Below are 68,154 nucleotides of genomic sequence, written 5' to 3'. Positions count from 1 at the left end.
TTTTTCTTTTTTTTTTTCCTTTTTTCTTTTTTTTTTTTTTTCCAGCCCTGGTTGCAACTCGAGGGGGAAGAAAATCGAGGTGCAATCGCATCCCTAGGCATTTCTGTGGCACCCCGCCGAGCGCCCAAATTTCCCATCCGAGGATGAGACTGTGCTGGGACGCTAACGAGTAGATGCTCTTAATTCAGGATTTGGGTTTTCTCCTGGAATAAAGGTGATCTGAGACCTTCTTTGGGCCAAACCTGGTGAAACCAGAGCCTGGACAGGCTTTGCGTGGAAGATGTGGGGAGAGGCAGCACAGAGGCACCGAGCTTTGCTCAAACACCCTCACCACAGAGGGATCACGAGCAGCAGAGGTGGTCACATCCCTGCAAGGTTTCATCCCCAGTCATGATGCTGTGGGGCCAAAACAACGACCCAGTGCTTGGCACAGACACGGTGCTTCCAGCAAGGGTCTGAGCCAATTCCTGCTCACCCTGCCCTGCCCTGAATGCAGGTTTAGGTCCCCTTTTAATTTACGAGTTATTTTATTATAACCTTTTAATACAGGCCTTTTAAATTTAAATCTATTTTCCCAGGCCTCTGGAAGCATCTGTGTTTGCACACCGGAGTGCGAGATGTGTGTGAACGTGTGCATGCATGTGTGCTTGCACACAGGACTGTGACACCTGTGCACACGTGTGCATGCACGTGTGTTTGCACACAGGTGATAGCTGCACACGCGTGTGCATGCACACGTGTGCACCCAGTGGCGTGTATGACACCTCTGCACGCAGCTGCTGGGCACTTTTGCACGCACAAGCGTGTGTTTGCCTGCTTGAGTGTGGCATCAGTGTGCACACACGCTTGGTGCACGTGCACATACCTGTGCATAGCAGTGGGCACGTATGCACACACACGTGTGACTGGTGTGCAAATACATCTGGCACATGTGTGTGCACATGTGATGCTGAGCAGCTCACAGTGGTGCTGAGCCCAGTGCAAGCACCCAGTGAAAGCCTGGGGGCTGTGGGGGGGTTGTTCAGCCCCAGCAGGGTGCAGTGGTCACAATTGTGCCCCCCCCCCTTGCACATGCACCAGGAGGGGGGCCAGGCTGGGTGCTGCGAGCCCCCCGGTGCCAGCCCCGTCTCCCCCCAAAAAGCTGCAATGAGGCCCCTCAGGGAGGGCTGGGGATGGTGCCCCCCCCTCTGGCAGCCCTGCGGGGGGGTTGGGGCTTTGTCTCCCTGCATATTTTACTGAAGGGCACCCAGAGGTCAGGCTTTATTGGAGAAAGGCCCAAGATCACCAGCAACGCTGGCCTGGCTTTATACTGGGGGGGGTGGCTTGGAGATGGTGAGGGGGGGCTCAGGTAAGAGGGGATGCTGCCCCCAACCCCTCTGGTGGGTTTGCTGATTGGGAAAAGGAGGTCTGGGGGCTCTGGGGGTTTGGGGAAGACCCCCGCTGGGTATGGGGGTGTCTGGGGAAGGCAGGCATTAATGGTGGGTTTTTGCACCGTGCATGGGGCTGGGGGGGGGATGCACTGGGTGTGCATTTTGGGGGGGCTTTTCAATGCACTTTAACTCTGGGGGGGGTCTGTGCTGGCTGTGCACCTTGCAGGGTGTGTGTTTCAGGGGCTCTGTGCCTGCTGTGCACCTTGGGGGGGGTAATTTTATTTTTTTGGGGGGGGGGGAAGCCTCTGCCTTTGGGGTGCGTGCTCTGCACGTGTGCCCCTGGCTGCACGTCACCCGCGTGCTGCCTGCATGCGCTGCTTTCGGGCACGGGGACAGGGACACCTTGGCCCTTTTTGCACCGTTTTTGGGGGAGGAAGGTCTGTGCAAAACCTTGGCTTTGTGCTAGTGCACGGCCAAAGCTCTGCAGCTGGTTTGGGGGATGCACGAGGGTTTTTTTTTTTGTATGTGGGGGTGCAATCGGGCACATTTTATCCAACAGGGGGGCTGCGGCCACGCGTGTGCGTGCGTGTTGGAGCCAGGGCTGGGACTTTGTGTGTGTGTGCGCACACGTAGGGGTGTGTTGCACACGTAGGGGTGTGTTGCACACTCAGGGGTGTACGTGCACGCAGGGGTGTGCATCCCGCAGCCGTGCATTAACCCAGGGAGCCCGCGGCAGGCACCGCAGAGGCAGAAACGCCATAAATCCACCTTTCAGCCCTTTTTATGGCCCAAATCCCCATTTCACACCGCCTTCCAGAAAACCCCATTTCCGACCCTTTCCCACCAAAGAGCCGCTGTGACTTGGTGTCCCCCCCACCCCCCCGCCGTGCCATCGCAGGTGACTCCACCGCAGGTTCGTGTCCCCTCGCCGCCTTTGAAGCCGTGCCCGGTGTTTACCTATAACTCTTAAAAAAAAGCCCTGCAAGCGCCAGCAGCCGCGATTCCCCCCCCGGGAGCTGTAGGAAAAGGCCTCGGCGGCTCTTGATTAAAAGTAACTTCAGTGGAAAAGCTGCTTCGCACTCAGTCGCTGCCGCTGGAGGCCGATGATCCCGCGCCGTGTGCAGGGAACGTGTGCGTGTGTAGCGTGTGCTGGCATGTGCGTGTGTCCTACACGCGTGTTGTCCCCTCGGGATGGCCCAGCCAGGCCACCAAGGGGCTGGGGTTTGTAAAAACGCAGAGGAAAATGGAAAATGAGCAGCGTTGGGTTGAAGGCACGGTCCTGGGGTGGTTCTGCATCCCCATCCTGAATTCCCAAGTTGAGGGATTTGGTTTTTGGAAAGGAAACGAACTCCAAAAGTTATAATAATAATAATAATAATAATAATAATAATAATAATAATAATAATAATAATAATAATAATAATAATAATAATAATAATAATAATAATAATAAAATAGGAGGGTGAAAAATAAAGGATTTTAGCCCCAAACCTCACCCCGCACCCTGTGCAGGAGGAGCAGGGACTCGAACCGGGCACGGGGCGGGGATCACGTGGGAGCCCCGGGGCCGGGGCGGGGGGAGAGGGGGGGTCCGGAGTGTGGAAAAGGCTGGGAGATATTTAAGGCACTCCAGGCAATTGCTCATTCGGCGGTGAGTTATTACAGAGCCGAGCCAAAGGTTATTAGAAAGGATAAGGGCAGCCATAAAACCAGCACAACTAGCATGCTTTTCCTATAGAGATTATCATTATTGGCTTATTAATACACGATAATTTTGAATTATACACTGCAATAAATAGAAAAGGCTTGACTCGGGGCTTTAAATATTTTATGAATCTCAAAGCGAACATTTTAAGGAGCACCATGTGGCTCCGACCCATCACACGGGCTCGGCTTCCTTCCCCCGTCCAAGTTCTTTTGCCTTCCCCCCCCCACCCCCCCCTCCCTTTTCCCCTAAATAATAAAATAGAAGTGGTTCTAAAGAGCGACCAGATTAAATTGGCAACATGTGAACGAGGAGGAGGCGTGTTCTGCCCAGCCGAAAATAACCGATTTGGGTCTTAAATGGATATTAAACTGCTCCGAGCGGCTCGGCGAGCCGGGAAGGGCTGAGGCAGCGGCTGCTGGGGCCGGGGCTTTTTTTTTTGTTTTTTTTTTTTTTGTTTTTCTTCTAAAATTTAGCTCGGCCACGAAGAGAGGGAGGAGAGAGGAGGGTGTCTTGAGCCGTGCTCCAAAGCCCGGGTTGCAAAGCGGGGAAAAATTGCGGGTCCCCACCCCTCCTTGGAGTAGTTTGGTGAGTTTTTTTAGTTGCCTTTTTTTTTTTTTTTTTTTCTTTTTTTTTTTCCCTCGGTGCAATGCGAGCAGCTTTCTGATTTTATATATATATATTAAAAAAAAAAAAAAGCTTGTATATATATATATAATATATAATAGAGCCGCAGTGATGTCCTGCTGATAAAAGGCACTTTCCGAAATGCCCCGAGAACCATAACTCTGCCAAGAAACCGAAGTTCATTTCCTAAAAAGCCAATAACAGCCACAATAAAAGCAAGGAGGAACCTACCCGGGCTTTGAATCCCGCTTCCAACCCTCCCTCCTCCGGTTCCTTTTTTTTTTTTTTTTCCTTTTCCCTCTGAAACGCATTTTTAGGGCCTCACGGAGCCCCTAAAACGACCCAAAACCCAACGGAGACGCCAACAAAACCGCCCCGGCTCTCAGCGTTCACCTACCGGCCCGCAGCGCTCAAGAAATACAATAATTCTAGCTAGCCAACTCTTCCCAAATCTTTGGAATTTGCACCCAAACTCCGGCGTCTTCGCCCCAGCCCGGCGGCTGCAAACCTGGCGGCGGCTCCGCGCCCCGATCTCCGCCGCAGGAAAACGCGGATTTCCCCAAATTGCTCCTTTTTTTTTGTTTTTGTTTTTTTTTCGCTGCGATTTGGATTTTTTTCTTTCTTTCTTCTTATTTATTCTTAATTTATTATTATTATTATTTTTTTTAAGCCGCAATCTCTTCCGGGGGCAGCGGGAATGCCTGCAGGAGGAAAAAAAAATAATAAAAAGCGCGCCGTGCTTTTCGCTGTGTAAATAGAAATTAAAAAATAATAATAATAAAAAAAGGATCGATTAAAACCCAAACCGTGCGGCCCCTCCGCGCAGCTCCGCTCCTTGCCCCGCGCCCCCCGAGCATCCCCAGTGGCTTTGGAGGGGGGGGTCCCGGCCGCTCCCCCCCCTCCCGAAGCTCCCCGGAGCTGCGCCGCGCTCCGCACCCGGGCTGCAAAATGCGACCCCCACCCCAGCGCTTCCCAGCCAGCATTTTCAGCCTGAAAAAAGGGAAAAAAAGAAAAAAAAAAAAGAAAGAAAGAAAGAAAAAAAGAAAGTTGCACGCACGGTTGTCGCCCTCCTCCAGCCCGGGTTGGTTTTTTTTTGTGTTTTTTTTTTTTTTTTTAAGGCTCCTTCAGGTAGTAAGCGGTGCATGGACTGGCTTTTTTTTCTCCCTTGTTTACAGCTACAGAAGGCAAAAGAGCCATAAATCTTGGGGCAGCCCACAGAGACAAGTACATTTGTATGCATCGTTAGAAGCAGCTAATACCTCAGCCCATTAGCAAAGCACGGCGAGCCGGAGTTTCCGGTGTACATTAACTTACAGTTAAATTCTGGAGGAAAGGGCACCGCGAATTAACATAAACCAGATCCATCATATTGTTTGTCATCTCCGAGCAGCCAAGCGGGGCGCACGGGAGAAGGGGACGCGGGTGGGGGCAACTTTCCTCGTGGCTGGGGCCGAGCTGGGTGCTGGTTCCTTGGGTTTTATTTTAGTTTTTTGGCCCCAAAAGCAGGGGGGATGCTGAGCAGGGAAGGGTTGATTTTTGGGAAGGGGGGAATTTGGGTGTGGAAAGGAGCGAAACCATCCTTGGCGTGTGCGCAGGGACACGCGTGTGCACGGACACGCGTGGACACGGACACGTGTGAGCACGGACACGCGTGTCCCAAATAGCCACGGGGCTCGCCCAGGGCCCATCTGTATGCCGTGCACCACTCCCGGGGATTTCTTAATAGGCTTTTTATATATTTTTCTCTCGCCCATTTTCTTTCTCCCATTAGCGGATCGATGGCCCCTCCGCAAAAGAGACCTCTCCTCCAGATCCATTACGCCAGCTATTTCCTTTCGCTAATCAATGCTTTTTTCTCCTCCATCTCCCCTTCCACCCCTTTCCTTCCTCCCACCCCCCCACCTCCTCCTCTCCAAGCTACACCCCCCCCCTTCCCACCCCAGCACCCCAAAAAATCCCCAACCCCACCCCACTGAGGGGCTCAGAGGCTTCATAATTCACCCTGGGAAGAGATTCATCCCCCTCCCTCCTCTTCCTCTCACCTCACCCAGATAATTTGAACTTTTGCTATCGGTATATTATTATTTTTTTTTTTTTTTGCATTCCCCCCCCCCTTCCTTTCCTCCTTCCTTCGCCCGCGAAAGCGTTAAAGGTAGGAGCCCGGCACCCGCATCCAACAGCAGGCTTTTGTAGGGCTGATTTATGGCTTCAATCTTGGTTCACCCAGAGTTCACGGGGATTTGCTGTTCCTGAGGGCTAAAAGATGGTCTCACTTGACAAGTGTGACTATTGGAAATGCCTCTCTCGCTCGCTCGCTCTCTCAACTGCTGCGTTTCGAGAGTGTAAAAGGCTTTCTAATTGAGAATGAGACTCGGGGGCTGCGCCCCCCCCTCATCCCCATTGCTTTGCTCTTCAAGCGCAGCCCGGATGGGGGGTCCTGGCTCCGCGCAGGTACCGATGGTAGGAGATGGGGTGCAAAAATCCCCCCAAATCCCCCCCAAATAATGGCTTTGGGCAAGGGCGACATCCCCCCAGCCCTATTTTCCAAGGGAATTCCAAATAAACCTACCCCCCAGCCCCGAATTCCTTCCGAGCCCCCGCCACCGTGGGTTTTAAACAAGTAAAATAGTTTATGGAAGGCATCGAGGTCTTAAACTCCCGCAGAAGCATCAACCATAAATTACTCGACGTGACTCGCTTCCCAATGCGTCTCCCACTGCTCGGGGCCAGATCCTGACGCCGTTTCCCCCCCCCTTACATTCCCCTGGAGCCCCCTTACATCCTCCCCCAGCCTCTTCTCCCCCCCCCTCAACCCGGCCTCATCCTCCTGCATCAGCCAAAATTTTGTGGTTCTTTTTTTTTTTATTTATTTTTATTTTTTCGGCGCCGTAAACGGGTTTGTGCAGCGAGCCCCCGCCCGCGCTGGGCTGTAGGATAACCCTTGTGGGAATGTTAATCAGATGCAAATTCGAGCCGCAGCTAATCGCTTTCTGGGCCAGCGCACGCGCGTGTGCATGCGTGTGCGCACACCCATGTGTGTGTGTGTGTGTGTGCGCACGTCTAATTTATGCTCCGAGCTAACGAAGCGGGCTCGGTGCCAAGCGGCGTGCAGGTGCGCGGCCACCTCGTTGGGTCCCCCCCCCCTTTATCTTGGGCCTGATGCAGGATGCACCCCCCCATTGCTGCCTGGGTCTGGTGGTTGGCACCCAGTGCAACAGCTGGGTCCCCGTGCGTGTTGTCCCCTCCATATGTGTGTGCTGCCTCTATATGTGCCTCCACGTGTATGTACCCCTATACGTGCCTCCATAGGTGTGTGCCCCCCTCTATATGTGCCTCCGTACGCATGTGCCCCTCTCTGTGCCTCTATCTGCACGTGCCTCTATACGTACATGGCCCTCTATGCATGTGCCTCTACATGTGTGTGCCTCCATGTATACGTGCCTCCATATATATGCGCCTCTATATGGACGTGCCTCTCTCTATACGTGCCTTTCTCTTCTATATGTGCCTCCGTATGCATACGCCTCCATGTGTATGTCTCTCTCTGTGTCTGTGTGTGCCTTTTTTTTCTATATGTGCCTTCGTATGTATGTCTCTCTCTGTATATGTGCCTTTTTCTTCTATATGTGCCTCCATATGTACATCTCTCTCTGTGTGTGCCTTTTTCTTCTATATGTGCCTCTATATGTACGTCTCTCTCTCTATATGTGCCTTTTTCTTCTCTACGTGCCTCCACATCTACGTGCCTCTCTCTACATGTGCCTTTCTCTTCTATATGTGCCTCCATACGTATGTGCCTCTCTCTATATGTGCCTTTTTCTTCTATATGTGCCTCCGTATGTACGTCTCTCTCTGTGTGCCTCTCTTCTATACGTGCCTTCATATATACACACCTCTGTGTGTGCCTTTTTCTTCTATATGTGCCTCTATATGAACATCTCTCTCTATATATGTGCCTTTCTCTTCTATATGTGCCTTTTTCTTCTCTATGTGCCTCCATATGTATGAGTCTATCTCTAGATGTGCCTTTCTCTTCTATATGTGCCTCCATACGTACGTGCCTCTATATACACATGACCCTCTATATACGTGCCTCCATATCTACGCGTCTCTCTCTATATGTGCCTGCCCCTATACGTGCCTCCATACGTATCTACACCTATAGAGCTGCATGTGCTGCTCCTGTGAGCTGTGGGGGGGGGGTGTGGGGGGTGATTTCTGGGGATGGAGCCACAGATGTGGGGGGGGGTCTGTATGTCCCCGTTTCCAGATGCCTGTAATTCTGTAGGGCCCTGTTTCTATACTTTTTCTATATTTTTTCTCTATGTTTTAATATTTTTTCTGTTTTCCTTACCCTCCTTGTGGGCCGTATGGATGTGCAGCCGCAGAGGGGGCTGGGTTGGGCCCCCCAGGCAGTGTCACCCATCAGGGATGTCACCCTGCCGAGGGTGCTGCTCGGGTGGGCTCACCTATGGGTGTGAAGGAGGGTGGGGGTCCCCTTGCTCACCCCCTGAGCCCACCCAGGGCCCCCCAGCTCAGACCCCATGGTCACCCATCCCCTCCCATCCCCTCCCCATACCCCCCATCACTCAGCATCTCCTGTAGGTCCCCTATAGACCTCCTATAGGTCTCCTATAGGCCTCCTATAGCTTTTCTCTCTGCATTTTGGCAACATTTGGGATATGTCATTGAGGTCCTGGAAGGTTCCTGCTCCTAGGGACCCCAGACCCTAAAGCACCCACAGCCCCGGGGCACGGCGATGCTGCCTTGCGCCCCATCCTCAGCACCCTCCCCAGCCCCGCAACCCCCCCGGCATCACCACCAAAACGCCCGGCTCCCCCTGCGACGCCTCCCGTGGTTTCTTAACCTCCCTTAATTTCCTTAAAACAACGCTCGCCTGGGCTGGAGGCGAGCTTTAATCCCGGCTCCGAGCCCTGGGCATAACTCCTGCATCTCAATTCGTGAGGTGGCAGGCATTATATTTTGCTGTCACTTTGGTTAGCTGCGTATTAAAGAAGGCACGGTGGGACGGCGAGATGGATGGGGAGAGGTGGCAATAAAGAAAGAAAGGAGGAAGGAAAAGCAGGAGGGAGAGGAAGAGCAGCCCCAGGTCTGGGGGGGGGGGGCTCAGCATCCCGACCCATCTTTGGTGAGCTCTGGTGTTTTTCCCAAAAAATAAGGGGTTTAAATCAGCAGGGGAGCCCCTGGGGTGGCTCAGCCCCCAGCCCCAGAGATTTGATGGCGTGTCCTGTGCCTGGGGGGGAGCTGGCGAGGGTCTGCCTGGGGGGAGGCCTCCTGCTATGGGAACGGGGCTGGGAAAATTGCTGTGGCCCTATTATGTCATTTAAGAGAACCCCATCGCTGTGCACTCAACAGCATAGCGATTTTGGCAGGTTGAAGCTGGGCGAGACGTGGCCACGGGCAGCAGCGCCGGCTTCCCACCTTGCTCCATCCCTTTTGGGGACAGGAATTGGGGCAGGTTTGGGGGCAGCTCTGCAGTGCTACCCCCCCTGCCCACCTCCATCCCCCCCCCGGATGCAGCTATTCGGAAAGGGAAGCCAAAATCTGGCATCGGCACCATGCTGGAGCAAAAGGGAGAGAAACGAGCAGGTTTGGGATGCTTTGCAAAAATCGCTTGTGGGTCCCATTTTTTTTTTATTATTCTTTTTTTTTTTTTTTTTTCTGTCTTTGGAGGGTGGGGGCCCCTTGCAGCCCCCCCCAAAGCCGTGTTGTGCTGCACCCACTCCGCCGGCGCCTCCCCTCTTCCTCCCCGTGGGTTATTGTTTCCTAAGCAAATAGAGATGTAAATATACGGCAGCTCCCAGGCGGCTTTGACCTGGCAGCACGTTGCAATTCTCGCTGCCATTTACGCGTCCTCGTCGCACTTATTTATTTTTATTAAAATAGTTTAAAAAAAAAAAAAAAAAGAATCAACCAAAAAAAAAAAAAAACCAACAAAAAAACGAACAACAACAACAAAAAATCCCACCCCAAACAAACAAAAGAACCAACAAGCCAAGGAGGAGAGGAACCTCTGGCTCTCCAAGCTGCTGGGAATAAAGTGTATTTTCTTTTTTTCCAGGAGGCTCTCTGGGCTGCTTTCTCGGCGAACACTGCTCTCTTGTTCTTAGAATCACTTTGCCATCTTGTGGCTCTCGGGAAGGAGGGGCCTCACCCTGCGCTCACCCCCATTAATCACCCGGACAGCCCTCGCTTGGCGAGGCCTCTCACCCTTTTCATCTCCCGGTTTGTATGCAGCCGCCCGCCCGCTCCAGCCCCGCACAATGCCGCCTCCTCCCCGCGCCTGCATCCCGCTCCTGAGCACCCAGGAGCATCCGCATCCCGCATCCCACATCTCCCATCCCTCATCCTGCATCCCGCATCCCACATCTCCCATCCCTCATCCCATATCCCTCATCCCACATCCTGCATCCACATCCCACATCTCTCATCCCACATCTCTCATCCCACATCCCTCATCCCGCATCCATATCCCACATCCTGCACCCTGCACAGGGACAAGGATGCAGTTTCCAAATCTATTTTATTGCCCCCCTCATGGCCTCCGAGATGATTTACCCCGCATTGCAATGAGCCGGTTATTATTCCATTCGGGGGAGGACTTCATCCTCTTGGGTGCCAAACTTTGGGGTGCAAGCGGGTGGCTGGCACCACGCTCAGAAACAATGTCCCAGTCCCCTTCAAGGAACCTGGTGCAAGCAAGAGCAACCACCGCAAGGGTGAAAAATGAGGAGAGAAAGTGCAAATCCCGTCCAATTGCAGATTCGGTGCATTTTTCTCTCCTTTAGGAGATGAGCATTCATCTCCCGTGCGTGTCGGAGTACGGATGAGGGCTAAATGCTACCAGACGTGTGTGCACATGCCCTGGCGTGGTGCAGAGGTGTGTTTTCCCTTATGCAGGTGCTTTCCTAATTCGGGAGCACACCCATGCGTATATTTAGGGTGGCTCTGTGCAAGGGACAGATCTGCATCCCTCCTGCTTGCCAAAGCCAAAACCCCAGCCGGGGGGGTGGGGGGGGGACGAGCACCCTGCTTGCTGCCGTGAAATGCCGGCACCCCGGAGGAGCCGGGAGCTCGCCGGCTGCTCAAGCGCGCCCGGAAAATGGCTGCTGTAAGCGAATTACAACTCCATTCCGGGAATTAAATCACAACTCGGCGCTAACTCAATTGCACCTCGTACGGCGGAAAGGTCAAGCGGGACTCGCGCTCGCGGCGTTCCAGTAATGAGAGCTTCCAGGCAGCCTCGCCCCGCGCTAACGAGACGAGTGGGGCCGCCCCAGCTCCTTCCCCTCCTGGGCTTCTTCCCGCAGCCCTCAGGAGGGTGCAGGAGGCCCCTTGCACACCCTTGCACGCTTGAGGTGAAGGGCAGGTGGCTTTGCGCAGGCGTGCAACGTGCGGCTTTGCACGGATTTAATGCAGCAGTGAATTTGCAGCCAAAAAGGTGGGAGCAGGCTGGGGTGATAGATACATTTTGGTGCAAAGCATCGCCCTGGTTCACCATGCTGGGCACAACCAGGAGCGGATTTCTCGTGATGCAGAGCGCAGGAGCCCGGTGGGAGCCGGGGTGGGCAGCGTGGTTTGGCCTCGTTGCTACACCAGGGCGCATGGCCCAGCCGTTTGCCTTCATCATTATTAGATTGGAAATGCCCCGGGGACCGGCTGCCCCCAGCACGCTGGAAATCCCCAGCTGGAAACCCGCTCACCCCCGCTCCAGCCACGGGTGCATGGAGCAAGAGACGCTGCCTTGAACGCTCCGCGGCGCGCCAGCAGCCCTCTCCCAGCGCCGCGCGAGAACAATGGACAATAAATAAATAAACACCCGCTTTTTTTTTTTTTTTTAACCCGAAATCCTCCCCGTGCATTAGCATGCAAGGCGCTCGGTGCCGCTGCGTGACCTTTCTTTGCACCGGCTTCTGGGGAGGAGCGCGGCGCGGCGGCGGGCTGCGAGCGGAGGGGATTGCGATGCAGATTCTAATTTTGCGATTACTGTCACAAAGCCATTTGTCACCCGCCCCGGGGAGACTCCGCGGACGTCAGCCCTCTGATGCTTCTTATTGCTGGCCTAATCTTTACAGATTGAATTAAGATTGGGGGACTTTATCAGCGGATGGCGCTGGGTGAAGGGTTAGGCGCGGATTTCATTTGTTGGGCGATGGGAGGACTGGAGGCCTCCACCCCACCGAGCCGAAAAGGGAAAACCGACCCCAAAACCAACACCACCGACACCACCAAAACCCACCTATTACCGTGTAATCAAATCGCCTTTGAGACGTTTTTCGGAATAAAGCAAGATGGATGTTGCGTCCGTCCCCCCGTCTGCAGAGCAGAGGCGATCGCCCTCCATCCAGATATTAATTCTCCTATTAAATTAAATAACGCGAAGGGTTGTGCTGCTTTCATTAAGCATCGTGGGCGAACGAGCTCCCTGCAGCCTCCGTCTCCCCGTCTCCCGCTCCTCCGAGCAGCGCACTAATTAGCAACAGGCAGCAGAAATGCTCGTCTGCCTCCCCTTCTCGCGCTTATTAATCGCTGCGAGTAATAAATAGACTTCTGGGGCTCGAGGCGGGGACGTGGGTGCCGGCGGCCCTGCGAGCGCGGTGCAGCGCCCGCTGCTGCCCCTTGTGCCTTGGGCACCTTTTGGGGTGCCCTTCCAAAAAGGCAGGGGATGGATGTCATCACCTCCTGCTGCTTTAGGGGAACGACTGCCCCAGACAAGGTGAATGCGTCCTGCTAATGAGGTTGGGATTGGTAATTGCAGGTGGCGGTGCTCGGTCAGGGTTTGAGCCACCGATACATCCCTCCTGCGGTGTCCATGGGAGGGATGCTTTGGGATGGCGATGTAGGAGCCTCGGTGCATCCCTGGCCTTGGCGGAGGTCATTTTGGGTATAAACCCCTCATCGTGGCTCACCCAGGCTCCCTCTGGAGTCGGTGGAGAGAATCGGCACAAATCAGGAATTTCCAGGAAAACACCCCAAAGTGACCCAACCCCTTCCCACGGAGGGAGCTGGTGTCAGATGCAATTCCAGCTGGAAGGGGAATGTTCAAAAACACGTCCCAAGGGATTGCACGGAGCCAGATAATGCAAATTCTCTGCTCACCCCAAAACAGAGGGCTCGCAACCGGCCCCCTCCATCCCCATCACCCACCACCGTGTCGCCGCGGCCCTGCCGAGAGGTGAGAGCTCGTTAAACGGCGACAGCCTCCTTGGTCGTGCTCATCTGCCTGGCCTTCACTAGGAAGAGATTGATTTAAAACCTCGAGCTGGGAGCCCGAGATCCTTTCTAAAAAAGCCTTGCTGCTCATTATGGTAATTGGTTTTGCTCGCTCCGCTGGCAAGCCCCGGTAAGGAGCTCACGGCCCTGGCTCGCCCCTGCCCTGCGCTCGAGGACTCAGCCCTGCTCGAGGATTATTGAGTTTCACGCTGACGTGCTTGGGTTTAGGAGAGCTCAACTATTTTCCACACTTTTTCTCGCCCTGGAAAAGCAGGGGTTTGGTTACAGCAGCGTGGGAAGCGCCGTGCTGAATTTATCCCCCCTCCTCCCTGCTTGTGCTCATCCTTTTAATGCGCCCTGGCTTTGCATGTCAACGCTGCTGATTCCAGGGCTTTGCCTGAGCATTTGGGGTGCTCACGTCTGCTGGCTTTTCCGTTCCAAAACCCAAGTTCCCCTTGAAAATTTCGTAGTGAAAAAAAAAAAAAAAAAGAAAAAAAGAGGTGGCTTCATCCCAGTTTGCCACAAAAACAGACCCAACCCAGGGGATTTTGGCAGGACTTTGGTGTGCTCCATCCCGTACGTTTTTAGGAGAGGACTCCTTCCAAGCTCAGTTTTTTGGGCTTAAAAGCCCAGCCCTTTGCACTCAGCCCTTGGTATTAATGGTGCTGGGTGGGCTGCCCTTTATGTTATGGGATGCTCCACGGCTCCGGATGAGCTTCTCGGAGCCGGCAGCCCCCGGCAGCTTCCCGGTACAGCTTTGTGGGCCCTATAAAACCATCAGCCTCCCCCTGCAAACAAAGCCGGTGCTGGGGGGAGGCAGGGCTGGGAGGGAGGGAGGTCGGTGTCTGGTTTGTGCCGTGCTCAGCCCGGGGGTGGGATGCTCTCCCCGGCTCCCGGTTGCTCGCTCCCTTGCGATGCGTTGCCCGTCCTCTTCCCAAAGGCAACGGGGGGAAGAGGGGCAGCTGCAGGAAGCCATTTGCTGCATCCCGTAAGCCGCGGGGGGCGGCGGGGAATTGCCCATGCCGAGGGAGATGCTTTTCTCCCTCCCTGAGCCGAGACGAGAAGCTCGCGGACCTGCGGGCGTCTACGGTAAAGAGAGATGGATCCTGACCGAAACGCCGGGGGAGCGGCAGTAAATTACCTTCCATTGACTGAGGAGCACTTTCATCCCTACCAAAGTGCACTTTGCATGCATTTTGCATGCACTTCAGATGCACTTTAAATTAATGCACTTTCAACCCAAACCCTTAGTTAATTCAGATTTGCTTTCCTCCATGTTCCCTATCAGGTGCATCCCCAGGACAGGACCCAACCTGAGGCCCCCCCAAAAGCTGGCAGAAGGGCCTCCAGGTTGGCTTCATCCCAAATCCCATGGCTACAAAGGCAGCGTCTGGCCTCCCCCTTCTGTCCCCCTTCTGTCCCCCTTCTGGGGAGAGGTGAGCGCTTGCTTGCTCATCCTCCAAAGGGATGCTCAGGACCCAACCTGGAGTACTCCACCTTTCTCCATTGACTTTGGGAGGAGATGAGGCAACTGATCCATGCCAATATTTTCTATTTGAGGAAAGAAAATCCACCACTAGTGCTGGAAAAAAAAAAAAATGTTCTGTCCTCCCCTTGCTTCTGTCCACCCTTTTTTCAATGAGCAATGCCCAACCTGCGTGGATGTGGTGCCAAGCAAGCTCCAACAGCCCTCTGGTGTGATGGGGATTTGCTGAGCTAATTTTCACCTTTTTCACCCAATCTGCTCATTCTTTAGCCACGTGCAAGGTCACAGCAGGGAGACAGCAAGCCTACCAGCCTCCACCACCCCAAAGCTTGCTCTACACCAGCCCCATCTGCAGGCTGTGGGACAGCAAGGTGCTCTGCTCTCAGCCATCTCCACGTTGCCTCCCGAAGGGAAATAATTTACTTAGCTACCATCCTGCTGACTTTCTGCTGTATTGATCCATTGCCAATTGGCTGTTCTGCAAGAGAAATGAAGCCGGCAGCCACAGGCTTAGCTGTTAATGCGTCAGTGGACTCTGAAAGGACAAAGTCAAGGGGATGTGTTCTTCTGAGAAGGCTTGCCAGGCTCTTTTTGGCAGGAGGTGAGGACATTTGGGGCTCGGTTGCTCCATGGTCTCGGGTGGGCTGTCAGAAGTGTGGACAAGCCTCTTGGTCGGTGATTCATTGGCCTTTCCAATCACTCCCTGCTTGCACAAGCAGCCGTGGTATCGCGAAGGCTGGGAGGCAGCCATGGTCCTTGTACTGCCTGCATTCAGAATATTTGATCATTTTATATTATGATCACTTCATATTATGATATTTCATAACATAATAAATAATATTCTTCAGTTGTGTGGGCACTTTTCATCTGCGTCACATTAGTCATTTAATAGATGTGCCTGAATTGGGAACTTCATGCCCCAAATCCTCTCTACGGTCAATGGAGAGAGACAAGCACCTTCAGGACTTAATTGAAGTGCTCATCGCAAATCCACCAGGAATCCTGCACCGGGAAAGGGAAACCTCCAAATCAGTGCCCAAAATCCATCTCGTCTCCTTCCATTGACCCCACAGGAAGGGAACATTTGGCTAAACCCAACGCTGGTTGGGTGGTGAAGCCGGACGGATCCTGTCCTTTAAGCAAGCAGCTGAACCTCAGCCTCAGCATCCCCTGGAAGGACGAACGAGCTCGTGATGCTGGAGCAGGACACGAGGGAGGCGGGTTCAGCACCGGAGTGTTGTAAATCCTCGCCGCGAGGCGCGTTGGCAGCCGGGCAAGCCCGGCGGCACTGAGACAGATCTATAAGGGAACATTCATCAGCATTAATCCAAATCAACTTTGAAAGTGGATTAGCTAGAGCACATAAAGCCCCTTTCTGGACACTTATTCAGAATTAGAGTTGGTTTAATTCACTTTAGCTTAATTCGCAAAGCTAAACCGAATTAAGGCCGGCTGCCTTTGGAACGAGCAGCTCCGTGCGCGGGTTTAATGTAATTTATCTCGCCCGCTTTAAATTCACGCCTCCAGCTGATCTATACGCCACGGGGGAGGCGGGCTGGCAGGTGACCCCAAGGTAAGAATTACAGCCCCGTGGCCCCGTTTGGGCTCCGTTCTGCTCGCAGCCAGCAAATCGCCCGCTCCGTGCCGGAGCCTTATGCTGGGCTGCCAGCCTGCCACCCACGTGAGTTGTGGCCACCCTGAGAGTTTTTTTTTGTGACACATCCCAGGGTGAAATGCAAGACCAAGCGACGTGCAAGGGCAGGGCTGTGAGCGATGCAGCCACGCTGCAGGAGGAACAAGCAGGAAAATCACTACTGGAGCATCTGCGGGGCTCTGCTGGCACCCGAGACCATCAGCACACCTCCTGTCCTGGAGGAGAAGGTCCCGGTGATGGTAAATGTGACATCCTGAGGGATTTTGAACCTTTTAATCGTTTTTTCCAGCCCTGATTCCAGCCCCTTTCGCCTCCCTGTTCTCATCCAGGGCGAGACCCTGGGAACCAGCCAGGCGTTTCCCCACCCGAGCTGGGAATCTGACCCCATTTCGGACTCCCCCTCTGCAGACGATGGCGTAACGCCGAAAGCACGGGCTCCAGCACAGAGTTCCTCCCCTCCCGGCCGTTCCCATTTGGGACCTGCCTCGGCAGACCCCGATTTCACCCGGTTTCCTCCCAGGCAATGTCACCGCACCACTGCCATCTACAGTGTGACCCCCAAACATCTCAGCAGGGTCACCGCGTCCTGGAGCAGGACGGAGGGAGAAGATCTTCCAGCCCCGGTGTCTCCGCTGCCCCCGATCCATGGGAGGGGATGGGAACCACAGGGGACCCCAAGCAGGATGGGACCCTCCGAGGAAATGGTATCTCCAGCAGCGATCGCACTGGAATTTGGCTCGAAATGACCCCATCAAACCGGACACCGAGAGGGGAAATGCCTCCACCCGGGCTTTGAGGAGGTTTCTTGTCTTCTCCTTATTAATCACAGAAAAGAAAGCGGGTCCCTTCCCCTCCCATAAATCTTGCTGAGCTCTTTGCTGGACCCTTGGCTCGCCGCCTCCCTGCTCTGCTCCTCCAGTGGACAAACTGGGGAGGGAAACTGGTGTTCCCGCAGCTCCAGGCTCCTGCAGGGTGCTAAGCACACACTTAAAGTCAGGCAAATGTTTCCGTGCTTCATTGAGCCTGGGCATTAAAATCATAATCTTTTCTTTAAATTCCTGATCTGAATTTCCTTGATTTTGAGGGTTTATCACTCAGTTTTCTACAGATGAGAGGAGGAGAAAGTTTATCTCCTTGGGCAAAACTGGGGCTCCTGCCTTTCCTCTAGGCAGGACCTGGTGCCTTCATCACAAGGCTCCTGGTACCTTGTTAGGAAGCCCCAAAATAATGAACAAAGGAGGAATTTTGAACATTTTATAATTATCCTAAGAGCTACTTCAGCATCTCCTGAGGTTCTGATGGACTGCCTTGTGGTGTGTCTGATGGAAACACGGTGCCTGCTAGGCTAACGCCTCTCTTTCTGCTTGTCAGTGCCGGAGATGCAAGGCCCTCGCTGGACGCACTTGGCTTTCAGCTCCATCCACTGGGACCAAAGGAGAGAAAAATCTGGGGGCTGGCACAGCTCCCTGTACCCCCATCTCCTCCAAAAAAAAAAAAAAAAAAAAAAAAAAGGCCCAAATATTGCCAATATCTTCACATCTCCTAAATGTCTGGTTTCCATTAGTTGATGGGCACCTCTTGAAGTATTTCAGCAGAGGGATTTTAAATGGTTCTAGCACGAACCACTCTCAAGGTAACCATTATTATATCTTAAAAACATTTTATTACAAAGGCATATGTATGTTTTAGCAATGCTCAGATGGCTACTTAATGTCATGTTTATCCCAGGCCAGACGCTTCTCGGAATGAATGAGGACTGTAAGATCCAAGTTCCCCTTTTGTTTAATGGACTTAAAGTTGTTTAAATCATCAGCTTCACCCGAATGCCTCACTTAAAACCGGGCAGTCCATTTTTCTCCATTAAAAGTTCATTCGTCAGAAGTGGGGGAGCGAGCCTTTCTGGAAAGCCCTGGTGGAGAACAAAAACGTCCATGCGTGGTCGTGGCCATGGGTTGGGTGTTCTCATCTGGGATGGGCCATTTCTTGGTAGAATGGGCCCAAAAGTGACAACCTCCATCCTTCTGTGCACCCTTGCTGGGGAAGGTGCTCTGGTGGCCCGACGCACACCCTGGACCCTTTTCCTTCCCCTGTGCCCCCTCTTTAAGCTGGACTCCCCCAACCCATGGCTCCCCAGTTCCTCCCCAAGCCCCTGTGGGTGGTGGAGATGGGGACAAGCTGGTGGCAAAGGCCACCATGGGGTGTCCAGCTCAGCACAGACCGTGGAGAAGGAGCTCACTCCCCTTGGAGAAGAGCTGGGTAACAAGTAGCAAAGCCAGGCAACGGGCTCAGCTTTGCAGAGCCTGAAGCAGAGCTGGGTCCTGCTCCTGACACTGGGTTTTGCTCAGGTGGGGATTTAGGATATCAAAGTAGAGACAACCTGCCCCCGAGAGGACACGAGGCTAGGGGTGGCTTCTCCATCCACAGCCACTATTAAATCTGAACATTTCCCTCTCAGATATATCCCCTGGCCTGGACAGGAGAATCCCAGCAGCACAAACACGACCAACTTTACTCTCAATATTGTCCTTTTTTTGTAATTCCTTACAGAGCTGCCCCCCTCTGTAACCCTCCAAGCCCACAGGCTGCAATTCTCCGCCAAGCGCCGCCTGGGTGACTTTGTATTCTCCTTGCAATATTCATGCGTGTGCGGTGCAAATGTAAATACATCCAGGCTGTCCCGCTTTGATTCATGCTTTGGTATCAAATCACATGTGCCTCCCCGGACGCCATAAATCTCCGCACGGGAACTCCACCTGAATTGTTCTTTGTGTGTGTCGCAGGTCAGGATGAGGAACTGCGTGGCGGGGGGAGATGCAGACCCCCCCTTGCCACCGCAATATTTCCATCCGCCTCCACGGATTGACGTCTTCACGGGGACGCAGGCGACACCGTGCTGGAGGGGATCATCCTTGGGCCAGGCTGGCTCCAGAGGAAGAAAAATGTGAAAAAAAAAAAGTGCTTTCTGGGGACCTGATGTGTTACGGATCACAGACCTTGTTGTCCCAGCCCGGTGGGGGGCAGGAACATGGTCAGGGCTGTGTTGGGACTTTTGCCACCAGCCCAGTCATCACCTGGAGTCATTTTGGCCGCTCAGGAGATGAGGTCCCATCCTCCAGAGCCAGGTCCTTGAGGTGGTCCTTGGAGCATCTCCTGGGTGGGCTGGTGGGAGCAGCGACCAGCAACAAAGTCCCCAAAACTTGTGGACAGAGAGAAGTGACCAAAGAGCACCCAAAACCACCACATCCTTCCATGGGCTAAGCACGCAACTTTGGGGATGCTCTGGCAGATGGACTCTGCATCCCAAAACTCACCCTACAGTCAGCTGAGATCCCACGGAGCAAAGCCTTGCTGGCAAACACCATCCAGACCCAGCTGAGCTCACAGCTCTGGGCAGATTACAGCGAAATTAAGGTTTTTTTTTTGAATGTTAGGGAAAAAAAAGGAGTGAAACACTCACGGACTTCCAGGGAGAGCGAGACTCTCCAGCAAGAAGGATTGGAGACAATTACGGAGCCCGGCGCAAAGCCCTCAACATCTTTCATTATATCCACAGAATTAAAACACGTGGAGTGAGCATCGAGAATTCACTGGCTAATAACAGAAGTAAAAAGTTGTTAATCAGGCACGTGACCCTATAAAATAAAGGGAATAATTGAAAAGATATCTAATTTATCTATTGAATGCCTCCAACGCTCTCTTTATCACTTAGATGGACAGAATATAATTGGTATGGTGAAAGCCATCAATCTTAGGAAGTGGGCTTTCTGTACAAGATACAACTATTACTGTCATATTATGACACCATAATATCAAGATCAATGACATTTTAAATGCACTCCAGTTATGGGCAATTGGTGACAATAAAAACAGTGACAAATTGATGAAACAAGCGCCAAATGATCTGGTGTCTAAAATAAACCATAAATAATCTTCTTAAAAAATATATATCCGACGAATTTGCAGTCATTGGCGGGGGGGGGGGGGGAGAGGAGGGAGGACGTTGACTTCTTCAATTGATCGATTTACCCGGGGACAGAAGTATCCGATGGACTGCGATTTTCTTGAAGGGGCAACTTTCTGCTTTGATTTAGGGGTTATTCCCATGCAGTTTAATAATGTTATCGTTAGCATAATTATTGCCATAAAAAAGAAAGGTTATCACTTAGAAGTGGAAGCTACTCCCAGCTGAAGAGTCAACACGATTGCGCAGTAAACACCAACGCATTTTTTAAATATTATGGCACCAGGACAGCAATATTCCCTCGGGGTGTCTGCGGCCCTTAAATAAAGATAATAACAGCAGCAGCAATCACGTCGGGATCTTTGCAGAGCGCTCTGCTCACAGGCCTGGCCATGCTCCCGGGACAGCATTTGGGTTTTTTTAGCAAGGGGTCAGAGTGGGCTGAAACCCTGCCTGCTGGTCCCAAACCTGTCCCTGGTCAGTGTCACCTCCCTAAACTCAGCCTGAGCCCCATCAGCAGGAATTGAAGACCCCAGGGACAAGCACGGGAAGGGAGAACGGATCCTAAAGGAATGCACCCGGTGTAACAGGTCCTACAGGAACAGATCCCATAGGAACACATTTCATAGGAAGAGATCGCATAGGAATGGGGCTTAGAGAAGTGCATCCTGGATCCTACAGGGACAGATCCTATTGACATGGATCCTATGGGAACAGATCCTGTGGGAATGTGTCCTATAGGAATAGATCCTATAGGAACAGATCCTCTAGGAAGGCATCCTGGGGAAACAGATCCTATTGGAAGGGGTGCTTTAGGAATGGATGTTAGAGGCACAGAATCTCTAGCAATGGATCCCAGGTTAATGGATTTCATAGGAATAGATCCTAAAATGGGTCCTACAGAACTAGATCCTGTAGCTGTGCATCCCAGAGAAAAGGATCCTGTAGGGATGAATTCTTTAGGAATGGATCCTAGAGGTACAGAAGCTGTAGCACTGTAGAGAAATAGATCCTATAGGAATGTATCGTATAGGAACAGATCCTGTAGGAATGCATCCTACAGAAGGAAATGAGGAGAAAAAAAGTGAGAAAAGGGCCCAGAGCAACACTGAGAGCCTGGGACTGGCTGCTGGCCTAGGAGAGTCTGCATCCCACGCATCAGGGCTGAGCTGGGGCTGGGACAGAGAGCAGCTGGTCGGGAGGGAAAAGAAAAAAGGGTAAAGGAAACAGGAAAAGGAGAAGGAGAAGAAAAAGAAAAAAAAGAAAAGAAAAAGAAAAAGAAAAAGAAAAAGAAAAAGAAAAAGAAAAAGAAAAAGAAAAAGAAAAAGAAAAAGAAAAAGAAAAAGAAAAAGAAAAAGAAAAAGAAAAAGAAAAAGAAAAAGAAAAAAAAAGAAAAAAAGATGAAGCAAATACCGTATTTTGATTTTCTGATGATTGTTTTACTTGGAAGTGATACTGAGATTCCCATTCTTGCAGATCATTTCTTTGTTCAATTCATCATTTAGAAATGAGAGAAGAATCTGTCTCTTGTGCAGTTTTGTGGCATTTAAAAACCAGCAACGTCTTTTTGGGTTCTCCTTTGTGTGTGTGGTGGGTAATTATCTTTTTTTTTTTCTTTTTTTTCTTTTTTTTTTGGTGGCGGTGGTGTAATCATCTGTGGTTTTTCTCCCTAAAGGAGTAGGGAGGGTGATGCTGGAGGTTTCTCAGGGCTTTTGGGCTGGGACTCACCTGGGTCCTTGGGAGGGTGCTGGGATGGGTCTCATGGTGGGATGGTTCCCATGGTGGGACATGTGGTGGGATGGGTCCCATGGTCCTGTGGTGGGATGAAACCCATAGTGGGATGGGTTCCATGGTGGGATAAAGTCCCCAGCAGGCCCACCCACACAGCCACCTCCCTTGGGATGCTTCCACCTGAGCTGCGCCCACCCATGGGCGCACCACTGGGGTCCTCAGCTTCGGGCAAACCCATGGGCGCACCACTGGGACCTTCTGGGCAACAGCAACATCTCCAGCCTGGCTACATCCCGATGGGCTCTCCAAGGAGCTGGGCACCTCTGCAGGCATCCACGTGTGGATTTACGCTGCCACCGAGGCATCAGCTTCGAGACCTCCACGAAGGCTTGGCCAACGGAGCGTGGCAGAAGCACGGCAGGATTTGGCCAGGCAAAAAAGGGCTGGGGCACCGTGCCCCGTGCCGGAGGAAAAAATAACAGAGTGGAGCAAGCACAGAAAAAAAAAAAAGAGTTTCCTATGGGCAAACAAAACCCTGAAAAAAAAGGAAGCCAAGGGAAAGCCAGCACAGAGGACCTCCTCCCCGCGGCTCAGTGGTGAAATCGCTCGGTTCTGCCTCGGACTTGTTCTCTCTTCTCTGTACTTGATAAAAGGCTCAAAAATGCCGCCACAATGCAATGAAAAATGGCTCAGAAATGGAAACGGCTCCCGGCCCCGTCCAGATATTCACTCGGCTTGGATTCTTTCTGGATGAATCTGCACCAGAACCATTTCGGCTTTCAACAGCTCGTTCCTCAGCGGCTCCGCACATCGCTGCCAGCCACATGTTGTCCTCAGCCCCTTTTTTTTTCAGTGAATTGCCCCCAAATGACTGTGCGACCGGCAGGGACTCAGCATCAAGCCTAAGGGTGGGGGATGATGGAAAATCCTTTCTTGGGACCCCCTGCTCGGAGCTGGAGGGGATTTTGGGGCTGGTCTGGTCCCCAGATTGCTCTGATGCTGGTGCAGCCACTGGGTTTCAGCACAAAAACACGAGGTCCCGATGGGTGGGGGAAGGCTCTCGTGTGTGGCTGCTTGGTGTGGTTGGTGCCCAGGGAGGAGGCAGCGGGAAACTCATGGGTTTCATGTGAAATCACCAAATCCATCTTCTGGGATGATGGAAAAGGGCCCTAGGACGGGCAGCGCATCTTAGGAGACCTTTGAGGACTTTCTCCCCTAACCCAAAACTGCCCCCATCAGCTTCCCAACAAACCCCAAAAAGACACCACCCCACAGCCCAGCCCCAGCAGGACGGGCTCCCCCATTTGGGTAGAATTCAACTCATTTCGGCTCAAAGCAGAGAGAACCCAGCGCTTGCATCCCAGATTGCACCAAAGTGGGGCAACCTCTGGAGAAACACAAGGCAGGGGCTGAGCTGGGCTTCAAAAGGGGAAACTGAGGCAGGGAAAGTGGCTACTCACAGCGTGCTGGGGAGGATGAAGAGGGGATGGAGCCTTCCACCCCGTTGTGCTGCCTCACCTCTACTGGAGGCCCTTCCCGGAGCCTCCTTCACTCACTGGTTCATCAATGACCGTCCCTAACGAATGGCTCTGGGCGAAGCTGAACACCCACTTAATTAAACGCCGGGAGACGCCGGGCGCAGCCGCCTCGCCTCGCAGGCATCGCTCACGCCCGCGATGATGGTAAGCGGCTTTAATATTGAAATATGTGCCATTTAGGAAAGTCAAGGCATCTCCGAGCAAAAAATAAAACAACTTTTAGCTTGATAAAAGATACGCCGAGTAAATACATTAATAGGAGGTAATTGAAAACTCCCGGGTAATCTTTAAGCCATCATGAACTTCAGCCGTGGGGGTGGCGGGGTGTATATCCTGTGCTGGCCGGCACGGCGCGGCTCGCCGCGGCTTTTACAAATCACAGCCCGGGTGTTTTATGGTGCCAGGTCTCGGAGTGCAACAGCGGTGTCATATTTAGATTTCTAATTATATTTCGAGATGCTTCAGTGGCTTTCCTTTTGCCGCGCAGCCGCTGCGGCGCGCGGACCCGCTGGCGGCGCTGAACAAAGGGGGAATTGCGGAGAGGAGCAAAGCAGTCGTGAGCCATAAAAGAGAGAGAGGACAAGGTATCACCTAATGGAAGAGATAAAGATGTTCCCTCTCCTCTTCCCAGGCTGGCTCATATTAATACGACAGGAGTCTGTCTGCTCCCACGAGCGGATGGACGAGGAGACATGGTGGTTGATTTTTTTTTTTCTTTTCCTGCTGTTTTGCAATTTGCTTCCATTCTCTGGCCCCGAGCAAAGGTCCGTGTGGCAGGGCTTGGCGCCAGCATCCTCTCCTCCTCCCACCTTGCTCAGCACGATGCAGAGGATGCAGCCTTGGGATGCGTTCCCATGGGTGCTGGGCTCCTTGTGAATCGGGAGGAGAGGACCCCTGTGTGCCTGTGGTGCCCACGGATGGGAGAGGGGTGCTTCGGGATGGGGTCCCCACGCCCCCCACGCATGGCTGCTTTTGGGTATCGGGGTGATTGTGCGACTGCTGGAGGTCTCTGCTCCTGGAGGAAGGGGACGTGCCACTTCTCCATCCATCTGTCCCCATCTCGCCGTCTCTCCATCACCCACTCATACCAACCAGGAGAAATTCCTGGTGCTCTTGGGGTGCCAAGGCGCCCTACCCCCAGGAGAGGAGACCCCCAGCTGGGAGAAGACCCCCGCTGCCGGCTCTGCCCCCGGGCTGTGATTTTCAGCCAGACTGACGGACTGACGGACGGCGACGCCGGCTCCCCGTGCGTCCCTGCCCTGCTTTGCAGAGGCTCGGCAATCCTGCGGGGAGCGGGACATAAATCTCGAGGTCACAGCTAATACCCATTAACAAGCAGCACTGCTTGTAGGTGATTGCTAGGGATTCTTTATAAGGCTTTTGCAGATGAATGGACTGCCTGCGGCCATAAATACACTGATCCACGGCCGCCTGCCCCCAGCACCGGTGCTCTGACCATGCTTGGCTTGTTTCCTTAAGGTTTCCTACCTCGGGAGGGTTCAGAAACCAGCCCCAGCCAGGTCAGAGCCCCCCCCGGTATGCAGGATGCTGGGCAAATCCCTTGGCCAGGGCAAAAGTCCCCTGAAAGGGTGAGCGTGGAGGGACCCAATGTCTGGCCCTCGTGATGCTGTTGTGCAAACACCCACCCGTGGCCACATCGTGGGTGCATTTTGCTCAGAATCCCTGTGGGAACGGGGCACGGTACCCGCTGGGATGATGCTGGGTGTGGAAAACACCACGGGAAAATATTTCAGCGTGGGAATTACCTTTGGATAACGGGCTTCCCACCATGGTTTGGCTCTGATGGCTTCAGTGAAATCTCAAAGATTCTTTTTTTATTTTTATTTCTATTTTTTTAAAAGGTCAGATCCGGCCTGGGTTAAGCCCCAAAATGAGCGGCAATGAAATGTTTTGCCCTGATTTGCATGAACGGATGAGGAGAGCTCAGCTTGGCACCCGGGGATCCTCTTTTCCTCCTTTTAAGAGGCCCTGAAGACAGACTCATCTGTAGAAACTCATTACTATCTTTAATTAGCCTTAGCTTTAATTAACCTGAGGGACCGGCACCCTGGTGCCATTGCCCCATGCTTGGTGGCCCTTTCCATGCAGAAATCCACAGCGTGGCCAGGGGCACCACACAAGGGTGGACAATGAGAAGATGCTGGGACACTGGCAGTGATGCTGGGATGGGAGGGGACCCCGAGAGCCACCTTTGAGGGTGGGAAAAATGGTTCTAAAAAAAAAAATAAATCTATAAAAAGCACCTGTGCTGCTCCTTGTAGCTGGAGCAAGGAGAAATTGAAAAAAATCTCGCAATTTCTGTGCATTCTTGTGACTCCCAGGTTTGGGAACGGGAACAGGGAGCGAAAAGGATCCAAATGTATCCGGAATCCTCCCAAACACCCCAAGATCGTCAGACCCCGAGATTTCCCAGCATCGGGCAGCCCCAGACGATTCCCAGCCCCGCCAGCCGCCCTTTGAGATGCCAAACAAATAAATAAGGCAAAGAGAGAAAGCCCGAGCTGACGGATAGCCCCGGAGGGAGCCCAGCCTGCGCCGGGCAGCCTCGGGAGCACAAAGGCGATATTCTCACCCTGTGCAAAATGCATTACCACCGCCCAGCCCCGCGCTCCGTCTCCTTGTGTAAATACGGGGAATTTATGGTTGCTTCTCCCCCCGTCGCCCCGAGGACGGTATTTGGCTGGAGGAGAGGAGGGCAGGCTGTGTCCTCGCATCCTCTGAACTCCAGCGAGGGCTCGGGGTGAAGCAGAGTTTGCTGCGCCTTTCCAGGGAGTGGGAATAAATACAGAAACGCAGGGGAGGAAGGTATCGTAATTCTTTCGTGGAGCTGGGAAGGAGCCTGTGGTTAGCACGGGGGCAGAGCTTGGGCTTGCTCCAGCCCAAAGAAACAGAGAGAGAACGGGGTCGAGGCAGGGGGGGCATAGAGGGGACAATTGGAGCAGGGCTGGGGGCTCCAGGTGGGAAATGAGGTGCAAGCCCAGGGGAAATGCTCAGGGTGGACACGGGGTCCCTGCTGCTCCCGATGGGGAAGGGATGAGATGGACTTGGTGTGATGCAACCACAAAGATGCCTTGCTGGCTGCAGGGTTTAGGTAAGCGAAATGGTGAAAATCCACTTGGCGAGTCCTTGGGAAAGGGGAAATGTGGGAAATGTGGGAAATGTGGGAAATGTGGGAAATGTGGGAAATGTGGGAAATGTGGGTTTGTGTTCCACGGTGGCCAAACCTTACGGTTTCCTTGGGGTGGCTGAGTCCACGGTGGGGTTGGCAGAGCCATGGCGAAGCTCAACCATTGGGTTATGGCCAAGCTCAACCAATGGGGTATGGTAAAAGCTCAACCAAATGGGTTATGGTAAAGCTCAGCCAGCGTGTTATGGCCAAACGCAACCGTTGGGTTATGGTGAAGTTCAACCATTGGGTTATGGTGAAACTCAACCGTTGGGTTTTGGCCAAACTCAACGGTTGGGTTATGGCAAAGCTCAACTTTTGGGTTATAGCAAAGCTCAGACATTGGGTTATGGCCACGCTCAACCATTGGGTTTTGGCCATGCTCAACCATTGGGTTTTGGCCAAACTCAACGGTTGGGTTATGGCCACGCTCAACCAGTGGGTAGGGTCCCAACTCAACAACAAAGTCATGGTGTGAGGTGGGCTGGCCCCTGGCCACCCAACTGCTGTCCCACCACGCCAACAGGACTCACTCCTCACCCTCAAGGATTTGGCTTCTTGTTCCCACTGCCAAGGCCGCTGTCTGGTGCCCAAACACGGCGCTCAGTTCCTAAGGATATTGGGGTAAAGTGAGCAAAAAAAGAACTTTTGTGCAAAGCGCCGTGGTCTTCCCGGTGGACTCGGGACATGGAGACATCCAAGGGCAATTATCGCCTCCGCTCAAACTGTGACGAGGATGAAAACCAGCCCCAAAAACGGGGTGGTTGCTTTACAACCCAGCTGGAAACTTCCTAAATCCTGGTTTACCACAGGAAAGCGAGGACGCTCCGACTCGCAGCACGACGCCGGAGCAGAACCGCGCTCGCAAATCTGGCCGAGGTTGCTCCGACAAGGCCGGCGAGTCGTTTCGCTCATTAGCAGCCGGGAAGAGAGAGCAGCGGGGACAAATTAAGCCAAGCAGCAGGCATGACGTCGGCGCCGGGCCGGCGGAGCAGGCGGCTGGGAGCCACTCGGGGTGCGCACGGGGAGCGGCTCCCGGCGGGGGACCCATTTGTCGAGGATGCTTTAGGAGTGATGGAGCCGTCCCCGCCGCGCGCCGGGGCTCTCTGGGGGAAGCTGGGTGTATTCGGGGGATTTTTTATTTTTTATTTATTTTTTTTCTAAATCCCGACCCCCTCAGCCAGCCTCTCTCGGGGCAGATCAGTGCGATTTTTACACCATCAAATTAACTTTTATGGGGGGAAATGTCTGTTTTCAACAGATTTTTTTTTTTTTTTTTACATAGACCGAGGCTGCGCTGCTGCTGAACACTCAGTCAGCCCCTAACGAGGACGGGAAACGCTTCCAACACCTCTGCCAGCGCAAAGCGAGGCTACAAATAAACCACTCAAACGGACGGCTCTTGTTCTAATCACCCCATAAAATGTATTTAAGCGGCTAGCCTGAGACTTTCCAGGGGTTTATTTATCTATTTATTATTGCGGCTGACCGGAGAATCCTTCTCCTAAAGAGCCCGGTGCCAAGAGCCTTGAGTTATGCAAAGGCAGGAGGGGTGTGAGCAGGGAATCGCTGTGCTGCCGCCTGCCGGGACCGGGGGGGCAATGGGGGCACCCCAAATAGGGCTGCTACTGCCCAGGAGCTTGGAGGGCTGCTGGAGTTCCTAACGGGGTGTTTTGGGGTCATTTTTTAGGGGAAAGAATGTATTCAGACAGATGTAGCCATGCCTGAGTGGGCAGCCGGGTGTCACGTTGCTGATTTATTTGCAAGTGCAATTTGGGGGGGAAGCTGTTGAAGTTTGGGGATGTCCCTCCCTCACTTGGGGGATGCAGTTGCAACGTGGGGGAGGATGCTGTTCCGTGGTATGGGGGATGCAACTGGAATGTGGGGGATGAAGCTGCAATTTGGGGGGAAGAAGCTGTAATTTGGGGGATGAAGCTGCAATATTGGGGGATGAAGCTGCATTTTGGGGGATGATGGCCTTCCCTCATGCAAGGGATGCGATTGCAGTGTAGGGGAAGATATTCCCTGCTCATTCAGGGGTGCAATTGCAACACAGAGGAACGCAACTGCAATTTGGGGCAACGCAGCCCCAGCTCGGTCCCTGCCTCACACCTCCCGACGTGCAGAGAGGGTGCACAGATCCCCCCCCCTGTCCTTCCTCCCATCACCTCTCTCCCTCCTGGCATCTCCCCACCAGGCCCCGTGGGATGCTCTGGGGTGTCCCCGGGGGCACGGCTCACACCCCGCTCCTTCCGCTCTTATCTCAGCCCCTGCAGCCTCTGCAATCACCTCCTTTCCTCTGAACCCCTTCCAAGGCATTAATTACACCGCCGGGGGGGGCTCAGCCAGGTGGGGGGGGCTCAGCCAGGTGCGGCGGCGCCAGGACCACATAGCAAGAGGCAAAACCCCGCTGCTGCAGCCTCGTGAGGCACAAGGAGACCCCCCCCGGGGCTTGAAGGCAGCCTGGGTCACGGTTTGGGGGGGTTCAAATTTCGACCTGCAGGATGCAGGCGCAATTTGGGGGTGCAACCTGCAGGATCTGGGGGTGCAGGGTCACTATTTGGGGGGTGCAATCCCTAATCGAAGACAACCGCAAGCTGGGGATGCAACTGTGGTTTGGAGGAAATTGTAAAATGGGGGGGGTGCAGTTGCAACTCGGGGGTGCAGCTGCAATCTGAGCGTACAACTGCAGTCTGGGGGTGCAATCGTTTGGTGTGTGCAAATGCAATTTAGGGTTGCAGCCACAATTTGGGGGCGCAGCTGCAGTTTGGGGCTACGAGAGCGACTTGGGGAAGCGATTTGGGGATGAAACCTGGGGCACACGCTGAGATTTTAGGGGTGCATCCGTGATTTGGGGGAGAAAACTGGAATTTTGGGATGCAACTCCAATCTGGGCGATGGAATCGCAATTTGGGGAAGGCAGCGAGAAATTTGGCACTGAAGCAGCCCCCCCACACCCATCAGCACCCATGGGTGGCCCCAGGCGGGAGCAGCTGCTGCCCCCTGCCAAGCCCCCCCCGGCACCGCGCGTCCCCGCACGCTCCGCTCACCTCGATGCTCCCGGATTCGGAGGTGATGGAGCGGGCAACAGCGCCTGGCTTGCTGGGAGGGCACTGGGTTGAACTGGTGTGGACTGGGAGCATCGCCCTGCTTCCCGTCGCTGCACCCCCTCTTGGGGAAACTGCTTATTTGGGGCTGTTTGGGGCCTTTTTAAGGCCTGGAGCTGGGTCCCTTGCCATGTGCTGGCTGTGGGTTCATCCCCCCCCCTTCCCCCCACCCCATGGTGCAGCTCTGGTTGCTGATCCGGCCGAAAACTTGTGCCAAAAAAAGTTTCTTCTCGGCCCAAATGTGATGCAAAAAAAAATAATCAGCGCATCCCACTCTCTGAGCCCTCACCCCAAATAGCCCCCTGACTCCTCCTCCTCCCCAAAACAGCGTGGAATCCCCCAAAATCCCCTGCAAGGCTTTTTTTTTTTAATTATTATTTTTTTTTCCCTTGGAAAGGGAATTCCAGGAGTTTGGGGTGTTGCAGCCCCATCCCTTCTCCTCCACCACCCCATTAAAAAACATTAATTCTGCTGCACGGGGAGCGGGAAGATTTGCTGCAAACGGGGTTTTTGCTGCGAAATGCAATCGTTTCCAGCAACACCATGCCCCAGCCTGGCTTGAAAAATCCCCAAATCGGCCAAAAGTTGGAATTTGATAGAAATTGCGCATTTTTCACCCCGGGGAGGACAGAAAAAGGAGCCGAACCCCAGAAGCGAGAACACCCGCGGAGACCTGAAGGCAAAGGGGGGACCCCAGGGCGCAGCCCCCCCCCACACCCTTTTCCTCCACCCCGATGCTTCTGCCCTTTCCCCGGAGCCTTCATCCCATCCTCTTCCCAAATCTCCCCGCTGGCTCAGCACCACCTGCACCCCCAGCCCGGGTAAGGGGCTGCTGCGTGGAGCCCCGTAAATATTAATCAAGCCGCTTTGCTCTGTTTAGCTCCGCGGGATGCAAACAGATGGGAGACGAGAGGGCTTTTTACCCAGCCGAGGAGCGGGGTAACTCAAACCTAATGAATTCCAGCAGCGGAGCGTTTTTCCATCAAATCGATAGCGGGATACGAGGCGTAAATATTTTATTAGGGTCTGGGGCGGGCGGCGAGGCTCTAAGGGGAGAGGGGGGGGGACGCACGTGGGGTTTGGAGCAAAGGCCTGGATGCGTCGTGTAGGGGCGAGGGGGCGTTTTCCTGAAAAAAAAGGGAAAAAAAGGGAAAAAAAGGGAAAAAAAAGGGAAAAAAGGGAAAAAAAAAAGGGAAAAAAAGGGAAAAAAAAGGGAAAAAAAAGGAAAAAAAAGGGAAAAAACAACAAAAAAAGCAAAGGCTGGAGATGGAAAGGGGGAGCACCCGGCGTCGCCAGCGCATCCCATCCCATGGGGCTGGGGGGGGGGGGGGCTGGCGAGGCAGCCCCGAGCACGTCCCGAGCAAAAAGTGCTCTCTGCTCATTTAATATTAACAAATTGAAATGAATTATTGTAATGCCAATTAACTTGTAGCTGTCCCTTATTAATAGTAATTTAGATGAATATTTCTTGGGAGCGGGGACGCGGGGCTCAGGGCTACGTGCCTGGAATACCGGAGCGCGGCGCAGCCCTCGCCTTTAGGGATTTTTCTGTTTAGCTGAATCCTCACTTTTTCAGCCCAAAACGGGGAAGGAGGCCCTGTACCTCGGGGAGGGGGGGGGCTGTCCCCCAAGGGGCCAAGGTAAAGGGGTAGGGGGCCGGGGGGGACACTCGGAGCACCCCAAGGACCCCGACACTCGGTGGGGAGGCCCCCCCCCCGGCACAGCCCCATCCATCGCCCCCCCCGACACCCCCAAAAGCCGACCCCAATGAGAGCCCCCCCGCGCCCTGGTAGTGCATGGGGAAGGGGGGGAAACCCCGAAACCTGAGGTTTGGGGCTTCTGGATAGAGCCGGAGGGAGAAGGGGGGGTAGGAGAGAGATGCGGGGGGGTAGAGAAAGTTTGGTGCTCCCCCTTTTTGGCAATAGAGGGAAGGGGACGAGGGAAAGGCAGAGGGAAGGGAGGAGGGGGAAAGGGAATGGGGGAATGAGAGGGAGAAAAGGATGAGAGGGAGAAAGAAGGAAAGAGAAAGGAAAAGAGAAAGAGAAAAAGAGAAAAAGAGGAAAGAGGAAAGAGGAAAGAGAAAGAGAAAGAGAAAGAGAAGAAGGGAAGGGAAAGGAAAGGGAAAGGGTAAGGAAAGCAAAGGGAAATAAAATAAAAGAGGAAAAAAAAAGGGAGTGGAAAGGAAAAGGAAATTAAAAAAAATGGAAAGGGGAAGGAAGAGAAGAGGAAAGGAAAGGAAAGGAAAGGAAAGGAAAGGAAAGGAAAGGAAAGGAAAGGAAAGGAAAGGAAAGGAAAGGAAAGGAAAGGAAAGGAAAGGAAAGGAAAGGAAAGGAAAGGAAAGGAAAGGAAAGGAAAGGAGAAAAAGGGAGCGGTGAAAGGGAAGAGAAAAAGAAAAAGGGAAGGGGAAAAAAATAAAAAGGAGAGAAAAATGAAAAGGAGAGAAGGAGAAGGGAGAAGATGCGGGGAGGGGCAGCGAAGCCCCCGCAGCTGCGGCCCCTACCTGCGGGCGCGGCTCCCGACGGGGCGCACGGGCCGGGGGCGCGGCGGGGCCTCGGGGGGCCCCGGGGGGGGGGGCCCGGAGCGGCTCCGGGGGGCCGGGGGTGCCGATGCCGGGGGGGGGGGTGTGGGGGGGTGTGTGGGGGGGTCCCAGCCCTGAGGGTGCCGGGGCTGGGGGAATTTGGGGAGGGTTTTTGGGGGGGGGGGGTCCCGGGCTGCGGAGCGGGGCCGGCGCTCGCCTCCCCGAGCGGCTCCGCACCGAAACTTGCGAGCGGGGCCGCCCCCCCCCCACGCCCCCCCCCCCGGGGGCCCGTCCCGTCGAGCCCTGCCATTGGTCTGCTCCGCCCACGTGACCACCCCTGGATCCGATTTCAGATTTTTTTTTTTTTTTTTGCCCTTTTCTGCCTTTTTTTGCCCGCCCCCCCCCCCCCCCCACCCCAACCCCCAGTTCCCTTCTTTCTCCCCCCTCCCGCCCCCCCCCCCCCCAACCTCCGCCCCGGCCCCGTGCTCGGAGCCCCGCGCGGGGAGATCGGCCCCGGACCCCCCGGAACCCCCCGGGACCCCCGAGCTGGACCCCGAGGTCCCCCCCCCACGGAGCCCCCCCCCCGGGACCCCCAGCGGAACCCCCGGGACCCCCGGACAGAGCCCCCGGGACCCCCCGATGGAGCCCTGGGACCCCTCGACGGAGCCCCTGAGACCCCCGATGGAGCCCCCCGGGCCCCCCCCCCCCCGATGGAGCCCCCCAGGACCCCCCCGACGGAGCCCCCCCAGCCCCCCCAGGACCACCCTAACGGAGCCCGCGTGCGAAGTTTGGAGGAGCGGCTGCAGAGAGGTGAGAGCTGCCCCCCCCCCCCCCGGAGGGGGCTGAGCCCCCCCCCATGGACCAGGCAGAGCCCCCCCAGACCGGGCAGAGCCCCCCCAGGTCGAGCAGAGCCCCCCCAGACTGGGCTGAGAGCCCCAGGGTTTGGTAACCCCCCCCCCCGGGATGGGACTGAGCCCCCCAGGACCTGGCTGAGCCCCCCCAGGATTTGGTAACCCCCCCCCCCTCCCACCCAGGATGAGGCTGAGCCCCCCAGGACCTGGCTGAGCCCCCCGAATTTGGGAAAAGCCCCCCAGGAAGGAGCTGAGCCCCCCCAGGATCAGGCTGAGCACCCAAGGATTTGGTAACCCCCCCTTGGGATGGGGATGAACCCCCCCAGGGTTTGGGAAAAGTTTCCTGGGATGGGGCTGAGCCCCCCCAGGACCTGGCCGAGCCCCCAGGATTTGGGAAAAGCCCCCCAGGAAGGAGCTGAGCCCCCCAGGACCAGGCTGAGCACCCCAGGATTTGGTGACCCCCCCACTTGGGATGGGGCTGAGTCTCCCAGGACCTGGATGAGCCCCCCACGGACCTGGCCAAGCCCCCCAGGTTTTGGTAAAAGCCCCCCAGGAAGGAGCTGAGCCCCCCCAGGACCAGGCTGAGCACCCAAGGATTTGGTGACCCCCCCTTGGGATGGGGATGAACCCCCCCCAGGGTTTGGGAAAAGTTTCCTGGGATGGGGCTGAGCCCCCCCAGGACCTGGCCGAGCCCCCCAGGATTTGGGAAAAGCCCCCCAGGAAGGAGCTGAGCCCCCCAGGACCAGGCTGAGCACCCAAGGATTTGGTGACCCCCCCCTTGGGATGGGGATGAGCCCCCCCAGGATTTGGGAAAAGTTTCCTGGGATGGGGCTGAGCCCCCCCAGGACCTGGCCGAGCCCCCCAGGATTTGGTACCCCCCCCCGCCAAAAAATAGGGTTGACCCCCAGGACCTGTCTGAGCCCCCCCAGACCAAGCTGAGCCCCCCCCATTCCAGGCTTCACCTCCCCCCCCCCCCCCAGCCAGTGCCTATAGACACGTACAGGGGCCGTATATATGGGGCGGGCTGCGGGGCACCTATAGGGCCCTGCTGCCCCTACACACCCCTATAGGGTGGGGGTGGCTGCGGATGGCCCCGTACCTATAGATATAGGTCCCGTTGGTGTGACACACGAGGGGGGGGCACGTATAGGCCTGTATATAGTGGGATGCCTCCGGTGAGGGGGGCAGAGCTGGCTATATGGGGTGGTGTTTGGTCCCGACCCTATATGTGGCTGTGAACACCCTATATACCCTATATATGGCTGTGAATATAGCACGGGGCTGGCACGTATAGGGCCCTAGGCACCTATAGGGCAGGTGTATGGGGTGCCCATAGAGGGGTCCGTGCCCCCCACACCGCAGTTAGGATCCTATAGATGCTGTGGGGTCCCCTAGCTGCACAGGGGACAGCCCTATAGGGGACGCAGCCCTATATAGACCTATATAGGGTGGTCTATATGTCCCCTCCGCTCCCTATTTTGGGGTTCCCTATGGGGTGAGCCCCTTTCCCAGCAGTGTCCCCAGAGGGTCCCCAGCCCCTTCCCCATGTCCTGGGAGGGAGCAGGGGGGCCCCAACCCCCCCCCAAAGGCTGTTCCTGGGGTCCCCCTGGTGTAAGGGGGACGCCCCATAGGGGATGGGGGGGGTGGGAAATACTCCAAAATAGGGCAAAAACTAAATAAAAATGCCCATGAGAGGGAAAAAAAAATGATGTTTGCTGGAGCGCTGGGAGAGGCCAGCTTTTGGGGCCAAACGCGGCCGTTTCGGGGCTGAACCGCTCGAGAGAAAAAAGAAATAAATAAGAAAATAAGTAAGTAAATAAATAGATAAATTAAATAAATAAATGATAGATAGATAGATAGATAAATAAATAGATGGATAGATAAATACATAAATAGATAGATGGATAGATAAATACATAAATAGATAGATAAATAAATAAATAGATAAATAAATAGATAGATAAATAAATATATAGATAAATAAATAAATAAATAAATAAAATAAATAAATAAATAAAATATTAAAAAGGCCCATTTCCTCCAAAATCTCAGCGCGTCCCTTCCCCTTGTAGGGCCGGGATGCTGGGAGGAGGAGACGGGGGGGGGGTGGGGGGGAAACCCCAAAGGCGCATCCCCGGCGTCAAATTGGGGCGGTTTTGGAGCAAATCAGTGCGGGCCCACTCTTCCTTTCACCCCTGCCCTTTTCACCTCCGTCTTGCCCGAGGCCAGGCATGACCCGGTCATTGACTCACCCCGAGTCAATAAGTCTGCCCGCATTAGCATAAAACATGAATCCGGTGGCAGTTTGACAAATTAGAACTCGGAGGGAAAAGATCTGCCAACTGGCTCACTCCTGGAATGACAATTTATCACGGGAAATGGGAAATCGGAGGAATCCAGATGACTTAATTATTCCGATATAAAAAAAAAAGAAAAGGGAAAAAAGGAAAAAAAAAAAAAAAGGAAAAAAAGAAAAAAAAGGAAAAAAGAAAAAAAGAAAAAAAAGAAAAAAAGAAAAAAGAAAAAAGAAAAAAGAAAAAAAGAAAAAAAAGAAAAAAAAAGAAAAAAGAAAAAGAAAAAAAAAGAAAAAAGAAAAAAAAAAAAAGAAAAGAAACAAAAAAGAAAAAAAAAGGAAAAAAAAGAAAAAAAAGAAAAAAAGAAAAAAAAAGAAAAGAAAAAAAGAAAAAAAAAGAAAAAAGGGGGGGGAAATAAAATAGGATGGAGAGGAGGGGGCTTGGCAGCCCCTCTGGGGTTTTGAAGATCCCATTTCTTTTTTTTTTTTTTTTTTGTGTGTTTTTTTTTGTTTTTTTCCCGTTTCTGGAGGATTTTGGCCCGGAGCGTGGCGGTGCTGAGGGTGGTTCCGCTTGGCTCCTTCCTCCGCTCCCTCCTCGCCCTCTGCCACCTCATTTTTCTTTGTCTCTGCCTCCGTCCCTCGCTCCCCGGCTTTGTTTCTCCGCCGCCGCCTCTTTGTCTCCCTCCAGCTGCCTCCCCCTCGCCCCCCCCGGCCCCACTCCTTTTTCCCCCCCACCCCAAATCCTTTGGGATCCAGCCCCCAGGGGATCCCATTTGGGATTTTGGGTCCCCCCCCCCCAATTCCCAAGAAAACGCAACCCAACCTCAGCCCAAAATGGGGCGAAATCCTTCAAATCCCCCCCGTTCCCACCCCGGACCCCAAAAAAGGGAACTCAGCATCCCAAATAGAAATGGGGTCGAGGCGCTCCGTGGGATCCCATTTGTCTCACACCTCCCCAGCTGATTTTGGGGTGGATTTCCCATTTTTGTGTTATTTCGGTGGGAAGAAGAAACCTTGGGGAAACGAAGCCCTTTTGGGGTGCCGATTTTTTTTTGGGGTGCTGATTTTTTTTTGGGGTGGGAGCCACGTCCACCCTTGGCTTGGCTCCGACCCCATGGCAATGGGTTTTTTTTGGGGGGATTCCAATTGCTCCATCCCATTGCTCCCAGTCCTCCCAGTCCGGACCAGTGCTGGGGCTGGATCCTGCAATGGGATCGCCCGTTGTTTTATGGGATGGAGGACGGGGGCCGGGTCCATCCCCACGTCTTGGTTTCCCCGCGCTGCCTGGTGCGGGATGGAGGAAAAGAGGACGCAAAAAAAAGTAAAAAAAAAGGAGAAAAGGGGAAAAAACGAAGACAAAAATCCCTTTCCCGGCCTCATTTACAAATACGCGGCGCGGGGGAGATTTATGGCCGAGGATTTCTCCTATAAATCACGGCAGCCCTTTTTTTTTTTTTTTTTTTCCTTTTTTTTTTTCCCTGGACCATGCAGAAATGCAAACACCTGCACCCGATTATTTGTCTTTTAACCAGAAAAAAAACAACAAAAAACAGGTGCCGACGTCGCATCTTTTCCAAAAAAGGCGACAAAAAACCCCGGGGCCCCGCTGCTGCCGGTTATGGGGTTGGCCCCACACGGGGTGGGGAGAGGGTCTCACATCGCATCCGGGTTGAATTTTGGGAGAAAAGTGGGGTTTTGGGGTGTTTATGGCCCCAGGTCCGGCCCCAAATCCCTCCTCCCGCCCCAGTTCTGCGTTTCCAGACCCCGATCCCATTCCCTAGCCCCAAATTTTCCCTCTTCAGACCCCGCTGCCCTCCTGCTGCTCCCAAACCCAGCCTCAAGCCCCTTCCTCCAACCTCCAGTTCTCCGCAGCCCCAAATCCCCTTTTCCAGCCCCAAATCCTCTTCTCCATCCCAAAACCCATGTCACCAGCCCCTAGTCCTGTTCTCCAGACCCTAATCCTCTTCTCCAGCCCCAAATTCTCTTCTCTGCCCCCCAAATCCCTTCTTCAGCCCCAAACCCCCTTCTCAAGCCCCAGATATCTTTCTCCAGCCCCAAAATCCCTTCTCAAGCCTCGAATCCCCCTTTCCAGACCCTAATCTCATTCTCCAGCCCCAAATCTCCTCCTCCAGCCCCTATTCAAGTTCTCCAGACCCAAATCCTCTTCTTCAGCCCCAAATCCCCTCCTCCAACCCCATATCTCCTTCTCCAGCCCCAAATCTCCTCCTCCAGACCCTATTCAAGTTCTCCAAACCCAAATCCCCCTCTCCAGCCCCAAATCCCCTCCTTCAGCCCCAAATCCCCCTCTCCAGCCCCATATCTCATTCTCCAGCCCCAAATCCCCTCCTCCAGCCCCAAATCCCTTCCTCCACCCCCCAAATCCCCCCCATCCCCATCCCAGAGAGCCCCCATCCCAGGGACACGCGCAGCCCACGGGGACCCCGGCGGGTCCCACCCTGCCCCGTGCACCCCCAGCACTTTGGGGTCGCCCCTTTGGGGTGCTGAGGGCCACGACCCTGCACCCGGGAACAGCAGGAACCTGGCTGGGGTGCCACCAGGAAGTAAAAACCCTTAAAAAGGGGTTTTAGGGGTAAAAAGGGTTTTTTCTCCTTTTTCCTGCCCTTTTTCTGTTCTTCCTCACCCCACTCCTGCTCCTTTTCACCCCTTTTCCCCTTTTTCCTCCCTGACCCGCCAGGAACCAGGGAACCAAAAAAAAAAAATAATCTCATGCAAAGCAGAAAAGGGAAAAAAAAAAGGGAAAAAAAATAATAAAAAGAGATGTTTTTTATTGTAAAAGATGACATTTTTATTGTCTCTCGGATTGTGCGATTTTCTTTTTTTTTTTTTTTTTTACGAGCCGGCTCCAGCTTTATTTTAGGCGGTAACAGAAGTGAAATTATTTTTTCGAAGAGGGTTTTTTTTTGGTTGTTGTTGGCTTTTTTTTATATTTTTTATTTTATTTTATTATTTTTATTTTCCTTTTTAAACACTCTATTAGGAAAATATCGCCTGGCAGCTGGGACGCAGGCACCGAAGGCGCGGAAACGGCGCGGGGAAAAAAAACTGGGGGGGGGCAGCGAGCAATAAAAAAATAAAAAGACCCAATTAAGATTAATTATCTAATTAACGGAGGCGTAAAAGGCAGAGAGGGAGCCCAAAATTTGGGGAGGGGGCACGGCACCGGGCGTGTCCCATCCGTGGGGGGGTTTGGGTGGTGTCCAGGCACCGTTCTGTAAATTTGGGGTCTGGGGGGTCCCAAAATGCCCCAAATTGTCCCGTTTTATCCCCAGAAATGGCTCCAGAAGAAGCTGAGCCTGTTTCGGCCCCATAGAAAACCCCAAAAGGTCCCGTTGGGGTACCCAGCCCCCAGGGTTCCCCCCCACACACCCTGTAGTGCTGCACACAAAATGATGCGTTTTGGCACTTTTCTCCCCAAAATGTGGCTCGAGAGGGGCGCAGGGCCATCCAGCCCCCGGGGGAGCGGTGCTGGAGCTGCCGCCCCACAGCTCGACCCCAAAGTTGTGCCCTCCCCGTATTTGGGGCATCCTGGAGGTTGGGACATCGCCAACCCCGCAGCATCCCAAACCCTGAAACACCCCAAACCCCGCAGCATCCCAAACCCCACAGCATCCCCAAACCTGCAGAATCCTCACCTGCAACGTCCCCAACCCCACAGTGTCCCCAAACCCGCAGCATTACTATCCTGCAGCATCCCAAACCCTGCAGCATCCCCAACCCCACAGCATCCCAAACCATGAAACATCCCAAACCCCACAGCATCCCCATCCTGCAGCATCCCAAATCCCGAAACATCCCAAAACCCACAGCATCCTAAACTCCTCATCTTCCCCAACCCCACAGCATTCCCCACCCCACAGCACCCTAAACCCTGCAGCATCCCAAACCCCACAGCACCCCAAACCCCGCCCCATCCCAAACCCCATCCCATCCCCATCCTTCCAAACCCCGCAGCACCCCAAACCCCACAGCATCCCAAACCCCACAGCATCCCCATCCTGCAGCATCCCAAACCCCGCAGCACCCCAAACCCCGCAGCACCCCAAACCCTGCCCAATCCCCAACCCCACAGCACTCCAAACCCCACAGCATCCCAAACCCCGTACCATCCCAAACCCCACAGCATCCCCATCCTGCAGCATCCCAAATCCCAGAGCATCCCCATCCTGCAGCACCCCAAACCCCACAACATACCAAACCCGAAATATACCAAACCCCACAGCACCCCAAACCCCACACCATCCCCATCCTGCCCCATCCCAAACCCTGCCCCATCCCCACCCCACAGCACCGCCCCGGTCCCGCATCCCTTTGGGATTTCGGCGGCCCCTTTAGGGACAGCTCTCTGCCACTCTCTAGCGGCTTCTCCCCGCAGAGCCGGCCCCGGGCCCGCTCCGCGCGGCCGCACCAGTACGGCCCAGTACGGCCCAGTACGGCCCAGTAGGGACCAGTAGGGATCAGTAGGGGCCGGTGGGAGGAGTGGGGGAGGGAAGGATGGGGGGAGGGAGGGATGCAGGACCCCAAATTGGAGGGATGAGAGGTGGGGGGACTGGGATGGGGGGATTGGGATGAGGGATGTAGGGATTGGGATATAGGGACTGGGATATAGGGACGTAGGGATTGGGATGCAGGGATGAGGGATTGAGGGATGTAGGGATAAAGGATGTAGGGATGTAGGATATAGGGATTGGGATGTAGGGATATTGGGATGAGGGATATTGGGATGTAGGGATTGGGATGAAGGACGCAGGGCTGCAGGGATAAGGGATGTGGGGACATAAAGGGATAACGGGATGAGGGGTGCAGGGATTAGGGACAAGGGAGGAAGGATGCGAGGATAAAAGATAAGGGATGAGGGCAGGAGGGATGCAGGGTGCTGGGATGAGGGATATCCCACAGCCATCCCATATCCATTTCTCCATCCCATACACATCCCATATTTATCCTATACCCATCTCTCCATCCCATACCCATTCCATATTAATTTTTCCATCCCATATCCATCCCCTACTCATCCCATACCCATCCCATCTTCATCTCTCCATCCCATATCCATCCATATCCATCCCATATCCATCTCTCCATCCCATACACATCCCATATTTATCCTAAACCCATCTCTCTGTCCCATATCCATCCCATAACCATCCCATATTCATTTTTCCATCCCTTACCCATCCCATACCCACCCCTTACCCATCCCGTATCCATCCCACCCCCACCCCTCCTCCCTCTCCCCACCCCACAACCCCCCCGTGGTTTATTTGGGAACACCACAACAGCCAACCCCACATTACAACCCAACCCTCCCCATACCCCAAGGAAAACCACCAAACCCCGATCCCAAAAACACTCCGAGGACCCCAGCACCCTTTTTCGGGAACGCGAGGCAGTCAGACCCAACACCGACCCTAAAATAAGGGGGGGGGGGTGATATATGGGCGGCGTTCCCCGTAAAAATTATTCATCGGGATTACTTTTAGGGCCGAAGTGGCGCCGTGATTTAGGGCCCTCGGAGCTCTGGCCGCCGGCGGCAGCGGCCGCCCTACAGCGGCGGTGGTGCGGGGCTGGCAGCGGCCGCCCCATAAAGCTGTCAGGGGGGGCGTAAATCAGGGATTCCTGGGGCTCCAGGAATTCCCCCGCACAGCTTTCGGCCATATGCTGCGGGGAACGGGGGGCTGGGGGGGGGTTGGGTGGGGTTTTGGGGTGGGGTGGGGGGATTTGGGGGGGATTGGGGGGAGTTAGGGGGGTTTTGGGGTGGGGTGGGGGGATTGGGGGGGGTTTAGGGGAGATTTGGGGGGATTGGAGGGGTTTAGGGGGGTTTTGGGGTGGGGTGGGGGGGATTTGGGGGGGGTTAGGGGAGATTTGGGGGTTTGGGGGGAATTGGGGGGAGTTTGGGGGGGTTGGAGGGATTTGGAGGGGGTTTGGGGGGAATTTGGGGGGTTGGGGGGATTTGGAGGGGGTTTGGGGGATTTGGGGGATTGGGAGGGCGTGGGGGGGGGTTGGGGGATTTGGGGGGATTGGGGGGATTTGGAGGGGTTTAGGGTGAGTTGGGGGATTTGGAGGGGGTTTGGGGGGATTTGGGGGAATTGGGAGGGCTTAGGGGGGGTTGGGGGATTTGGGGGGATTTGGGAGGATTTGTGGGGGTTTGGGGGACATTGAGGGGGGGTTTGGGGGAGGATTTGGGGTGAGTAGAGGGGGATTTTTTGGGGGTGGGGAGGTTTAGGGGGAGGATTTGGGGAGTTTTGGGGGGGGAGTGGGGGGATTTGGGGGCATCGGGGGGATTTGGAGAGATTTGGGGAGGTCGGGGGCATTGGGTGGGGTTTCAGGGGAGGATTTGGGGGGGGTTGGGGTGAGTAGGGGGAATTTGGGGGGAACTGGGGAAGTTTTGGGGCTATTGGGGGGATTTGGGGGGGGTTAGGGGAATTGGGGGAGTTTGGGGGAAGGATTTGGGGGGTTGGGGGGATTTTGGGGTGGGTTGGGGAGATTTGGGGGCATTGAGGGGAGGTTGGGGGAGGATTTGGGGGGATTGGGGAGGGTTTGGGGGGATTTGGGGGCTTTTTGTGGGGTTTGGGGGCATTGGGGGGATTTTGGGGGGCCGCCTCCTTGCCCACGTGCTGGGTGAGCCCCCCCCCGGACTACATTTCCCATGCTGCCCCTCGGCGCTGACGTAGCAGCCCGCCCCGGTGCACCATGGGGGATGTAGTCCCGGCCATGGGGTGCCTCTGGGGCCTTCCCAGACCCCAAAATCGGGGGGGGGAAAAAAAAGGGAAAAAGGCAGAATTGCAGAAAGTGGGGGGCTCCCCCCATTTCCCATACCCCCCAGTCCCCCATACCCCCTTCTAATCCCCCATATCCCAAATCCCCATAACCCCCCAAACTCCCACATCCCCCCTAATCCCCCATATCCCCCAAATCCCCCAAATCCCCCCCCAATCCCCAATACCCCCCTAATCCCCCAAATCCCCCATACCCCCCAATCCCCTATTTCCCCCCCAAATCCCCCATGCCCCCCCCTGGCTCGGGGTGGCCGTTCTGCGGGCAGCCGCTGACCCCGTTCCCGTCAGGCCGCTGACTCATTAAGTTCTGAATTAATTACGCCCCGTAACTCATCAGGGACCGGCCGCTTCGTGCCCAGACACTGCAGGGCCGGGAAGGAAAATGGAAAAAACGAGGCAGCTGAATGGCCCCAAAAACAGCCTGAACGGCCCCAAAACCTGAACGGCCCCAAAACCTGCCTGAATGGGGCCTAAACCTGCCTGAACGGCCCCAAAACCTACCTGAATGGGGCCTAAACCTTCTGAAACGGTCCCAAAACCTGCCTGAACAGCCCCAAAACCTGTCTCAATGGGGCCAAAACCTGCCTGAACTGTCCCAAAACCTGTCTGAATGGCCCCAAAAAAGCCGGAACTGCCTCCAAACCTGCCTGAAAGGCCCCAAAACAGTCTCAACGGCCCCAGAAAAATCCCAAACTTCCCAAAACCTGTACAGCCCCAAAACCTGCCTGAACGGCCCCAAAAACAGCCTAAACTGTCCCAAAATCTGCCCTTCATGTCCCCAAAACCTGCTTCAACAGCCCCAAAAAACAGTATGAACTGCCCCAAAACCTGCCTGAATGGCCCCAAAATCTACCTCAACGACCCCAAGAATCTGCCTGAATGGCCCCAAAACTGAACAGCCCCAAAACCTGCCTCAATGTCCCCAAAACCTGCCTGGGGCAATTGGCTGCTGTCCCCCAAATCCCGGTGTCCCCAATGTCCCCCCTATCCCCCTGTCCCCAATAACCCTTTGGGGGGGGGAGGAGGCACCCCCAGACCCCACAGCCGGGGTCACCCCAAAAACGACACGGAGGCTGCGGGACACGGCGTTTATTGGGGGAAGGGGAAACTGAGGCACGGGGGGGGCACAGAGGGGGCGCGGGTACCCCAAAAACCCCTCAACGCTCTCGTGTCCCCCCCCCTGCCCCCTATGGGATCGATCCGTGCCTCAGTTTCCCCCGAGAACTGTCCAGCAATCCCCTAATAAAAAAGTGCACCCAAAATGGGGGATTTTAGCTAAAAAACGGGGTGAAAAGCCCCAAAACAGGGAGGGGATCGAGCGCTGGGCCCCCCCTGTAGGGGAAACTGAGGTACGGGGTGGGGGGGCACTGGGAATGGGGGCCCCAGCAAAATCCCAGCCCTGTTTAGTGTCATACTGGTTAAACTGGGAGGACTGGGATCATCGGGGTCAGCCCCACAGCAAGGGGAAACTGAGGCACTGGGGGGGGGCGGGGAATGGGGCCATGCCCCAGCCCTGCAAACTGGGACCCTACAGCTGCTGCCAGCGGGGAAACTGGGGCACGGATCCTAAGGAAACCCCAAAACCCACCTAAATGGGGAAACTGAGGCACGGATCCATTTCCTGCTGAGGATACCCCAAAATCCCATATAAGTGGGGAAACTGAGGCACGGATCCGTTTCCTCCTACAGATACCCCAAACCCCATCTAAATAGGAAAACCTATTAAATCCCCCTCCTCCTAAGCACCCCTAAACCCCTCCTAAACCCCAAAACCCAACTCCCACCCCCTCTTTACCCCCTCCCCACCTCCCCCATCCCCTCCCCACCCCCACCCGCCCCCAAATCCCCTCCTCCCCCTCCTCCCCCTCTAAATCCCCCTCCTCATCCCCAAAATCCCCCAAATCCCCTCCCTGGAGCAGTTCCAGCACCCCCAATTCCCCCAATTTCGCTTTGGCCTCCTCCTCCCAACCCCTGTTGGCCCGGGCGCTGCGGGGTGAGGGGTGCGGGATGCTCTCCACCCTAACGGGCAGCCCGGCGGCCCCTAAAGCCTTACGGGCTCGTTGCTGGGCGTAGCCCCCCACCCCAATAACCAGCCCGACCCCAAGAAGCTCCACGACCCGCACCAGGGCTCGGTCGCATAGGGCCAGGAGGGGGGCGCGTTGGTTTTGGGGCAGTTCGGCGGGGGCCAGGTTACGGCCGCTGGGGGCGAGGAAGAGGAGGGGGCAGTGGTTGTGGACGAAGCAGTGACGGAAAAAACCCCGAGGGTCCGGGCAAAGGGAACGGATGAGACCCCAAAAACGGGCGCCGCTCACCTCGCTTCGCCGGCATTCCCAACCCAGCACCGGGCGTTTGGGGTGCTCGTTTTGGGGTTTCTCCACCCGGCCGCGGACCCTCAGCCACTCGCGGACGTGTCGGGTTTCGCCGAAAGGGACCTAAAAAGGGAGGGAAAAAAATATTATAGGGTTTGGGGTCGTGCGGGCTGTGGGTGCTGCCCTATGGGGGGTTTGGGGGAGGTGAAGGGCGGAGGGTGCTGCCCCAAAGCGCCCCGGGGTGCTCGGTGCCTCGGTTTCCCCAGCTTTATGGCTCCATGGGGATGCCATAAAGCAGACCCTATACACCCCACAAGCACCCCCAGTCCCACCCGTGCCTCAGTTTCCCTCCCCTTAGGCTCCATGGGGCCATATAGGATCCATAGGCACTGTCCTATAGCCACAGCCACCCCGAAGCCTCCCCTGTGCCTCAGTTTCCCTCCCCTCTGCCCCTATGGGGACACCACAAATCACCCCCTACCCACCCCACAAACACCCCAGGCCCCCTGTGTGCCTCAGTTTCCCTCGCTTTAGGTTCCACAGGGCCATATAGGGTCTGTAGGCACCATCCCATGGCTACAACCACCCCAAAACACCCCAGAGTCCCCTCCGTGCCTCAGTTTCCCTGCCCTCTGGCCCCACAAATCACCCCCTACCCACCCTAAGAGCACCCCAAGCCCCCGCGTGCCTCAGTTTCCCTCCCCTTAGGCTCCATGGGGCCATATAGGATCCATAGGCCCTGTCCTATAGCCACAACCACCCTGAAGCCTCCCTGTGCCTCAGTTTCCCTGCCCTAAATCACCACAAATCACCCCCTACCCACCCTATGAACACCCCAAGCCCCCCGCGTGCCTCAGTTTCCCCCTCCCACCCCCCTCCCAGCCCCGTCCCAACCCCACCACCCCCCCGGTGCCTCAGTTTCCCCCCCCCGCACCCCGTTCTGCGCCATGCCGAAGGGGCCGGGGTTGATGCCGAGGAAGAGGACGCGCTTGGGGCCGCGGCAGTAGCGGCGCACGAAGTGGCGGTGGGGCCGGCAGGCGTAGCGCAGCGGGCGGTACACGTGGCTCACCGCCCCCCCGAACGGCGGCAGCGCCTCCAGCAGCGCCTCCAGCAGCGCGCTCTGCTCACGCTCCAGCTGCAGGAAGCAGCCGGCCAGGTCCTCAGCCTCCGGTACTGGTGGCACTGGTGGCACTGGTGGCACTACTGTCACTGGTGGCGCTGCTGTCACTGCTGTCACTGGTGGCACTGCTGTCAATTCTGGTGTTGCTAGCGCTGGTGGCACTGCTGTCACTCCTGCCACTGCTGGCACTGGTGGCACTGGTGTCAATTCTGCCACTTCTGGTGCTACTAGCACTGCTGGTGCTTCTGACACTGCTGTCACTTCTGGTGCTGCTAGTACTGGTGGCACTGCTCTCGCTTCTGTCACTGCTGGCACTGGTGGCACTGCTGCCACCTGTGGTGCTGCTGCCACTGGTGGTGTTGCTGTCACTGGTGGCACTGGTGGCGCTGATGTCAATTCTGCCACTGCTGGCACTGCTGGCACTGGTGGTGCTGCTGTCATTGGTGGCACTGGTGGTACTGCTCTCACTCCTGCCACTGGTGGCACTGCTGGCGCTGCTGTCACCTGTGGTCCTGCTGTCACTGGTGACACTGGTGGCACTGCTGTCAATTCTGGTGCTGCTGTCATTGGTGGCACTGCTGGCACTGCTCCTGCTGCTAGCACTGGTGTCACTTCTGCCACTGGTGGTACTGGTGGCACTGCTGTCACTTCTGGTGCTGCTCTCGCCGTTGTTGTCCCCGGCACCAGCCCCGCAGCGCTGCCCGGGGTCACCTCCATGCTGCCATCGCCTGGGGATAGAGCAAGGGGGGGGGCAGTTATGGGGCTGGGGGAGCGGGGTGGTCGTGGGGGGGGTATTGGGGGGGTTGGTGGAGGGTATGAGGGGGGTACAGGAGGTTATGAAGGGGGTATGGGGGGGTTATAGGGGTATATAAAGGGGTATGGGGGGGTTACAAGGGGGTGCAGGGGGCTATGGGGGGGGTACGGGGCCTCCTGTGGCTCCCCCCTGGGCGTTAAATGGGTAAGGGGGGGGGGCAGTGACACTGCCCCCAGAGCCCTGCCCCTCACAGGAGGGAGTGCCCAGTGCCCCCCCCAACAACTGCCCCCCCCGCCTTCCAAGTGCCCCAATGCCCTCGAACTACCCCCAATACCCCCCTACTGCCCCCCACCCCCCTACCTGCCCCCAATGCCCCCTCAAACACCCCCCAGGCCCTTCTCTCTCCCTGCCCCCCATGCCCCCCCAACTGCCCCCAAAGCCCCCCACTCGCCCCCTAACTGCCCCTAATGCCCCCATGCCCCTCTAACTGCCCCTCCACCCCCCTACCTGCCCCCAACACCCCCCCAAAGCCCTCCCAGGCCCCTCCAGGTGCCCCCCAAGCCCCCCGCACCTACCCCCAAAGCCCCCCCATCTGCCCCCAACGTGCCCAATGCCCCCCTACCTGCCCCCAATGCCCCTCTAACTGCCCCCCACCCCCCTACCTGCCCCCAATGCCCCCCTAACTGCCCCCCACCCCCCTACCTGCCCCAATGCCCCCCCAATTGCCCCCACAGCCCCCTCCCCACCCCCCACCGCCCCCCATGACGTCACACCACGTCACGACCCCCCAGCGCCTACCCCGGCCTACCTGAGCGCCGCGCGAGGCCCCCTCCAGCCCGGCCCCGCCTCCCGCCCTGCTGGCCCCGCCCCCTGACCCGTGACGCGCCCCCCCCGCGCGGGGCCTGCTGGGAGTTGGAGTCCGCGCCGCTTCTTTGTCTGCCGCGGCCCCGGGGCACCATGGGAGAATCCGGAGGGGAGGGGGCGGCACCCCGCGGAGAGGGAGGGGGCGGGGCTTTGAGTGGCTCCACCCACAAAGGGGCGGGGCTTCGGTGGCGCGCCGGCGGCACAAGGGCGACCCCTGGCGGGGGAGGGGAGCCAGGGCCACCAAGAGCCCCAGGGCCACCAAGGTCCCCGAGTCACTGCTGTGTCCCCAAAGCCACCGCTGTCCCCAAGCTGTCCCCAGGGCCACCCCAAATCAGGGGCCACCGCTGTCCCCAAGTCACCGATGTCCCCAGGGCCACCCCTGTCCTGAGGCCACCAATGTCCCCAGGGCCACCACTGTCCCCAAGCTGTCCCCAGGGCCACCCCCATGTCCAGGGCCACCAATGTCCCCAAATCACCAATGTCCCCAGGGCCAGCGTTATTCCCAAAGCCACCGCTGTCCCCAGTCTGTCCCAAGACAACCGCTGTCCCCATGTCACCAACGTCCCCAAGGCCACCCCTGTCCTGAGGCCAACAATGTCCCCAGGGCCACCACCATCTCCTGTGCCACCCCTATGTCTGGGGCCACCACTGTCCCCATGTCACCGATGTCCCCAGGGCCACTGATGTCCCCAGAGCCATTATTCCCACAGCCACCCCTGTCCCCAAACTGTCCCCAGGGCCACTGCTATGTTCAGGGCCACCGCTGGCTGTCCCCAGGGCCACCACCAACCCCAGGGCCACCACTGTCCCCAGGGCCATTATTCCCAAAGCCACCAATGTCCCCAAGGCCACCACCATCCCTAGGTCCCCCCTGTCCCCAGGGCCACCCCCCTCTCACCAAAAGTGTCCCCAAGCACCATGTTTGTCCCCAGTGCCCGCAGTGTCCCCAAGCACCCCCCCATGTCCCCACACCCCTGGGGGCTCATACTCGTGTCCCCCCCCACCCCCACCCCCTGACGGCACCCGGGGGGGGGTCCAGCTGTCCCCCCAGTGTCACCTCCTCCCCCCCAAATGTCACCTCCGTGTCCCCAAAGTGCAGCACCGCGCCATGCCCGCCAGGTGGCAGCAAAGGAGCAGCCGAGGAGCCCCCCCCCCCTCCCCCCAAAAAAATTTTTGGGGGGGGGGTGCAAGGCACGGGACCCCACCGTGATGGGCAAACTGGGCCAAACTGGGAGCACTGGGAGTGTCCCCAGTGTCCCCATCCCTCCCCCCCCCAGGACAGAGCACCCCGCTCCTGAAAAGTGACCCTTTATTGGAAGCAAATACAAGGGGGGGGGGGGACCGGGGACACAGGGACAAGGTGGGGGGGGGGACACCCCGGGTGGGGGGGGGACACCCTGGGTGGGGACACCCCGGGGTTAAAAACATCGACGTTAAAAAAACGGCAAAAAGGGTTTTTTTTGGTGACCCCCCCCCTTCCCCAAACCCGGCCCCATGGGGGGGGGGACACGAGGATTTGAGGGGGGGGGACACCATGGGGGTCTTTGCAGCCCCCCCCTCCCCATCCACCAGGTTTTGTCACCCCGCAGGGGACACGGGGGGGATGTGGGGACCCCCCCGGGGGTGACAGCGAGGAGAAAAAAGGGGGAGGGGGGACACATTTTGGGGAGGGGGGGGGACACGGTGACACAACGCACCGCCCCCCGCGGCGTCCCTGGGGAGGGCCAGAACCAACCCCGTGGACCTAAAAAGAGGGAAAAGGACGGGATTTAGGGTTTTTTTTTTTGGGGGGGGGACACGAGACGCTGCCCGGGGGGGGCTATGTACAGCGGGGGGGCCCCGGGGGGGGGGGGACTTTAGCTCTTGGCGGCCTCGCGCTCTTTGCTGTCCGTGTCCTCGGGGTACGCGTGCCAGGTCAGCCGCTCCTCGTAGAAGGCGATGACAATTTGGGGACATTTTAGGTTGGCCTCCTTGGCCAGCACCAGGTCGGCCTCGTCCGTGTCCTTCCTGAAAGGGGGGGGGACAAAAAAATTAAAAAAGGGGGTGAGGCAGCCCCCGTTGGAACCCCTCGGGGGGGTCGCGCGCGTTGCGTGCGTTGCTCCGGTCCCTTTTTCCCCTAAAACGGCCCCAAAAAGAGCCTCGGGGTGGGCGGCGTTGTCACTTTTTGGGGACGCCGGGTGACGGGAGGGGGCACGGGGGGGGCGCGCGGTGGCCTCACCACTTCATGAGGAACATGAGGTCCCCGCAGGAGTCGGTGGCCCCGATGATCTTTTCGGGTTCCAGCCCTCGCTCGAAGCCCCGGGCGATGTCGTTGCTCTGCGCAGTTTGGGGGGAAAAAGCGGCTTTTTGGGGGTCACGGCGCTGCAGGCGGCCTCCGGGGAGGAGGGGACGTGCAGCACCCGGAGGTGACGGGGTTGGGGACAGCCCCGTGGCACTGGTGGCACTGGGGGGGGGACTGGGTCCTGTGTAGGGGCACCGGGTGCCAGTCCCATCACCGTGTCCCCCCCAAAAATCGTGGTGACACCGGGTGCCTGTCCCCATCACGGTGACACCATGTCCCTGTTCCCATCACCGTGTCCCCCCCCAAATCACAGGGACCCCAAATTCCTGTCCCCATCACCGTGTCCCCCCTCAAAATCGTGGTGACCCCAAATTCCTGTCCCAATCACCGGGTGCCTGTCCCCATAATGCTGACCCTGGGTGTCCCCCCAAAATCCTGGTGACACCGGGTGCCTGTCCCCATCGTGGTGACCCTGGGTGTCCCCCCAAAATTGTGGTGACACCGGGTGCCAGTCCCCATCACAGGGTGCCTGTCCCATCACGGTGACACCGTGTCCCTGTTCCCATCACCGTGTCCCTCCCCAAAATCCTGGTGACACCGGGTGCCAGTCCCATCCCCGCACCCCTCTCCCCATCCCCACATCCCCTCCAAACCCACGGTAACACCTCCTGTCCCCCCTGCGGTGACACCGCGCCCCCCAAAACCCCCCCAAAGCCCCCCCAAAGCCCCCAAAACCCCCCAAAATCCCCCCAAAACCCCCCCGGCCCCGCTCACCTCCCGCTTCTTCTTGGCCTTGATGTCATCGGCGGCGGGGAGCCCTTTCCTCTTGCCGCCCTCCGCCTTGTCCCGCGGCCGGGCGCCGTCTCCTTCCTTCATTTTTTTGTATTTTTTCATAAATTCCGAGATCAGCTCCGGGCAGTCCAGGTTCTTCTCCGGCTCCCACGTGTTGTGTTCCCTGTTTCCCATGAAAAAAATAGAAGAAAACCCAAAAAAAAAAAAACAACAACAAAAAAAAAACCATCACGCCACGAATGGGAGCGAAAAGCACCAAAAGGCACCGAAAGGCACCAAAAGGGAACGAAAGGCACCGAAAGGCGGCTCTCGGCCCCGTTTTAAGGCAAAAAAAGGAGGTTTTGGGGTTGCTTACTCGGAGAAGCCTTTCCACTTGAGCAGATATTCCACCTGGCCCTTCACCACGCGCCGGTCCAGCACCTTCTCCACCACATACTCCTCCTCGTCTTCAGAGGACGAACTGTCTGCTGTCCTCTTGCTTTTCTTGCCCATAGCGCAGCACCCGGCGCCCACGCACCGCCGCCACCCAAATCCTGCGGGGTGCAAGGGAAAGGAGTTAGGGGGGAAATCCTAAAAACGGCCCCAAAGCCATCCCGAAATCCGTGAGGGCGGAGGTGAGGCCCCAAAGTCTGGGAGGAGAGAACCGAGGCTGAAGGAGCTGAGGTTTGCGCTTTGTGGATGCGGAAGGAGAGCCCCAGGTGCTGGGTTTTGGGGTTAAAAACCTTTCAAGGGGGCAAAGGGACCCCAAAATTCAGAAAGGGTTTGTGAAAAGGTCTCAAAAATAAACTTTGGAAGGGGCACAAGTTAGGGGGAACCCCAAAATCTGGAGGGAAGGAGGTGAGACCGAAGGAGCCGAGGTTTGCACTTTGTGGCTGTGAAAGGAGAGCCCCAGGTGCTGGGTTTTGGGGGTTAAAAGGTCTTCAAGGGGAGAGGGAACCCCAAAATTTAAAGAGGATTTGTGAAAAGGTCTCAGAAATAAACTTTGGAAGGGGCATGGATTAATGGGGACCCCAAAAATGACCCCAAAATTTGGAGGGAGGGAGGCGATGCTGAAGGAGTTGAGGTTTGCGCTTTGTGGATGCGGAAGGAAAGCCCCAGGTGCTGGGTTTTGGGGTTAAAAACCCTTCAAGGGGGTAAAGGGACCCTAAAATTCAGGGGATTTGTGAAACGGTCTCAGAAAAAAGCCCCCTTCCCACCAACCTGGCGATAAAAACCCAAAACCAGAGCAGAATTTCACCTTTTAGGGGAGTTTTAAAGACAAACGAAAAAGGGACGGGGAGAAAAGGGGGTGGGGGGAACCACGGGGCCCCCTCCCGAACACCAGGACTGCCAACACTGGGCGTTTTGGGGCAAAATCCCTGCGGAACGGCCAAAACCCTACAAAACTCAAACCCCGCCGCGGGCCAGGTGCCTGCTTGGGGCAAAAAACGGGGTTTTATGGCAAAGCCGCGTGCCGGCATCCCACGCCGGGCACGGGGCCAAGAGGGATTTTTTTAACCTTGTTTTTTTTTTTTTTTCAGCTTCTTTTTTTTTTAAAAAAAAAAAGAAAACAGCCCCAAAAATAACAAAAAAACCCTCGGAGCCAGGAAATTCCGAGCCAGGAATGGGGTGGCCGAGGAATTTCCTGCCCCGTGCCGAAAAGCGACCCCGGCGCCGCCCCCCCGCCACGGGGCGAGCTGGCGGCGGCGGTTTTGGGTGTAAACGGGACGGTTTTGGGTGTAAATGAGATGATTTGGGGTGTAAACGGGACGGTTTTGGGCGTAAACGGGACGGTTTTGGGTGCTCTGTCCCTCGCAGGGGCGGCAGTTCCCGGGAAAGCCGCGTGTCGGAGTCCTCTCCTGGAGGAACAAAAGAAAAGAGCCGCTTTGGTTCAAAAAGAGGTGGTTTGAGGCAAAAAGGGCCGCTTTGAGGCAAAAAAGGGTGGTTTGAGGCAAAAAGAGAGGCGCTGGCTTCTCCATCTTTCCCATTCCGGGGCAGAAAAGGGATTTTATTCGTTTCGATTTCCCCGCTCTGGGGGCCGAGGGACGTGGTGCCTGGCCGCAGCCCCCTCCCCAAAAGGCAGTTTTTAACCCCAAAACGTCCACGAGGCAGAACGGGAGCCGGGTTCCTTTTTAGGACCGAGGAGTTTTGCTTAAAAGCCCCAAGAATCCTTGGGAAACCCAAAAAAAAAAATCGGATGGAGAAAGGTGGCGGGGGGGGGCCCCGAGCTGGCGCCACGGCGCTGGCCCCCGCGGCCGCCCCGCTGTGATTTATGGGGCCGAGGAGGCGGCTTTGGGGCCATGGGAACGGGGGAAAAAACCCAAAGGAGGCGGCAGCGGGCGGACGGCCACGGCCACGGCCCCTTCTCGGGGGGATCACCCCAAAATCGGGGCAGGCAGAGCTGTGGAAATTGCCTTTTTTTGCCCTTTTTTTGGGGCTGCCGCGTGGCCGGTGCCCCAGGCTGGGGTCACGGCTCGGTGCAGCTGGAAAACAAACGGGACTGGCACTGAATAACCCCAAAAGAGTCCCGAATAACCCCAAAAGAGTCCTGAACAGGGCTAAATAACCCCAAAAGAGTCCGGAATAACCCCAAATCGGTCCCAAACAAGGCTAAGTAGCCCCAAAACAGCCCCGAACGTGGGTAAGTAACCCCAAAACGGTCCCGAATAACCCCAAAATAGCCCTGAGCGTAGCCAAATAATCCCAAAACGGTCCTGAACAACCCCAAAACAATCCTAAATGTAGCTAAACAGCCCCAAAATAGCGCAGAATAGCCCCAAAACAGTCCAGAATAGCCCCAAAACAGCCCCGAAAATGGCTAAGTAACCCCAAAATGGTCCCAAACATGGCTAAGTAACCCCAAAACGGGCCTGAATAACCCCAAAATATCCCTGAACGTGGCCAAATAACCCCAAAGTGGTCCCGAGTGTGGCTAAATAACCCCCAAACGGTCCTGAACAACCCCAAAAGAGCCCCGAACATGGCTAAGTAACCCCAAAACAGCCCCAAAGGTGGCTAAGTAACCCCAAACAGCCCTGAATAACCCCAAAATAGCCTTGATAGTGGTTAAATAACCCCAAAACAGCCCCAAACTCTCCTCGTCCCGGCTCCCCGGCTCGGCACCCGCCCCGTTCCGACCCCGGGCGCCCCTCTCTTTGGGATTTAGGAGCTGTAAAAGAATCAGAAAACCCTAATGGGCGATGACAGGGGCAGCAAACCACAGCGAACCTGTGAGTTATCGCCCCATAGCGCCATAAAAACCCCGCTCGGGGCTCCCCCCAGCCCTATAGGGCCGAATGCCTGCAATGGGGTCGTGCTGGCTCCTTCACCCCAAAAAATCTCCCCCATTGGGGTAAGGGGAGAGGTGGTGCCAGGGGGGATGAAGCCCCCCCTGCGCTGTGTCCACCCGTCATGCTGTGGGGTTTTTGGGGTGGGGGGATAAGGGGGGGATGGAAGTGGGATTGGAGAGACCCTAAAGGGGTGCAGGGCCTCAAAGGGAACCCTAAAAGGCTGCATTGGGGTTTATGGAGACCCCAATGGGGTGTAAAGCCCTAAAGCGAACCCCACAGCCCCCACCGGGCTCAGAGGGACCCCAAAGGGGTGCAAAGCCCCCAGGGGAACCCCACAGCCCCCGCTGGGCTTGGAGAGACCCCAAAGGCGTAAACCTTCCCCCCCACCCCAAGGAAACCCCACAGCCCCCAATGGGTTTGGAGAGACCCCAAAGAGGGGGAGAGGCTCCAGGGAACCCCACAGCCCCCACCGGGCTCAGAGAGACCCCATTGGGGTGCAAAACCCCAGAGCAAACCCTACAACCTCCTGTGGGCTCAGGGAGACCCTGGGGGGGGGGAAAGCCCCCAGGGGAACCCCACAGCTCCTGCTGGTCTTGGAGAGACCCCAAAGGTGTAAAACCTCCCCCCCCACCCCAAGGAAACCCCACAGACCCCAATGGGTTTGGAGAGACCCTAAAGGGGGGGGGGGCAAAGCCCTATAGCGGACCCCACAGCCCCCCCAGGCTCACAGAGACCCCATTGGGGCGCAAAACCCCCAAAGGGAACCCCACAGCCCCCACTGGGCTCAAAAAGACCCCAAAAAGGTAAAAACCCTCCAGGAAACCCCCCAGCCCCAAAAAGTCTTGAAGAGACCCCAAAAGGGTGAATTCCCCCCCCCCCCCCCAGGGACCCCCCCAGCCTCCATTGGGCTCACAGAGCCCCCATTTGGCTTCAAAGCCCCAGAGCAACCCCCACAGCCTCCTGTGGGCTCACGGAGACCCCAAAAGGCCCCAAACCCTACAGCGACCCCACAGCCCCCCCCAGGCCTTGGGGAGACCCCAAACCGGGGGCAAGGCCCCAGGGACCCCCCCCAACGGCCTCCAGGCGGCTCGGGGGGACCCCAAAGGGGCACAAAGCCCCCGAGCAACCCCCCCCCCGGCCCCTAAATGACTCACGGAGACCCCAAAAGGGGCTGAAATTACCCCAAAAATCCCCAAAATCCCGGTGGGGGGGGCGTGGGGGGGGCGTGGGGGGGGGGGCCCTGAGGGGGCCGCGGAGGCCCCGCTGTGAGGGGAGCCCCGGGGGCGGGCCCAGCGCCCCGCCGCCCCCTCCCATTGGCCGCCGCCGCCGCCACTCCGCTCCGCGCCCCGCCCTCATTCGCTGCCCCTCACGCCCCTCAGCGCTGCGAGCCCCGCCCCTCCTTCCACCCCATTGGCCCAACGCGCTGTCACTCGCCTCCCCGCCCCGCCCTCCCCGCCACCCCATTGGCTGATCCCCCAAAGCTCCTCGCTCCCGCCCCTCCTCGACCGCCATTGGCCCGCGCGGCTGCCAATCCAAGCGGCGGGTCCCGCCCCCGCGGCCTGCCCCCCATTCATCCGCCTCCCGCCGCCGCCACCTGCCCGGGGAGCGGCTCCGGCTCGGGCCCCTCCGCCTCGCTCCCGCCGCCCCTCAGCGCCGCCGCCGCCGCTCCGCGCTCCGCCCGCCAAAAGCGCCCGCAGCGCGCAGGCGCCGCCGGCCGCGCTCCGCGCATGCGCGCTCCCCTCCCTCCCCCCCTCCTCTTTCTCCCGCTCCCCCCTCCTTTCCTGTAAAGCCCCGCGCATGCGCAGTGCCCGCCGCACCTTGGGCGCTGCCGGGCGGGCGGCCCCTGCTCGCCGCCGCCGCTCCCAGCAGAGCTCGTCCGGCTCCTCCGAGCTGCGCCGGGCCCGCCGCGGGGCAGCGCTGAGTGACGGCGGCGGCAGCCAATGGGGAGCGCGTCCCCCGCGGGATAGCCAATCAGAGGGAGGCGAGGGGCGGGACGCGCGAGGAGGGAGCCAATCAGAGCACAGCGAGGCAGTCGCCGGGCCGAAGCGGGAAAAGCGGCGCGAGGCGGGGCCGCGGGGGGCTCGCCCAATCGGCGCGCGGCGGGGGCGGGCTCTGGCTCGGCTCACCCAATCGGCTGCGGCGGCGCGGGAGGGGCGGTTGATCCTGACCAATGAGAGCGCGGCTCTCTTCCCCGCCGCCCAATGGGGTGCGGCGCGGGGGCGCGGGGCGGGCGGCGCCGCCCAATGGGAGCGGCCGGGGGGCGGGCTCTCGGCGGGGGCGGCGGAGTGAGGCGGCGGCGCTCGCGTCGCTCGGCCCCTTTCTGTGTCGGCGCCTCGCAGAGGGAGCATCGCGCGCCGAGCCGCCCGCCGCCGCCCAGCCCCTCCCCGCGCCGCGCCGCCGCCATGGCTAAATCCGAGGTGAGGCCTCCCCGGCCCCGCCGCTTCCCCAAACCCCGGCCCGGGCTCGGAGCGCGGCCTCCCCGCCCCCCGCCGCCCCCCCTCCGGGCCTAGCGCGCGGGGCCCGGCGCGCGCACTGCGCCTGCGCGGCCCGCCCGCCCGCCGCGCGCTGCGCATGCGCCGCCGCGACCCCCCGCCGCTAGGGCGCATGCGTGAGGGGAGGGGGGCGCGCGCTGCCCCCCCCACACTCCCTCCCCCCTCCCCTCCCTGGGCGCGCGCGCGCGCCGGGGCCACGTGCGCGCCTTTGTGCTCGGGTGGGCGATGGCGGCCGCGCGGCGTCTGCGCATGCGCGGCGCGCAGGGTGAGGGGGGGGCTCCTGGGGTTGGGGTGGGGGGAGGGGACAATGGGGGGGGGGGGCGTCCTGGTGGAAGGGGGGGGAGGGGGAAGGGAAGGGTTGTAGGGGGGGTGGGGGGGGTCATAGGGGGGTTATGGGGGGGGGTTGGGGGCTTTATGGGGGGGTTGGGGGGTGGGAAGGGTCTTTGGGGGGGCTTGGGGGGGGAAAAAGTGGGGCTGGGGGCGCTGTAAAGGCTCTGTAGGGCCCCCCCCAGGGTTATTTGGGGGTTCTGGGGTGTGAAGTGGTGTTAAAGCCTCTGCGCCCCCCCCCCTTAAAGATTAATTTGAGGGTTTTAGGGCAAAAATTGGGGCTGGGGGATTCGTAAAGCTTTTCCAGCTCCCCCCCCCAGGGGTTATTTGGGGGTTCTGGGGTGTAAAATGGGGTTGGGGTCTTGCTAAAGGCTGCGCAGCCCCCCCCTCCCTGGGATTTATTCAGGAGTTTGGAGTTATAAATGTGGGGCTGGGGGCTCTATAAAGCTCTTGTAGCCCCCCCCTCTTGGGGTTATTTGGGGGTTCTGGGGTGTAAAATTGGGTTGGGGTCTTGCTAAGGGCTGAGCACCCTCCCCATTTAGGGATTTGTTTGGGATTTGTGGGGAGTTGGTAAAGGAAAGGGGGTGGAGTTGGGGTGTTTGGGGGTGGGGGCAGTCCGGGGGGGTGGGGGGTGAGGAAGGGGGTTGGGTCCAAAAGGACCCCCCCAAGGGGCTGTAGGGGGGCAGGGAGGGGCTGTAGGGAGACAGGAGCCCAGAGAGGGGCTGTGGGGGGGCTGTTTGGGGTCCCTTGGGGGGGGGCACAGCCTTGAGGTGGGGAGGGGACAATGGGGTCTCCATGGGGTTAGAGGGGGGCCTATTGGGGCACCTGAAGAGCCCCATGGAGGGGATTTGGGGTACCCTGTGATGAGGAATTGGGGTGGGGGGGCCTTAATAACCCCCCCCCTCATTGCTGTCACCCCGCAGTCTCCGAAGGAGCCGGAGCAGCTCCGCAAACTCTTCATCGGCGGCCTCAGCTTCGAAACCACAGACGAGAGCCTGCGCAGCCACTTCGAGCAGTGGGGCACCCTGACCGACTGCGTGGTGAGGACCCCGGCCCCCCCCGCGGGCTCCAGGGGTGGGTGACGACTTCGGGGACCCCCCCACGGGGTGGGGAGTTGGGGGGTGGATAGAGCTCCGTGCAGAGCGCATCCCATTTTCGGGCCAAAAACCCTAAAAAAACGAGGGAAAAAGGGAAGGGACGGAGCCGTGGCCCCAAATCCCCCCTCGATGTGTTATGGGGGGGGGTCTGGGGGGTGCTGCAGCCCCCTCCTCACCCGCTTGTGTCCCCGCAGGTGATGAGGGACCCCAACACCAAGCGCTCGCGAGGTTTCGGCTTCGTCACGTACTCCTCGGTGGAAGAAGTCGACGCCGCCATGAACGCCCGGCCCCACAAAGTGGACGGCAGGGTGGTGGAACCAAAGAGGGCCGTGTCCAGGGAGGTAGGAAAGGGGCTGGGGGGGCTGAGATGGGGGGGCTGAGATCCCCAGAGCCCCTGCGAGGCTCTGCCCGTGTTCTGTGAGGAGCCTGGGATGGGCTAGGGTGGCCAGGAGGGGAGTTTCGGGGTGCCTGGGGAGCTTTTGGGGTGGCCAGGGGGAGTTTTGGGTTTCTTGGGGGGCTTTTGGGGTGCCCTGGAGAGTTTTGGGGTGCTCACATGAGGGCTTCTGGGGTGCCCGGCGGGAGTTTTGGATTCCTAGGAGAGTTTTGGGGTGCCCAGGGTGGGTTTTACGGTGCCTGGGGGGGAGTTTTAGGTTCCCAGGGGGCTTTTGGGTTTCCAGTGGGTGTTTTGGGGTGCCTGGGGGTGTATTTGGGTGCCTGGGGGGAGTTTTAGTTTCCTGGGGGGCTTTTGGGTTCCCTGGAGGGGGATTTGGGGTGCCCAGGGGTGTTTTGGGGTTCCCAGGTAGGGGCACTAGGGTGCCCAGGGTGGGTTTTGGGGTGCCTAGTGGGAGTTTTAGGTTCCCAGGGGGCTTTTGGGGTGCCCAGGGGGGGAGTTTTGGGGTTCCTGGGGGGGTTGTGGTACCCAGGGGACATTTGGGGTGCCGGGGGGGGGGAGTTTTGGTGTGTCCAGGGAGCAGTTTTGGGTTCTCAAGGGGCTTTTGGGATGCCTGGGATGAGTTTTGGGTTCCCAGGGTGGCTTTTAGGGTACCCAGGGCTTGCCCATCCCCACCCCACACCCCGTTTTTCCCCCCCCCCAAGGACTCGCAGCGGCCTGGCGCCCACCTGACGGTGAAGAAGATTTTCGTGGGGGGCATCAAGGAGGACACGGAGGAGCACCACCTGCGGGATTATTTCGGGCAGTACGGCAAAATCGAGGTCATCGAGATCATGACGGACCGCGGCAGCGGCAAGAAGAGGGGCTTCGCCTTCGTCACCTTCGACGACCACGACTCCGTTGACAAGATCGTCAGTAAGTGCCCCCAAAAAGCCCCGAATCTTTTAGGGTGGGAGGCATCCTAAAAGATCGTCCGGGTTAGGTCATGCAGGGAGAGCCTCCAGGTGGGATTTTTTGGGGGACCCCAAAGAAGGAGACCCCACAGCCACCCTGGGCTGCCTGTTCGGTGCTCTGCCCCGCTCCCCATGCACAAGTCTCATCTCATTTGGGGAGAAAGGAGGGTTTTTTGGGGAGAAAGGAGGGTTTTTTGGGGAGAAAGGAGGGTTTTTTGGGGAGAAAGGAGGGTTTTTTGGGGAGAAAGGAGGGTTTTTTGGGGAGAAAGGAGGGTTTTTTGGGGAGAAAGGAGGGTTTTTTGGGGAGAAAGGAGGGTTTTTTGGGGAGAAAGGAGGGTTTTTTGGGGAGAAAGGAGGGTTTTTTGGGGAGAAAGGAGGGTTTTTGGAGGAGAAAGGAGGGTTTTTTGGGGAGAAAGAAGCAGTTTTGGGGGAGAAAGGAGGGTTTTTGGAGGAGAAAGAAGCGGTTTTTGGGGAGAAAGGAGGGTTTTTTGGGGGGAAAGGAGGGTTTTTTGGGGGGAAAGGAGGGTTTTTTGGGGAGAAAGGAGGGTTTTTGGGGAGAAAGGGTTTTTGGAGGGGAAAGGAGGGTTTTTTGGGGAGAAAGGAGCCCCATCTTGCATCCGCTGCCCCTCGCCCTGTCACTGGGATGTCAGGACAGGAGCCTGGCCCCATCCCCCTGCCACCCACCCCATAATTAATTACAACCCTTAACGAGGTCGCCCCCAACCTCCTCCAACCCTCAGAACCCCTCCTCCTGACCCCTTAGGGTTACGCTCGCCTCCCTCAGCCTCCCCCCCTTTAACCCTCACCCTTTTTTCTCCAAAATTTCACATCTCCGCCCTCAAATTTCACATCTCCATCCCAATTTCCCCCCTTTTCAGTCCAGAAATACCACACTGTGAACGGCCACAACTGCGAGGTTCGGAAAGCCCTGTCCAAGCAGGAGATGGCCAGCGCCTCGGCCAGCCAGAGAGGTGAGCTCGCGCCTCGCCCCCCCAGCCCCCAAACCCCCCCCCAGCTGCCGCTGGACCCCGCTGCCTGCGCTGTTCCTAAAGGCTGTCCCCCGCCGCCCCCTCTTTTAGGTCGCAGCGGCTCCGGGAATTTCGGCGGTGGGCGCGGAGGAGGATTCGGAGGAAACGACAACTTCAGCCGCGGCGGAAATTTCGGCGGCCGTGGTGAGTGGCTCGTGGTGGGTGACACGAGGTGGGGGGGACCCCAAGGAACCCCCCCAGCCGCAGGGACACCGCAGGGACACAGCCATCGGCACCGGATTCGGCCCCAAAACGTAGCCCAAACGCCGCCACCGTTGCTGCCACCGCTCCGGCTCCTCCACGCCAGGGATTTCGGCGCCTGCCTTTTTTCTCTCCAGCAACCACAAAAAAACCATAAAAATTAAGAAAAATAATAATTAATTAAACCCGCGTGGCCGCGGGCCGGCCTCGAACCCCAACGGTTGTGTTCTTTTCAGGTGGGTTTGGTGGCAGCCGCGGTGGCGGTTATGGCGGCGGCGGAGACGGCTATAATGGATTTGGAGGAGACGGTAAGGCCGGAGCGGGATTTCTCCGACGCTTGCCGCGAGCCCAGGACACGCCAACCGGCCCCGTGGCCCCCCCGACGCAGCCACCGCACCGCCGACCCCGGAGCCCGGCCGCCCTCGGAGCCCCCGGGGCGGCCGTCGGAGCTCAGCACCTTTTTTTTTTCTTTTTTCTTCCCTTTTTTTTCCCCCCCCTCCTCCTTTAGGTTACGGCGGCAGCGGTCCCGGTTATTCCGGTGGGAACCGGGGCTACGGCGGCAGCAGCACCTACGACGGTTACAACAACGGCGGGGGGGGCTTCGGGGGTGGCAGCGGGGGCCGTCGGCCCGCCCGGGGACCCGCGCTCGCCGTGCGGAACGGCCTCTCGGAGGCTGGCACAGGTGAGCCCCGCGACCTCGACCCCCTTAAATCCTCTTGGGGCCCCCCCTCAGCCCCATTAAATCCTCTTGGGACCCCCTCGATCCTTTTGGGCCCCTCTCAGCCCCCACTGATTCGCCCTCAGCCCCCTTAATCCTCTTGGGACCCCGTTGAGACCCCACTGAATCCCCCTCAGCCCCTATTGAGTTGCCCCTTGGCCCCATTGAGTCACCCCCAGTCCCTATTGAGTTGCCCCCAGCCCCATTGAGCCCCCTTGGCCCCCGCTGGGTCCCCTCAGCCCCATTGAATCCCTTTTGGCCCCCATTGGGTCCCCTTGGCCCCATTGAATCCCCCCTGGCCCCCTTGGTCCTGTTGAGCCTCCCTGGGCCCCCATTGAGTCCCCCTCAGCCCCATTGAATCCCCGTTGGCCCCCACTGAGCCCCCCCAGACCCATCGGGTCCCCTCGGGCCCCATCGACCCCCCCCCCCCCAGCTTCCATTGAGCCCCTTTTGCCCCATTGAGTCCCCTCAGCCCCCCCCGTTGAGCCCTCTTGGCCCCATTGCCCCCACCCAGCCCCCATTGATTCCCCTCATCCCCCATTGAGCCCCCTCCCCAGCCCCTGTTGAACCCCCATTGAGTCCCGTCGGCCCCAGTTGAGCCCCCCTTGGGTGCCCTCAGCCCCATTGAGCCCCCTCATCCCCCGTTGAACCCCCATTGAGCCCCCCTGCCCCTTTTGAACCCCTGTTGAATCCCCATTGAGCCCCCTTTGGTGCCCTCAGCCCCATTGAGCCCCCCCAGTCCCCACTGAACCCCCGTTGAGCCCCCTTGGGTGCCCTCAGCCCCATTAAATCCCCTCCGTTGACCTTGGATCTCTCCATTATCCCCCCCCCCCGAGTCTTTTGGGGTTGTCTTTAACCCCATAAACCGACTCAAATCTCCTTCCCCCACCCCCTTCCCAAATCCCCCAAAAAAACCCCCTCAGGCAGCAATTTCGGCGGCGGCGGCAGCTACAACGACTTCGGCAGTTACAACAACCAATCGTCCAACTTCGGCCCCATGAAGGGGGGCAATTTCGGGGGCCGGAGCTCGGGGCCGTACGGCGGCGGTGAGTCCCCCCGCGGGCTCCGTGCTCCCCGGGCCGGGTGCACCCCGACGCCGCTCTCCCTGGAGCATTTCCGACCACCCAGGTCCGCGGGGCTCCTCGGCGGGGGCCGGGCGCGCTCCCCCCACCCTCCAGAAGTGCAGAAACCCCCCCTAATCCCCATTTTTTTCCTTTTTTCCCATTTTTTTTAATAAAAACCACGCAGGCGGCTACGGCAGCTCGAGCGGCGGCGGCAGCTACGGCGGCGGGAGGAGGTTTTAACACCCGCAGGTGAGCAAAACTGCAAAGCAACCCCTAAAAAAAACCCTAAAAACACAAAAAAAAACTAAAAACCCCCAAAAAAGACCCAAAAACCCCAAATCCTGCTAATTTCTTCCTTTCCAACAGGAAACAAAGCTTAGCAGGAGAGGAGAGCCAGAGGAGGGGCAGGGAGCTGCAGGTTACAAGTTGTGAACTCAGCCAAGTGCCACTTTTGTGGCCGGGGGGTGGCTGCAACCCGAAGACTTGGCGTTAGCCAGAAGCCTCCTCGGCCACCAGGACTGTGTCTCGTGACTAATCGTACCCCGGGTTCTTTTTAGTTTCTGTGCCGTGGAAAGAAAAAAAAAAATGAAAAAAAGAAAAAAAAAACAGAAAACGGAGAAAAAAAAACACAAGAAAAAAACAAAAAAAAGCATTCCTACGAGGGCTCTGCCCGGAGCCTCGGTTTTATTTGCGCGCCCGTGCTGTCGATCGCTGACTGTACCACAACCTGACGCTGAATAAATGTGTCTTGTTTTTTTTTTTAACTTCTGTCTCAGCCCCTCTGCTCTCCAGCTCCCGGCGCGCAGACCCCCCCCAGCTCAGGCTAGCTTAGGACCCCCCCATTTACCCCCTTCACAGACCCCATTTTCCCCCATTTTCCCCTGTTTTTCCCCCATTTTCCCCTGTTTTTCCCCCATTTTCCCCTGTTTTTCCCCCATTTTCCCCTGTTTTTCCCCCATTTCCCCCTGTTTTTCACATTTTCCCCCTTTTTTCCCCCATTTTCCCCCCCTTTCTCCCATTTTCCCCCCATTTTCCCCCTATTTCACCCTCCTCTGCCCCCTCCCGCCCCCCCCAGCCCCGTCCCCAAATTTTCGTGCCCCCCCCCATGCAGCACCGCAGCAAAGCCAGGGCAGGGCGGCTGTAGGTAAGAGCAGCTTTTTCCTTCCCCCCCCCCGTATGGATTAATTCCAACCCCGTGCCCCCCCCTTGGACCCCCCAGCCCCCCACTAACGCCTCCCTTCGCTTTTGTAGGATCTGCTGGGACAGGAGCCCCCGGGGCCGCAGGTGGAGGTGAGCGGGGGGACACTTGGGGACATTTGGGGACACCGTGGGGACATGGGGACACGGGGGGGGACACACAGGGACCCCCCCAGCTCACGGCTCTCCCCTTCCTTGCAGCATCGCGGGATCCCACAGGACTTGGGACGTGTGCCGGGGGTCGGGGGCATTTAAATAAAAGGGTATTTTTGTAATTTTGGCGAAATTTGGTTGTTTTTGTGATGCTGTCCCATTGTGTGGCTGCGGGGGGGGCAGGATGGGGACGGGGGGACAGAAGAGCAGGGGAGGGGGACACGGGGTGACACGTGGGGGGGGCAGGTTGGTGGCACCCTGGGGTGACAGAATAACGGGGATGGGTCACCGGGGTGTGAGAGGTGACGTGGGGACACCCGGACCTGGGCTGGGAACATGGGGTGACAGGGACAGGGGACAGGGTGACAGGGACGTGGCACCCCAGGGTGACAGAGGTGACACACGGGGGGGGTTTGGAGCTGGTTTATTTACAGGGGTGGCAGCGGGACGGGGTGACGGGGGTGTCCCCAGGACCTCACCCCTGGCTGGTGGCACTGGGGACACCGCGGGCACCCTGGGGACAACGGGGACACTGCTGGCAGCCAGGGGGTGCAGGGGGGCACCCAAGGGTGCCATCACCCTCCCACCCCCCCCGTGACCACCCCCCAGCGCTCACCCCCAGCCCCCTTCACCCCCTCCACCGCCCCCACCCCCCAACCCCCCATTAACCTCCACATTCACCCCGACCCCTTCTGGGGGGGGCACCCCCTGGGTCTCCCCCCCCTCCCCGACCCCCGCCCCATCCCTCAGCGCCCCCAGGACCTGAGCGGAGACCCGGGCCAGGTCCCTGCGCAGAGCCCCCAGCGCCCTCTCCGCTTGGCCCCTCGCCCTCAGCAGCCGCTCGCGTTCGCGCCCCAAACGCCCCAGCTCGGCTTGGAGCCCGGCGATGGCCTCCAATTTCCTACGACGACATTTTTGGGCCGCAACCTTGTTTTTGCCTCTTCTGCGGATATCTCGTGCCAAGGCGAGTTCCGGAGCCGAAAGGCGAGCGCGTCCCAAAAGGGCGTTAAAATCCTCCACGGGGAGGTTGACGATGGCATCGGGACCGATGGGCAACGCCAGGGCTAAAGCTCGTCGGGGGTCCCTGGGGGGGTCCCTGGGGGGGTCCCTGGGGGGGTCCCGGAGGGGTTGAGGGGGTTGGGGAGGGAATTGGGGGGTCACGGGGGGAGTTTGGGGCGCCGGGGGTTGGGGATTGGGGAAAGGGGGGAGGAATGGAGGGGGGAAAGGGGTTGGGGGGAGGATGGGGGGTGGGGGGTAAGGGGTGGGGGGGGGGATGGGGTAGAAGGGGGGGTCGAAAGGGGGGTCTGCTGCAACGTCCAGGCCCTGGGGGGAGAAAAGGGGAGTTAAGAGGGGGGGGTGGGGGGGATTAGGGGATGGGGGGACAATGGGGGGGGCTAATGGGGGGTGGTCCCAGGGGAGGGGGGATTTAATGGGGGGGGGTTCTAGGGGAATTGGGGTTTAATGGGGGGGGTCCCAGGGGAGGAAGAGCTCAATGGGGGGATCCCAGGGGAAGTGGGGTTTAATGGGGGGGGGTTCCCTAATGGGGGGGCTGGGAGCATGGGAGGGGGGCCTGGGAGGGCTAATGGGGGGTGGTCCCAGGGGAGGAGGGGTTTAATGGGGGGGGGCCCAGGGGAAATGAGGTTTATTAGGGGGGTCTCCCAATTGGAGAAAATGCTAATGGGGACCAGAGGTGGGGCAGTGGGGGGGGGGTCCCAGGGCATGAAACATGGGGGGGCTCCCAAGGGGTTACGTGGAGGTGGGGGGGTCCCAGGGGTGCAGGAGGCGAGGATCAGGGGGGGGTCCCAGGGGTGTCCCGGGGCGGCCGGCAGGTGGCGCTAGGACCCTGCGGCGCGGAGGGGGCGTGGCTTGGAGGTAGGTGGGCGGGGCTTGGCGGGAGGGGGCGTGGCCTACCTGCAGCTCGCTGAGGGACAGGATCTCCTGCCACGTGATCTCCTGCCACGTGAGCTCGGCCGGGCCCGGCGGGGGCGGGGCCATGGGCGGGGCCACGAGGGAGCCCCGCCCCTCCAGCTCCCCCAGCGCCGCCAGCGTCTGCGGGAGGCCCCGCCCCGTCGGCTCTCATGGCTGAGCGCGGCCCCCCCTCGATTCCCATTGGCTGCGCCGCCCCAGCCGGGCCCCGCCCCCAGCTCCCCCCCACACCCCCTGGCACCCCCAAAGCCCCCCAATAGCCCCCAAGACCCCCCAAATCCCCCGACCCCCCCCAATATCCCCAGTGACCCCAGTATCCCCCCAGTGACCCCAGTATCCCCCAAAAGCCCCCAATATCCCCCTAAACCCCCCAAGATCCCCCAAAGCCCCCCAGTGCCCCAAATATTCCCCAACCCCCCCCCAATATCCCCCAGCCCCCCAATATCCTCCACCCCCAAATCCTCATCCCCAATGTCCCGAGCCCCCCAAACCCCCCCAGTATCCCCCAGTGCCCCCCAATACTCCCATCCCCCCAATATCCTCCACCCCCATCTCCCTCCATCCCCCAAAACCCCCCCAAGACCCCCCCAATATCCCCCAAGCCCCCCAATATCCCCTAAACCCCCCCAGTGCCCCCCAATATCCCCATCCCCCAATATCCTCCACCCCCATCTCCCTCCATCCCCCCAAACCCCCCCAAGCTTCCCCCAAACCCCCCAAAACCCGCCCCATGTCCCCCCCGAACCCCCGAGCCCCCCCAGACCCCCTCATATCCCCCCACCCCCTCCCCCAGACCACCCAGACCCCTCATATCCCCCCCAACACCCCCAGATCCCCCCATGACCCCCCGACCCCTCCATATCCCCCCCTAGATCCTACCATGACCCCCCTGACCTCTCCATGTCCCCCCCCAGACCCCCCAACCCCCCCGAGCCCACCCCATCTCCCCCAGACCCCCCAACCCCCCCATATCCCCCCAGACCCCCCTAAATCCCCCCAACCCCCCATCTCCCCCCCCAGTCCCCCCCATATCCCCCCAAGACCCCCCAACCCCCCCACCCCTCCCCCAGACACCCCCATATCCCCCCTAAACCCCCCATCTCCCCCCAGACCCCCCTGTGACCCCCCCGACCCCCCACGTCCCCCCCCACTCACCTCGGCCGCACCCCGCATCCCTCCGGCTTCCCCCATCCCGCCACCGGGCTCCCTCGGCTCCTGCGGCCCCGATAAGGGCTTATCACCCGCCGCAGCCACCCCCCACCCCCCCCAGCCTCAGTTTCCCCATCCGGGGGGGGGGGGCAGAGCCCACGTGACCCCCCCCACCCCCCCCAACACCCCCCCCTACAGCCCCATCCCCGCTTGTGCCCCCCCCCCCCCCCGTGGGCTTCCACTTCTGCTTTTGGGGTGGGGAGGTGCCCACAAGGGGGTGGGGGGGTGCTGGGGGTGTCCCCCCCCCCCGGGTGCCAACCGCCTTGCGCCACCCCATTGCCCAATGCCAAGGGACGTTGCACAAGGGCCAACCGCCGCGGGGCAGGTGTCACCCCCGTGTCACCCCATGTCACCCCCCGTCACCACGTGTCACCCCCACACACCCCCTCTGTCACCCCCCCGTCACCCCATCCCCCCTAAAACACAGCAGCAGGGACCCTACAATAACATATTGCCAGGAGACCCTACAATAACAAAAAAAAGGGAGACCCTATAAAAACAAAGAGACAGGAGACCCTACAATAACATAGCCCTAAGAGACCCTACAATAATAATAATAAAACAAAACAAACCAAAACAGGAGACCCTACAATAACATAATGCCAGGAGACCCTACAATAACACAGAGCCAAGAGACCCTACAATAACACAGTGCCAGGGCCCTTACAACAACGCGGCACCAGGAAACCCTACAAGAACATATCAGAAACCTGATAACAAACCCAGAGCCTGGAGACCCTACAATAACACCGTGCCCGAGGACCCCACTTACCACAACACCAGAGACCCTACAATAACATAACGCCAGGAAACCTGATAACAAACAAACCCAGAGCCAGGAGACCCCACAATAACAGTGTTTGAGGACCCAACATTACCACAACACCAGGAGACCCTACAATAACAGTGCCCAAGGACCCCACGTTATCACACCAGGAGACCCTACAATAACACAGCCCCGCGGGACCCCCGCTGCGGTGCCGGGGCCGTTGGGGCCGTTTCCGCCCGGCCCCGCTGGGCCCGAACCGCAGGAACCCGGCGCCGTTACCGGCCCCGCTGGCAGCAGGCCAGGGGCTGGGGCCTGCACGGGGCCTGCCGCGGATCCCCACGGGATCCTGCCCAAAACCTGATGGGATCCTGCCCAAATATACCAGGATCCTGCCCAAAATGTACCCCAAACCAGCTGGGATTCTGCCCAAAATGTGCCTGGATCCTGCCCCAAACATGCCAGGATTCTGTGTAAAATGTGCCTGGGTCCTGCCCCAAATATGCCGGGATTCTGCCCCAAAGTGCTGGGATCCTGCCAAAATGTGTCTGGATCCTTCCCCAAATATGCCGGGATCCTGCCTAAAACGTGCCGGGATCCTGCCCCAAACATGCTGGGATTCTGCCCAAAATGAGCCTGGATCCTGCCCCAAACCTGCCAGGATTTTGCCTAAAACTTGCCAGGATCCTGCCCCAAGCCTGATGGGATCCTGCCTAAAATGTGCCTGGATCTTGCCCCAAATATGCCGGGATCCTGCCTGGATCCTGTTGGAATCCTGCCCAAAATGTGATGGGATCCTGCCCAAACTGCCGGGATTCTGCCCAAAATGTGCCTGGATCCTGCCCCAAATATGTCAGGATCCTGCCCCAAATGTGCCTGGATCCTGCCTGGATCCTGCCCCAAACTGGCTGAGATTCTGCCCAAAATGAGCCAGGATCCTGCCCCAAATCTGCCAAGATTCTGCCTAAAATGTGCCTGGATTCTGCCCCAAACATGCCAGGATTCTGCCTAAAACGTGCTGGGACCCTGCCCCAAATATGCCAGGATTCTGCCCAAAATGTGCCGGGATCCTGCCCCAAACCAGCTGGGATTTTGCCTAAAACTTGCCTGGATCCTGCCCCAAATATGCCAGGATTCTGCCCAAAACATGCCTGGATCCTGCCTGGGTCCTGCCCCATATATGC

General features: G+C 57.7%; 3 protein-coding genes across 13 annotated transcripts; 1 reads left to right on the top strand and 2 right to left on the bottom strand.

The window, feature by feature from the left end:
• Window positions 1–42,256: 42,256 nt before the first annotated feature.
• SMUG1 (single-strand-selective monofunctional uracil-DNA glycosylase 1) lies at window positions 42,257–47,216 on the bottom strand. The gene is made up of 3 exons (XM_072031947.1): window positions 47,051–47,216; window positions 45,303–46,216; window positions 42,257–44,491 (listed from the first exon to the last, which is right to left on the bottom strand). The coding sequence occupies exons 1-3, from the start codon at window positions 47,199–47,201 to the stop codon at window positions 43,808–43,810; spliced, it is 1,749 nt and encodes a 582-aa protein (XP_071888048.1). The 5' UTR covers window positions 47,202–47,216; the 3' UTR covers window positions 42,257–43,807.
• Window positions 47,217–48,401: 1,185 nt separating this feature from the next.
• Window positions 48,402–55,421, bottom strand: CBX5 (chromobox 5). 5 transcript variants are annotated; one of them, XM_072031971.1, is made up of 5 exons: window positions 55,266–55,421; window positions 50,535–50,712; window positions 50,162–50,342; window positions 49,325–49,422; window positions 48,402–49,113 (listed from the first exon to the last, which is right to left on the bottom strand). In XM_072031971.1, exons 2-5 carry the CDS (start codon window positions 50,669–50,671, stop codon window positions 48,963–48,965), a joined length of 567 nt encoding a protein of 188 aa, XP_071888072.1. In that variant the 5' UTR covers window positions 50,672–50,712; window positions 55,266–55,421; the 3' UTR covers window positions 48,402–48,962. The 5 variants fall into 5 exon arrangements, with proteins under 5 accessions (XP_071888072.1, XP_071888074.1, XP_071888073.1 ...); XM_072031973.1 differs by lacking the exon at window positions 55,266–55,421 and adding an exon at window positions 55,047–55,200; XM_072031972.1 differs by lacking the exon at window positions 55,266–55,421 and adding an exon at window positions 55,043–55,196.
• A 283-nt stretch (window positions 55,422–55,704) lies between these two features.
• HNRNPA1 (heterogeneous nuclear ribonucleoprotein A1) lies at window positions 55,705–62,483 on the top strand. 7 transcript variants are annotated; one of them, XM_072031959.1, is made up of 11 exons: window positions 55,705–55,865; window positions 57,191–57,307; window positions 57,559–57,705; window positions 58,460–58,670; window positions 59,587–59,679; window positions 59,788–59,880; window positions 60,174–60,245; window positions 60,446–60,619; window positions 61,579–61,701; window positions 61,904–61,968; window positions 62,086–62,483. In XM_072031959.1, the coding sequence occupies exons 1-10, from the start codon at window positions 55,851–55,853 to the stop codon at window positions 61,957–61,959; spliced, it is 1,101 nt and encodes a 366-aa protein (XP_071888060.1). In that variant the 5' UTR covers window positions 55,705–55,850; the 3' UTR covers window positions 61,960–61,968; window positions 62,086–62,483. The 7 variants fall into 7 exon arrangements, with proteins under 7 accessions (XP_071888060.1, XP_071888056.1, XP_071888059.1 ...); XM_072031955.1 differs by having other exon boundaries at window positions 61,579–61,783; XM_072031958.1 differs by having other exon boundaries at window positions 59,761–59,880.
• The last annotated feature ends 5,671 nt before the right edge of the window (window positions 62,484–68,154 follow it).

The sequence above is a fragment of the Anas platyrhynchos genome, chromosome 34, assembly GCF_047663525.1.
Source record: "Anas platyrhynchos isolate ZD024472 breed Pekin duck chromosome 34, IASCAAS_PekinDuck_T2T, whole genome shotgun sequence".
NCBI classification, from domain to species: Eukaryota; Metazoa; Chordata; class Aves; order Anseriformes; family Anatidae; genus Anas; species Anas platyrhynchos.
This window is presented reverse-complemented; position numbering and strand designations above follow the sequence as displayed.

Coding starts and splice junctions, on each gene's coding strand:
- SMUG1 (XM_072031947.1), bottom strand. CDS start 47,201: ATGGTGCCCCGGGGCCGCGGCAGACAAAGAAGCGGCGCGGACTCCAAC. Junction 46,217..47,050: donor GGGCCTCGCGCGGCGCTCAG/GTAGGCCGGGGT, acceptor CTCTATCCCCAG/GCGATGGCAGCATGGAGGTG. Junction 44,492..45,302: donor TCGGCATGGCGCAGAACGGG/GTGCGGGGGGGG, acceptor CTCCCTTTTTAG/GTCCCTTTCGGCGAAACCCG.
- CBX5 (XM_072031971.1), bottom strand. CDS start 50,671: ATGGGCAAGAAAAGCAAGAGGACAGCAGACAGTTCGTCCTCTGAAGAC. Junction 50,343..50,534: donor AAGTGGAAAGGCTTCTCCGA/GTAAGCAACCCC, acceptor CATGGGAAACAG/GGAACACAACACGTGGGAGC. Junction 49,114..49,324: donor CTCATGTTCCTCATGAAGTG/GTGAGGCCACCG, acceptor CCCCCCTTTCAG/GAAGGACACGGACGAGGCCG.
- HNRNPA1 (XM_072031954.1), top strand. Junction 59,881..60,173: donor CGGAAATTTCGGCGGCCGTG/GTGAGTGGCTCG, acceptor TGTTCTTTTCAG/GTGGGTTTGGTGGCAGCCGC. Junction 60,246..60,445: donor TAATGGATTTGGAGGAGACG/GTAAGGCCGGAG, acceptor CTCCTCCTTTAG/GTTACGGCGGCAGCGGTCCC.